Consider the following 72,089-nt stretch of genomic DNA (forward strand, 5'->3'; position numbering starts at 1 on the left):
CTCTGGACCAGACAGTTTCACGGGAGAATTTTACAAAACATTTAAGGAAGAGCTAACCCTTTGCCTTCACAGACTATTCCAAAATATCTGAGAAGAGGGAAGACTCCCAAACTATTTTTATGAAGCCAGCATCATCCTAATCCCAAAATCAGATAAAGATATTATATCTTTATCTGATGAACAAGGAAAGAAAACTATAGGCCAATATCACCAATGAACATAGACACTAAAATCCTCAAAAAAATATTGGCAAACCACATCCACCAATACATTAAAAAATCATACACTGTGATCAAGTGGGATTCATCCCAGAGATGCAAGGATGGTACAGCATTTAGAAAGCAATAGACATACTATATCACATAAATAAGAGGAAACACAAATTTCCCATGATCATATCAATAGATGCAGAAAAAGCATTTGATAAGGTACAGCACCCATTTATGATAAAAACATTCAGTAAGTGGGAATAGAGGGAGCATATCTCACAATAATAAAGACCAGATACAGAAACCTACAGCCAGCATCATACTCAATAGGCAAAAACTAAAAGCTTTTCCACTAAGATCGGGAACAAGAGAAGGATGTCCACTTTCACTCCTATTCAACATAGTATTGGAAGTCCTAGCCACAGCAATCATACAAGCATAATAAATAAAAGGCATCTGAATTACAAAGGAGGAAGCAAAACTGCCATTGTTTGCAGATGACATGATAGTGTACATTGAAAATCCTACAGAGCCCACCAAAAAACTACTTGACCTAACAAATAAATTTGGCAAAATATCAGGATATAAAGTCAATATTCAGAAATCAAAGGCATTTTTGTACACCAAAAATGAAATATCAGAAATAGAAATTAGGGGGGGAATCTCATTTGCTATAGCAACAAGAAAAATAAAGTACCTAGGAATAAACTTAACCAATTAGGTAAAAGACCTGTACTCGGAAAACCACACAACACTAAAGAAAGAAATTAAGGAAGACACAAACAAATGGAAGCATGTACCTTGTTCATGGCATGGAAGAATTAATATCACCAAAATGTCCATACTACCCAAAGCGATTTATAGACTCAATGCAATCCTTATTAAAGTACCAATGACATATTTCACAGATATAGAACAAACATTTCCAAAATTTATGTGGAACCATAAACAGCCCTAAATACTGGCAGCAATTTTGAGAAAGAAGAACAGTATAGGAGGGGTCACAATACCTGATATCAAGCTGTATCACAAGGCCACTGTAATCAAAACAGCCTGGTACTGGCATAAAAACAGACATATAGACCAGTGGAACAGAATAGAAAGCCCAGAAATAAACCCAAGTCTCTACGGTCAATTAATATTTGACCAAGGGAGCAGAAGCATAAAATGAAGTAAAAATAGCCTCTTCAACAAACAGTTTTGGGAGATCTGGACAGGTACATGCGAAAAAATGAAAATCAACCACCAACTTACACCATACACAAAAATAAACTCAAGATGGATAAAAGACTTGAATATAAGTCACGGCACTATAAAAGTCCTAGTGGAGAACATAGGCAAGAAAATCTCAGATATTCCAAGCAGCAATATTTTCACTATGTCCCATGTTCCCTAGAGCATGGGACATAAAGGAAAGAATTAACTAATGGTACTTTGTCAAAATAAAAATCTGCTGCATGGCTAAAGAAAATACCAGCAAAATGAAAAGCAACCAACCTTTTTTTTAAAGAATTTGTATTGTTTTATAGAAAGCAACCAATCTTTTGATGCAACTAGTTGACATTTTTTTAAAGATTTTATTTATTTATTTTTAGAGAGGGAAGGGAGGGAGATAGAGAGAAAGAGAGAGAGAAACATCAATGTGCGGTTGCTGGGGGTCATGGCCTGTAACCCAGGCATGTACCCTGACTGGGAATCGAACCTGCGACACTTTGGTTTGCAGTCTGTACTCAATCCACTGAGCTATGGCAGCCAGGGCTGGGAACCAACCTTATAGGAAAATATATTTGCAAATGATACCTTGGACAAGGGTTTGATCCCCAAAATACATAAAGAACTCATATGACTCCACTCCAGGAGCACAAACAACACAATTAAAAAATGGGCAAAGGACCTGAACAGACACTTTTCCAAGGAGGACATAGAGAGGGCCCAGAGTCATATGAAAGGGTACCCAGAATCACTAGCCATCAGAGAGATGCCAATGAAAACCACAATGAGATATCACTTCACATGGGTGAGAATGGCCATCATAAACAAATCAACAAACAACAAGTGGTAGTGAGGTTGGGAGAAAAGGGAACCCTAGTGCACTACTGGTGCGAATGCAGACTGGTGCAGCCACTGTGGAAAACGGTATGGAATTTTCCTAGAAAACTAAAAATGGAACTGCCTTTTGACCCAGCAATTCCATTGCTGAGACTATACCCTAAGAATCCTGAAACACCAATTTAAAAGAACTTATGCACCCCAATGTTCATAGCAGCACAATTTACAATAGCCAAGGCTAGAAGCAACCTAAGTGCCCATCAGTAAATGAGTGGATCAAAAAACTGTGGTATATTTACACAATGGAATTCTATGCAGCAGGTAAAAAAGAAGGAGCTCCTACCCTTTGTGACAGCATGGATGGAACTGGAAGTGAAATGCTAAGTGAAAGAAGCCAGGAAGTGAAAGACAAATGCCATATGATTTCACTTATAAGTGGAATCTCATCAATAAACAAACAAGCAAGCAAAATAGAACCAGAGACTTAGAAATAAAGAACAAACCTACAGTAACCAGAGGAGAGTTGGGAGGGGATATTGGGGGGATTAGGGGGCAGGGTTGTTGAGAAACATGTATAAGGACCCATGAACAAAACAAAAGGTGAGTTGGATAGAGGGTGGGAGGTAAGGATGGCTGGGGTTAGGGGGAGAGGTGGAGGGGAAAATGGAGACAATTGTACTTGAAAAACATTTGAAAAAAGGAAAGAAAGAAAAAAGGATTTTAAATAAAATTAGATCACTTTTCTTAGGAGTTTTCATATTAAAAAACATTGTAAAAATTAGGATTTTAAAAAACACCCATTACTTTTATTTTAATGAGGTAGACAGTTTATTAGTGAAAGCAGGGGAAGATCTTGTCTATCTCTTACTTTCAAATGTCATTCATTTATTCTCCTGGAAAATAATTTTATGTTGGAAGCACTCCTTATTAATTTACTTAATTATTCAGTGACTTAAGACTTATGTTTAAAATGTCTGCATAAGATGAATAGTTATTATAATGCATGATTAATAAATCTATTCAGTCATGACCAATGTGACTTGGTTGTTTAAGCGTCATTCTGCAAAGTGAAAGGTCAACAGTTCAATTCCAAGTTGGGGCACATACCTAGGTTACAAGTTCGGTCCTGGTTTGGGCATGTACAAGAGGCAACCAATTGATGTTTCTCTCTCACATCAATGTTTCTCTTCCTCTCTTCTTCTTTTTTCCTCTCTCTAAAATGTATATAAATAAGATCTTTAAAAATAAATCTATTGTGTGCCCTGGCTGGCGTAGCTCAGTGGATTGAGTGTGGGCTGCAAACCAAAGCATTGCAGGTTTGATTCCCAGCCAGGGCACATGCCTGGGTTGCAGGCCACGGCCCCCAGCAACCGCACATTGATGTTTCTCTCTCTCTCTATCTCCCTCCCTTCCATCTCTAAAAATAAATAAATAAAATCTTTAAAAAAATACATGGAAATGCTAGACAAAATACGACACAACTTGCAGACAAGTCTGTGCACACACACGCACACACACAAATAAATAGCTGATTTTTTTAGTGGAAAGAGAAATCTTAAGTCATCAGAAAGGAAGAGAAAATTTACAGCCAAGGTAAATCATTATCCATCAGCTTTATAATTTGATCCTTCAGAAAATCTTAGTTGACAGTTGGGATTGTCCATGCCCATATTAGGACGACAAGTTAGATGCCTGGTTGTGAACTGAGATATTGGAACTGAGATGCCTTCACCTATACAGAGAACACTGGAAAGGCTGCTAGATGAATGACAAGAAAGCCTATCTTGGCCTAAAGCTGAGCGAGAAGAAAAGCCTTTTTGGAAAAACAAAAAGCTCATTTCATACACAGATATGGAATTCAAATGTGTATCACTAGCTTTGCATAGGATTCCTTGGGTCAAAAAATAACAGTGATGTGATTCTGGACCAATGAACACCTAGAAGTAACCGGTAGAAATAAATGTAAATTGCTTTGTACCAGTAGCTCAAGAACACAGAATGGTTAGGAGTGCCAGAGCAGAAAAGAATCCTCAATTGAAAATGAGCTCACACTAGGAAAAGTAACGAGCTGTGGGAGTAATATTTGCTATGAAGTAAAGTCAGTACACACATTCATTAGAAGAATTAACATTCTATAGGAGTGTGAGATAATAGAAAACCCTAAAAAAAGACTGCAAAAAAAGTGTTTCAGGTATTCAAGAGATTCAAAAAAAGGACTGAAAATCAAGAACAAAGAGTGGGATACTTAAAAAATACAAGACAAATGTGAAAAATAACAAAATAAAACTTATAGAAGTGATCCAACTAAGAAGAGATATAGTGAGTTAGAAGACAATTCTAAGCAAATGGCTTAGAATAAAGAATAGAGGCATACAGAGATACCACATATCAGAGTGGTTAAGAGAAATGAGGTACAGAATGAGAACAACAAAACTCTAAAAGGAATTCTAAAAAAACAGAAAAGAAACTGTGGGAAAGATATAATAGTTAAGTTAAAAATAGACAAAGATGTTCAATGTTAATAAAGATATGAGTTTATAGACTAAAAACACACAGGTCCTAAGTAAAAAAAAAAAAAAGAAAAAAAAACCAGAATCCATGTATAGTTACATTAAAGTGAAACTAAAAAATTCCAAAGACAAAGAAAATTTAAAAACAAGGGGAAAAGAGCACAGATTACCTACAGAGGAAAAATTATTAGACTAATAGCCATGTTGCTATCAGCAATATTAAAGGCAAAAAGACAATGGAGTAATATCCACAAAATGATGAGCAAATGTAAATCTAAAATTCTATACCCATGGGAATTTCTTTAAGAGAGACTAAATAGACATTATCTAAAGAAGGGTAAGGGAGTTAGCACTCACATACCCATACGTAAAGAATTACTCAAAGATATATTTATTTCATAGAGAAAGGATTTGAATTTATAGAATGGGAGTGGGAGGGGTGAGCAAACACATGAGTAAACATATAATTAGATTTAAATAAATATTTACTTCAAAGTAGCAAATAGTTATGTATATGTGTCATATTTGATTAATTGGAGGATATTTTAAAATAATGTGTGATATTTCTACTCAACATTGTATTGTATATCCAAGTCACCATGGTAAGAAAAATAAATAAAAAGTTAAGGATTGGAAAGAAAGAAACAAAACTATTATTATATCAAGACTACATTATTGATTATAAATTCCACAAATCTACAAATATAATTAATAAGTGTCCTGAATGCTTCTTACATATAATATTAAAATATAAAGATTAATTACATTCATAATTATCTACAATGCAGCAAATGTGATTTTAAAAGATACCATTTAAAGTGAGAGCACAATTGTTGCATACCTAGGAATACCTCTAGAAATATATAGAAATGTATGAAATGTTATGGAAAGACAATAAAGAAGACCTAATTAAATGGAAAAATTATAGCATGTTTATAAACTAAAAAAATAAATATCATTATGATGTCAACTCCTCCCAAATTAATTTCAAATTTATTACAATTGCAATAAAATTTAAAAGCCATTTCCTAGAGAGTGAAAGACAGTGTCTTGCTGTTCTCTGTGTTTCCAGGGCTCTGAGTGTCGAAAATCCTACCAGAACAGCCTTGTCAGATGCTGCACATGTTGACTGTACCCTCGCCCTTGAAATCTCTGCTCCTTTTCTAGGAGGTCCCCTTGAGGTAATGCCCTAGGTCAGGCTGATGCAGGCCACGCTATCTGTGTGAGCTCTTCCTGGGCGTTCCTACAGAATCCCCTCTGTGTGCCTGCAAGAGGGACTAGAGGAGAGGGCACACTCTGAGAGAGAATGGTTGTGTTGTGAGTAACCTCTGTCCTGTCCGGATCATGGACAGGACAGAGGTTCTGTACAACAGAACAGAGTGCTTGCAGAGTGGAAGTGGAGACTCATGTGCCTCCTCTGTATTCACGCACTTGAGCGGCCTGGAAACTGTCCCATCTTTGCCCTCCTGAATGGAGGCCTCAGCCAATGCTTGTGTCAGTCTGTCTGTGTATCTTTACTGGCAGAGAGCAGGGCCTGCTTCTTTCCTGCAGTTGTGGGTGACTCAGTAATCACGACAGTGCCAGAACCACCGGTACCATGACAGTAGGCAGGCCAGAGGTGGCACCCAGTGAGCTCTTCAAGGGGATCAGTTGAGTACCTTGGGGCCTAAAGAGAATAACCACCTACCAGGACAGGCAGGGGGCCAGAGTAAGCAAGAGAAGGCAAAGCGGATCGGTGATTCTGGGAGATCCCTGGGACCAGGTCCGTCCTGGCTTGAGGTGTGTTGGGAAGGACAACATTTGTCCAGGGCCTGGCAGACCACACAGAAGCCTGGTCTTCATGATCTCACATCCGAACAGCTCCGGAGTGGCTCGATTTCAAATACAGTCTCCAACCTGTGGTCCTGCATCCCAAACTGACTCACTGTGCAGTGTGTGCCTCGTCTTCGCTCTCAGGTGCCGGTCTAGGGGCCTGAAACTTTCCAGAACCAAAGTGTGGACTCTGCTCTCAGACAAGAGAGCGGTGGCGGCGATGGCACACGGAGCAGAGACCTGCTGTAGGAGGACCTTGGGTCATGGAAACCATAACCTCATCTCTCTTTCACTACAACTGCAACCATTTTATACTATTCTGATCCTGCTGCTCTTTCAGGATGGAAATAACTTGACTCACATTCCCAGGGCAAAGCAGACTCTGCATTTCGAGGGTGGCAGACGGTATGGCCCCAATCCCGGCTGTGCTGACGGCGATCCCCACTTTGACAGACTTCCGCTGAGACCCCCTGCCCAACACGTTCGCAATGTCCCTCAGGGATGCAGTGACATTTCCACAGTGCTATGACTGGGCCACTTGCTACTCAAAGATTCGTATCACAAAAAAGGGACCACATCATGGACAGCTACCTCTAATACCTTACACAGAGGGCCAACTTCATTTTGCCCAGAGGCTTACACAGGACTGCAAGGATGGAAAGGACAGAAGTGGACACAGACAGAGTTTGGACATATCATTTTACATGTCTGTTTTGTCACAAAGAATATTTTCTTTTAGTGGCTCAACCTATATTTGGTACTGATAGTGGATTTCCATCAGCTTCTAAATGAAATCCATGAAGAAAAGCAAGTAAATATTTTTTTAAAACCTCCTGAGGTCAGAAGAAAGGTGAAGACGGCCAGTTAGTATTGAAACCTTGGAGTCAGAGCAGTGTCCTTGTCCCAGTAGACACATACTGCCCCCTGGTGGCGTTGTGAGAAATGGCATGAATGCTCAGGGGTCTCCGTTCTGCCAGCAAAAGAAGCTAACCCCAAACTGAAACATCTTTTCAGGCTTGCCTTTATTTATTCATTTTTTATTAAATTTATTGGGGTGGCATTGGTTAATAAAATTATATATGCCCAAGTGTACAATTCTATGTTACATCATCTGTATATTCCGCTGTGTTCCCACTGCCCAAAGTCAAATCTTCCTCTGTCACCACGTATTTGACCCCTGTAGGCGTTGGACCTCCCCAGCCCTCTTCCCTCTGGTATCCACCACACTATTGTTCTCATCTATGAGTTTTTCTTTCGTTGTATTTCTTATTTGTTCACTTGTTGCTTTCAGTTTTATATCCCACATATGAGGAAAATCATATGATTCTTGACTTTTTCTGTCTGACTTATTTTGTTTAGCATGATATTCTCAAAGTCCATCCATGTTATCACAAATGGTGGTATTTCATATTTTCTAATGAGTAAATGTAATATTTTATTGTATATATGCACCACATCTTCTTTATCCAATCATCTAGTGACGGAGACATTGGTTGTTTCCATGTCTTGGCCACTGTGAATAATGCTGCAGTGAACACAGGGGCGCATATGTCTTTGCAATCAAATGTTTTCAAATTCTGAGTAGATACCTAGAAGGGAGGTCACTGGGTCATATACTAATTCTATTCTTAATTTTTTGAAAAATCCATTGAATTCCTATATACTAAAAAAAATAAAATTAAAAAAATGGAAAAAAACAATTCCTTTTGCAATTGCAACAAAAAGAATAAAATACCTAAGAATAAAGATGTGAAGGACCTATACATTTAAGACTACAAAGCATCATTAAAAGAGAATGCAAAAGACACAAAGAAGTTGAAAGATAATCTGTGTTCATGGACTAGAAGAAAAAACATAGTTAAAATGGTCATATTACCTAAGGAAATATACAAATTTATCCAATCCTCATCAAAATCCCAATGGTATTTTTTAAATAAACAGAACAAAAAAAATCATCATATTTGTGTGGAGCCACAAAACATAACGAGCAGCCAAAGCAATTCTGAGGAAAAAGAACAAAGTCTGAGGTCATATACTCCCTGGCGTCAAATTACAGAACGAAACAGCAATAATCACAACAGCATGATATCGGTAGAACAGCAGATACACAGACCACTGGAAACAGAACTGAGGGCCCAGAAATAAACCCATGTGTATATGGATAAACAATTCTCAAAAAAAGGGGCAATAGAAGTACAATGGAAAAAAGAAACCTTCCTCAATAAATGCTGCTGGGAAATTGAAACCCCATATGCAAAAGAATGAAGCCCGACTACAGGCTATCCCTTTGTACAAAAATTAATTCAAAACGGATCAAAGACTGAAATATAAGACCTGAAGCAATCAATTACATAGAGGAAAACATAGTTACTAAACTTATGGACCTTGGTCTTAGGGTCAAATTTTATTAATATGACCCCAAAAGCAAGAAAGGTCAATAAAAAATAAATGAATGGGACTATATCAAACTAAAGCCTTCTGCACAGAAAAAAAAAAACCAAAAAACCAAAACAAAACAAAACAAAACCAACCAAACAAACAAACAAAAAAACCCACCAACAAAAAAAAGCAACCTACCAAATGGGAGAAAAGATTTGTAAACAACAGCCCCAAGAATTGATTAACTCTAAAACTCTAAAAATAAAATATATAAAATTAGTACAACTCAATAACAAACAAACAACAATCCAACTTAAAAATGGGCAGAAGACCTAAAGAGACTCTTCTTCCAAGAAGGCACACAAATGGCCAACAAATATATGAAAATATGCTCAACTTCACTAAAAAATGCAAATCAAAACTACAAAAAATGCCACCAAAATGCAAATCAAAACTACAGTGAGCTTCCACCTCACACCTGTTAGAACGGAGATCTTCAACAAGAGAAGTAATAACAAATGCTGGAGAGGTTGTGGGAAAAACAAGGAACATTCACTTCCTGCTGGTAAGAATGTAAACTGTTACAGCCACTATGGAAAACAGTACTGGGGTTCCTCAGAGAAATTCAGGCTTGCCTTTAGATTGAATTACATTCTGTAATATTCGATGGTTATGGGCTGCATTCCAGTGCACATCATTGTCTTGGCATTTCTCACTATAAAAAACAGAGGCCAGCTCCTAGTATTTTGGGGTGTCCATTGGGCACTTCAGTCACACCCAGGGTCCCACGACAGCAAATAAAAAAAAAGTGTGGGAAATAACTTGTACATTTCACCATATTGTGTGTGTGCATTAAAAACTGTATTAGAATAGCAACCAAATCATATTTATGAAATCCTCCTCATCATATCAGCAGGAAAGTTATTTTTTAAAATTGGAAGTTATAGCTCAACATAATCTTTATAATGCCATTGAATCCATAAAGAGTTTTCAAAAAATGAGATTACCTTTATCTGCAGTCAGATTTTCACTTTATACAAGCAGTTATCTCATTCCTATTGATTTCTCCAAATATATTTTTCATTGCTGCATAGTGTTCATTCTAAAGTCTTGTGCATGAGCGAGTGTCCTGCTTCTGTGGTTCCTGCTGACATGTTCCTTCAGCCACCAAATCCCCTTTTTCTTTGAACATGGACTTAACCTACAGTCATTCCAGGCCGCTTTCAAATCTAGAATTACTCACTGAACTTCCAGAGCCCTTCTACTTAATCATTTTCTCCCAGGATGCCAGACACTTCCCACCACTGTCTTCATTCAATGGGGAGCTTTTCCAAGGCCAACTGCTGCTCAGTCTAATTGCACTTTAGCCCTTTGTACAGTGCTTGGCATACAGTAAATACTCATTACTGATTTTGTTAAAAAAAAAAACACTATGAATCTGAATGAGTTAACTTATAAACTGTGGCAGAGGATTTTAGCTCTCCATTAAAATGATTTTTCTTCCTTGAGGCCCAATGATGGACTGCCTCTCCCAGCTACCCTTGTGACCACAGGACAATGTAGTCTGTTGCCAAACAAGAGGAAAGAAATTCACCTGTGCCACTGCAGACCTAGCTCATGGAATCCTCCCTCATACATTTCTCCATGTTTTCCTCACTCTGCTAGTAGACACAGAAGGCATGGGTGCCTTAAGGATGGAGGGGCCACAGGGTGGAAGAACTCTGGTTTCCTGAGCAGCCACATGAAAGAGTGCAGGCTTCCCAAACTCAACACCTGTCGGGAACCACTCTGCCTGGTATCAGAAACTGTAACCCCCACCAAGGATAAGGCTGAGGGAATGACCTTGGACCATAAGCCAGCAAGGAGACAAAAGCTCATCTCCCTGGCAAGAGCACCGCTTCTGCTCCTTTTATTTCACCCTGCCTGGCCCTCAATGCTTGGTCGGTTAGCCAATGATGGGTAAGATTCCCCAAGGGGGGAATGATCTAAGACAGGCACGATCACATGGGAGGCCCCCAAAGAAGGACTTTGGGGGCTACAGCAAAAAAGGGTGATGGACCCTCACCCCTGGGCTTTGACATAGTCTGAGTCCTCATTGTCTGCGAGAAAATCTCCTTATCTCTTGGCTGTCTTACTTCCCATGCTCCACCTAAGCCTGAAACAATGACAGGGTGGTGCAGCTCTGTGCTAGAAAGGGCGGGTTCCCCTGATGATCAGGCCTAAGAAAGAATATGTAAAACCCTGTGAAACCTGCTTTGCTTAGAATGCTCTCAGTTGAATGATAAGGGTCCAAGGAAGAAGTAAGTTTGTTCCTTAAAGTTTTTACAGCTCTTTGACCCTGACTCAAAATAGGCCCTCAGACTTCCTTGTTATCTATTGTTTGATCCTTACTTCCTAGGAATGAGTAATGAGCTTTATATGAATTCTTATGCAAACAAACCCAATAAAAAGCCTGCTCAGATGGGAGAATGGGGTGTTCTCCCTTAGGGGTGCTCTCCCCTAGGGAGGGTGGCCATGGCACTCTCCACTAGAGAGAGTGGCAGTTCCGTCCCTATTTCCCCACAGGACCTGGTTGTCTCTGTGTATGTTTTTCTCATGTTTCGAGGAGCCATCCACAGCATTCCGTGGTCACTGCCGTTCCTCGGCCACTGCCAGTGGCCGCAACAAACACCCACCCAGCAACAATATTTGCAATCATGTAGTGGTTGATGGGAAATTATGGGAGTCACATGGTCACGTAACATAATCTGAAATGTAGGGCCAGTTCAGAGTGCTCCTCTGGCAGCCATCAGGCACCAAGACACAGCCTTGTGGTGGGACACCTGCTAATGAGTGCTGGGCAGAAAGACAGATGATGGCCCCCAGGTCAGGGAGGGCAGTCAGTGCCCCGCAGGGACTGCCACGTCTGTAGTTCTCTCCCATGACAGTGGCAGGATTCACCCTCTTGCCTGTGCCTGTCTCATCCCAGATTTTCTGCTTTGTGTCAGAAAATCCAATGTTAAGGGAAGTGTTAGCTTTGCCTTGAATCACTATATGAACCTGACAAGTCACTTTCCAGCCCTGCGACACAACTTTATACGCACCATGGGGGAGGCAAGGGTGATATTGGCCAGGGATTTGAAGCCCCGGAGCTTTGACTCACTTCACATCCATGTAGTCAATAAGCCACAGTTTCTCTTTGGGGAACTGCATTTCCATTCTTGACTTACAAGTGAGGCAAAGAATCCTTCATGGGCTGCAAGGATTAAAGACCCACAGAGCCATTGGAGCACCTGAACATTTTGAAGAAGAACAGAAGGTGCTCCTGGCACCTGCATGACACCAATCCCAGGGAGCTAGGACCCTGGATGGCCTCCAGGCTTGATGCAAATTTCAGCAGTTCCTTGTATAACCCACCACTTACAATTAATGAGTCGAGGCTTTGGGAAATGCAGGGAGAGGTCAAGCCCCACAGAATCAGAATCCTTAGATGAATGAAGGGCCTAGGCCACCCAGGACAGGGCTGAACACTGCCAACGTGAATAGCCTTGGAAATGAGGTCCCCAGTGCACTCCACCCCTGTGGGTTATCTTCCACTGAAGATTCGTACTGGTACACACAGCCACACACAACCACTCACATAAGAGGAAGGCTCATAAGGCATGGGGTCAGAGGAGGAGTGAAGCCTGGGCAGGTGACAAATCCAAAGAGGAAGATGAAGACTGTTTTGCTTAAGGACACCAGCATCCGTCCTCCTAGGGCACGAGCAGGGTCCACAGCACGGGGAGTGGGGAGATGCAAGGATGATGGGGTTCAGGACCTCCAACACCCCAGGGTTTTGCCTGGTGGGAATTGCACCCAGGGCACCCAGGGCAGGCAGAAGATGAGACAGCCTATGGTCTGGAATCTATAGATCTGGGTAGAAACAAACAGGATGATCCCTGTCTGCACCCCTGTTATCACTCCCAGGGTGGAGGTGGTTAAAGCAGAGAAATTCTCCGTTTCATCCCCCCGAATGTGAGGACATGCATGGAAAAGTAAAGATTCCCACGGGCTCAGGGATGTTACTGTCGGTTCTCTGTCCATGACCCACTATGCTCCCAAGGCCGTGGAGTGCCCTTCTATGCTCTCAATTTTTATCGGAGCATGGAGAGGCTTGGAACCTTGGAAGTTGAGGACTGGGCCTATAGTAGCCAATGGCAAAGCACTGGGCCCCTCATCTTTGAGTTTGGGTAAAGATTACTTGGCCTAAGTCTCACCACCTCCTTTAGAAAAAAGGCTATATCACTGCCCCATTCCTGTAGAGAGGATCCCAGGAGTGAACTAGACATACCAAAGTAATGCACACAGGAGAAAGACAGGGCAAGCTTCTGAGACACCTCTTACAGCCCTCTGGATTCTACAGGTCCAGCTGTTTAGTCCCACTGGGGACAGGAGAGGCGGGGCCTGGAGACTCTCAAAGACAAATGTGTCAGGCTCCACCAATTCCCTGCTCTGGGTGCAGTGCTAGTGCTGACCACCAGGGGCATCCTGAGTCCAGTGGGTTCAGCCGGAGCAAGGAGAGCAAGAGGGTCACAAGCCCCTTGCTTCCCTTTACCTGTTCCAGCATGAGGTGCACCTCTTAATACTAACACCCCTCCCTGATACCTGAACTGGTTAGTGGTGAGATGGGTCAACTTATCTTTTGTTTCAGTCACCATGACCTGGCACATGAAACTTGACTGAGGTCACACTGCTAATAAACTACAGAGCTGAAATTCAAATGCAGATGCTAGTCTCTTTAGCCAATTATGCTCATTCAGCAAATATTTATTAAGCATGTACTATCAGAAGGACATTGTGCGAGAAAATAAAGAAGCAAATGAAATAAGTTTAAAAGGGTAGAGAAGTATCTCAACAGCAGACTCAGATACTACAGAGTGACACACTGTGTATGAAAGAAGAGTCGTTTTTCCACTTGGAATTTTTTTATGAAAAAAAAGTGCCATTTATTCATGAGAAAATCAGTACCTGAAGCCTCCAGAAATTTAGGACTATAAAATATCTAGTTCCTTATTTCTCTCCTAATTCAAAGATTTTCTTTAAGCACAGAAATGGCCATGTCTCTGATGGCATCACAGGTGGGCACAGGTAACCAGGTTCTTAGTGATCGGGACAAAGAATTGAACCAAACACCCAGAGTTCATAGAAGAGAACATGGGAGCAGGCCAACTCCAAGCAGAGATTGACCTCATGGGCTGGAGGGACTCTATTCTTATAGAGTGGATCCTTCCTGGCTAGTTTTGGTGGGCTTTTACTGCACATGTACAAGTAGTTGTATTACTTTAAAGCTACAGCACATGTGGTCTCTCATGATTTTCCCTGATTGACCACCAGGGAAGAGGGTCCCACAAGCTACCGAATTGACCCCCGTTTCTCCTGGGGTCCCCCTGTGCTACGTTCAACCTTTCCCTTTGCCAGAGAATTATAGCTCTCCATGTTAGAGATTGGTGAAAAGGCAAGGAGTTATTTATTCAAGTTATACAGACTTAAGAGTAATGGCTTAATGTCTTCATCAAAATCCCAAAGTTCCTTAAAACGCCCATAAACACACACAGTCCTTCCTTCCCCCCTTTGCTCAGTCTGGGGTATCATATCTCAGGAAAAGAAATAGAAGTCCATGGCTCAGACAGCTCCCGGTTCTTCCCAGTAATCCGTGCTCAGCTGGTAGGCCTTCCTTGGTTTTCAGGTTTTCAGCACCATTGGCTGTATTGCCGGGATCTCCACCTAAAGCCACATGGTGATTCTCTGGTAAAGCTGCATGGTGATTCTTCTCATGGCTGCAGTGGGGGGGGGGTGTCCCCCTACTTTGGCCAAAGCCACATGGTTCTCCTCACTGCCACAGCCACATGTTCCCTTCCTTACATGGCTGCAGCTGCGTGGCTCCCTCCTCAATGGCTGCCGAGTCTGGGCTTAAATATCCTTCCAGCTTTACTGGGCTGCCATCATGAGTCTGCACAGGGGTGGCCCCATATCATGGAGCCAGTCATCTCCAAGTTCTCATGCAGGCTCTGTAACTAGGGGGAGTTACCTCCCAGTTACATCTTGGGGGGAAGTTCCTTCCATCCCCCTGGCTCAGAGCATGGCCACAGCTATTTAATATATCTGTGCAACCAGTTAAAGGTTATAGATGTGCCAAAGGAACATGCCGGAGGTTAGGTGCAAAGCTGTTGCTATGCAAAACAGCATTCATTGGCCCTGCTCCATGTGTCCCTTCCCCCACCTCACACCTGTGGTAGAGGGTGAGGACATCCTATATATCTTTCTAATATTTCCTGGACACCTTGAGTTCTGGACTCCATTACAAGTCTTTCTTTCAGGGGCCCCCTGGATGTCCCTCCTACAGCATTATGGAACAGGACTCCTGCTAGCACAGCACCTATTCTGCCACTGCTAGCACACCCTCGCCCCATCTCCCAAAGTCCACAAGGTAGAAGGACAAATCCTTCCTTATCAGAACCCTTACAGTGTTAGCAAAGCTGCAGACACAAAGCCCCGAAGTGGAGGTTCCTGCCTGCATCATGAATTGTGCGGGTGTATATGCACACCAAGAAACTGATAATTAGTTGCATATAATTAAAACTGTATTACAAGCTCAGGGGGAAAATTTTCAGGGTTTTTTTCTCCCATTAGTTTACTGCTGATGCATCAGGATGGGACCCTTAGAAAGATTATGCTAATTCATAATGCTATCACATTCCTCCCTCTCGATTGCTTGGTTAGCTGATACAATCCTTTTGTTGTGGTTGCTATTTGTCTTCTCCAATCAGGATGCAAGCACCATGAGATTAGGTGTAGTAGAGCATTCTGCATGGTGTGGGCCCAGCTCCCACTCGGAGATGCACAGGACCCACGCCTATGGATAGGTTCTCCTGTGGGGAATCAGGCCTGCAATGTACCTAGGCTGCTATGAGTCTTGCTTTTTGCTAAAACTCCCTCACCCTGAATTGAGGACATTTACTGCAAAGTAACTTCCTAAAATCCATGCTAAACCTTCCAAGTATAAGTGTAACTGATTCAACTACTTTTGCCTTTTCATTTGCAAATATCCCTCTTCTGTGATGTGATTAGCAGCATTGGCTCCTTGGTTTTTTGTAAAGTGTAACCACCTAAAGCAAGCCTGGGCATAGTTAATGAGGATCTTCTTGTAATGTGCCCAGTAAGACAATAAAAGCTCATTGGAGCAAGGGCTGAGGTTTTTGCTCCCCTTTAGAGAAAAGACATGCTGTCCCTTTTCCTCCACCGGACTCGGTAGTCAAGTGAATGTCTCATTTCATCCATAATGATGTGGATACTGTGGGCTGGTATCTGCATCACATAGGAACCTTATCTGTCTCGCTTTGTGTGATATACTCCATGCCTAGAACTATGCGCAATGTACAATAGACAATAAATGAACTCAATACATATTTATTAAGCATGAATAAGTGAGTGAAGGAATAAATGCACTATTTTGGCAGGACTTGTATGAAGCTAAAAAATTGCATCCTCTAAAAAAGGAGTTACCCTCTCTGTTTACCACACTATTTTCTTATTTTATTTTTCTGAAGGAATCTTCTATTTCATTCAGCAAAGAAAGGACATCAAGAGATCTTTTAAATGACTATATTTTAAATGTTGATAGGTGTTTTGAATATCTATTGCTGTGCAACAAACATCTTGCGAACATAATGGTTAACACCACCAAATATGTATCAATTCTCCTGTTTCTGCAATCTGATTGGACAGATCTTTCTCTCCATGTGGTATCTACTGGAGCTGAAATACATGAGTGCTTCTCCACTGACTCATGTCCAGAATGTCAGCAGTGATGACTGGAACATCTGAGAGTTGCCAGGTATGTCTCTGTCTCTCTCCACATGGCCAATTCACACTCCCTCACAGTGAGGTAGTGTTAGGATAGCTGAACTTCTTATGCGTTTCTCTTCCAAGAGAGAGGAAGCAGAGGCTGCCAGTCCTCCTGAAGGCTTCACTAGGAATTAGTAGAGTCATATTCACTTGGTCTAAGTAAGTCACAGGGCCAGTCCTGATACAAGGTGGAGGAGAAATAGGCTCAGTCTCTTAGTGTGAGGAGTGACATGCATATACAATAAGGAAAATCATGGTGGTGACCATCTTTGGAGACTACATATTACATAATGTGGTTCTTTCAATGTTGCCTTCCTGACCACCTTGGAATTGCTGTAACTATATACCAGCCTGTGGCAGGCAGGGATGATGAACAAAGCAGTGCATGAGGCAGCATTGATCGCACCCTCCTAGCTCCTAACTCCATGCTGCTGACATGTTGGCTTTACTTCATTTCTTTAGTGTGGCACCAGTTCCAGCCAAGTCACTACTGCCAGACACCTGCCCATCTCTCCTAGATTACTACTAAGTACCGTCATAATGATTCTTCAACTTCATAAAACATCTGTCTTCCACAATATCCAGTAGATTCATAAAGACTTCCTCATTGACCATCACAACATCCCTGTTGAGAGTTTGAAGGAGGTAGGTATATTCTCATTTTAGAAATGAAAAAAGGTGAAACAAAATGAAGCTCTAGGCAGGTTAACCAAGATCACACAGCTGGTCAGCTCAAATGAAGAGGAGAGGCAAAGTGTGTGTGTGTGTGTGTGTGTGTGTGTGTGTGTGAGAGAGAGAGAGAGAGACAGACAGACAGACAGACAGACAGTCAGAGACAGAGAGAGGGAGAGAAAGAGAGGAAAAGCCTCTCAGTGAAATGAGAGTTACCAAAATTATTTTTTCATTTCTCTTCCAACGTTATATGGCAATCACTTAAGTGTCTTAATATACTGAAAGATTTCTAGGGGCACCAAACTTCTGATAAAATCAAAGATGGAATTGTCCTCCCCAATATCATTGTAATGACATTTAACCTATATCAGATTCATATCCATTTTGACTCTGTCTAGCTATATGTCCTTGGGCAAGATACTGGTCCTCAGGCATTGATGGGTATGTCTCAAAAGTTTGTTTTGCAAATTGAATGAAGAGACACATGGCATATACTGTATGGTAAGTGCCTCATAAAAGGGGCCCAATGAATAAGATAAAGAGTGAGTATAAGATGAAAAATAAGAACACTAATATGCTAATTAAAATACAAATTTTAAAAAGGCTTTTCTCTTTATTCCATACCTAATATTTTTTTTAAAAAAACAAGAGATTTGATTACTGGATGTGCATGTTATTAAATGCAGCTGAGCACGTACATTTAGTCTTCAGTCTGTGTGACCTCACACCAGGCAGTTAAAGTCTCTGGGCGTTAGAATCCTCCTCTATAACCTAACAGAGCTGGAGCACATGATCTCTAAGGACTTTCTGAATATCTGACTTCTGCAGTCCCATGGAAATAGAAAGTCTTTCGCTTCTTTACTCAAGCTATTGTTTGTGACCATTTTGCCCTCTGGTGGTGAGAATCAAGTGAAAAAATTATTTCTGAGAAGTTTCATTTCCAGTGCCCATATTAAAATCTGATAAATGTTTTGATGAATGCTTAGACTTGCTTTGATATTGTTTTTTAGACTTGCTGTATAAAAATGATCAGTTTGCAACAACAAACATTTCTATAGTTTCTGAGGATGGGAATTCATGGGCAGCTTAGCTGGATGCTTCTGGCTCAGGGCCTCTCAGGAGGCTGGAACTGAGGAGTCCTACTCGATGTTAGTTCCGCCAGAAAAGCGGTCATCTGAAAGCCTGGGTGGAGGACACACTTCCATGCTCTCCCACAGGCTGATGGGAAGAGGCTTTGGTTCTTTCTCATGTGGACCTCTCCATAGGGTTGCTCAAGACCAGGCAGCTGGCTTCCTCCAGGGTGACATCTGAAAGAGAAAGATGTTTACCTAGATGCAAGAGACAGGAGGGGGAAGGGACAGAGAGGGAGGGAGAAGGGGCAAGAGGGAGATGGGGAGAGGGAGAGACAGAGAGAGAAACTGCAGTATCTTTACAAACATTTCAAAAGTTGTATATTATGGATGAATAAAGTAGAATTATGAAGACTCAACGTGAATATATTTCAAAACAACTATTCCACAAAAAAAGCAATTGTACAAGTACAGAGAGCATATACATGTATATAAGTTTGTTTGACTATGTATCACATAATGTGGTTCTTTCATATACTTTATACATATACAACTAATATAAAATACTTATGTAATTACATGCAAGCTTGTTAATGTATAATGTGTAAATATATCATACAGAAAACATTTAAAGCCTACTTATCTTGTTTAAAGATTATGCATGTGTGTGTGGTCGCCACACAAACAAAGTGTTCACAGGAGTGATAAACACCCAGCCTGCACAGCGATCGCATCTGACGGGTGGGGGGGGGGGTGGTGAAGGTGGGGGCGCACATGGGGCCTTTACCTGGCAACATTTTATGTCTCAAGTTTAATCATGACCACAAAGCATTTGTTGTATTAGTCTATCTGCCTTTCTGCAAGTCTGAAAGGGTTCATTTAAAAATCAAGTCATGTAGTTATTTCCTCTAGAAAAGAAAATAGAGAAATAGGACTATAGACAACGTGACTTCATTTTGCATACACATGATTATATTATATACATATTTGAGTAAAAATAAGAAAATATTAACATTTAGTAACTTTAGGGAGAGGAGTCTTGGATAATGATTGCATGGTTCCTTGCTTTTTACTTTTTTCTCAAAATTAGGAGAAAAAAATATAGCCATTTCCTGTAAGGAAACACACTTCCTGAGAGAATAATCATCACCAAAGGGAGACATACCAGGCCACTGTAGTCACAGCCGATCACATTCTCAGCATCTCCACATGTGCCTGAGGAAACAGAAGCAAACATACTGGAATAATCAATGGATGTTTCAAAACCTCACAGCAAATATGGAGGATTATTACCCTCACCTCCCCAAATAAAATTCCTCCATTACCTTGTGACTGGGTCTAAGTAATTCTGTAAGTCTGTGGCTTAATTTTAACAAAATGGTGGCATGGGAATGAAGGATGTTTTTTTATTTGAAACATGAAAATGCACTAATCCCTTGGCTAACTCACTGCACTTACTGCACTGCACACTCTGGGCTGTGGCCTCTCCGGCCTGTGTCTGGTCCCCTCCTCTGGTAGCAGCTCTCACTTTTCCCTCAGGAACCATTCCTCCCCACTCCCGGCCCACGTGGTGTGGATGGGGGTGACCCACCTCCAGGACAGGTCTCTGGGAGTCTTCCTGGGACTTTTGGTGAAACTCTCAGGAAGAAAAAAACTCCTTCTACTGGGGATTTAATTCCGGAGCTGCTGGTAGACATTTTGGCTTTGGAAGACAACACAGAAAAGCAGAGCCAAACCATGGATGGGGTGGCAGGAGGAGTGGGCGGAGACAGAGAAACTGACAAAGAGCTTAAATGTCTCTATGACGTTGTCGAGGTCCTAGATCCAACTCCCAGCTATGCAGAGCCTAAATTTGGTTATTCTTTTTGGTTACTTTGAGTATCAATAACTTGAAGTCAAAGGCACCTTCAGAGGTATACCTATATGCAAGTACTAAGTCATACCAAAATTCTCATTGTGAAAAGCAGGTGCTTATTTGTCAAGGTAAAGGAGCCCCTCCAACCCCTCTGCTTTCCGGGGGAACTGTAAGAACAGAGGATTCAAGTGCTCGAAAGATCAGATCCAGGCAGATGGGACACTCCCCTGTGCTGCTTAAGAGAGTCCTTAGCCTGACCCCTTAGGGTTTTGTGAAAGAGCCTGACAGATGTGTGAACAGCTCATCAAATTATAGGTAAAATGTTATGTGTACCCAAATATCTGTGCTTTTCTGGGGAAAGGGCCCGTGGGGTTCATCACATTAGTAAAGCGACTGATAAACCAAAAGGGGTGAAAATCACTTCTGAGTGACCCAGGCAAAGTGCGGTGTTGGGCCTGAGTTTCCACGTCTCTATGTGTCGGGTGCCAGATGTTTTAACCAGAGGATTGGAAACAGAATAAGCAATGTCTCCATTTTGAACTGGTGACATCATGAAATAACTCGTTGAAATATAAACCCATTATGTGTTTAAAATACTTCATTTAAAAAGTTAATTTCATCACAGGCCACCTGCAGTTTCTACTACCTGAAGGATGGGCCAAGCATGTAGATTTAACAAATGACTAGAAGTCTGCTTCCCAGAAAAGCTCAACTATTCCCCCAATATGGTGTAAACAAATAAAAGACTGTAGTTTGCTTGTTCTATTTGCATAAAATAATAATTCTCAGCAGTATCAATACATTTCACATGCCACTGGTTAAATCTGGAACATTCATGCATGCACTAAAAAGCCTCCTGTTGCTATGGGGAACCTAACACCATACATGTGTTCCAGCTTCTCTTTACGGAGAAGAATATCATAATAAAAATTAAACTGAAGCTGTTGCTTATCAATAAGAACAATCAGGAAGAGAAAGAGGAAAGATTGCCCTGGAAAGAGCAGAAGAGGCTAGATTTGACTCCCAATGAAATATTATATTAATGTCTCATAGGCCTGGGGCCTGGAGAGACTAATATTCAAGCAGTAATGAGTGTCTCCAGACCCCAAGCACCGACTGCACGTACCAGTTGCATTGTTTGTTTGGGTCATGAGACAACAGCACTCCAGAATGACAGAGGCAGAGTTGAGGGACACTGAGCAGGGTTGTCCATGGCAGAACCCAGCACAATAACTAACACCATCGGGAAATTGGCTATTGATCCCAGGCAAGTTCTGCCCTAAGTAGCTAACAAGAATGGAAAATAACTTCACCTTTATGGTATGCCTGCTTAGAAGAGAAGCACTTACTAACCCTTTGAAGTAGAATCACAGAAACAAGTGCTGACATTTCTGTGTTGGATAGTTTTTTGTCGGGACTGCAAATCCTGGAGCCCTACTCCAGACCTACTGACTATAAAGTGAGAACAGAGCCACCCCTTCTGTGCTTCTGAAGTTGGCTAAAGTTTAAGGAATAGTAATCAAACTCAACTCCCTCATCTTACAATTCCAGACCAGAGAGGCTGGTTAAGTACTGCCTACCCAAGGTCAAACAGCTGGTCAGCAGCCAAAGCCGTGTACCCTATCTCCCCCTCCAGAGAGTTTGCTCTGGGTGTCCTTGCAGGAAGACATGGCTACGTCTTCGCAGCCACCCACCATGGTAATGACACATGGAATGTCCTGCTGCACAGCAGGAAATAGCCCAAGACTGGCTGAATGTGTTTCTCAAACTTGGTAGCCCAGATTCCCAGATTTCCTAGGCTTTCATGCAGAACACTTCACTTTTATTGACATTATTTTCCTAAAAATGTGTTAATAACATAATTAGTTTACAATAAGGATGCTTTATTGTGTTGTTCCTTCTTGACTGCTATCACTAGATCTGTATTTTATTTTGCAATCATTTGGAGTTATAAGGGCCTTATTTTTACAACCATAGCGATAATTATTGTTCATAGATATATGTTGACTTAAGATTTTAAACCTTTCTCTGAGGTTGACTGGAATAGAAAGAAGCTTGTGTAAGAAATTAAAAAATGTTCAATCCTATACATTTGAAAAAGCTTCTTTTGATTACTTATTAAAAATAGATTACTGGGAAAAATCACTTTTATCCCAGTAAATGATTATAGAAATATTAAATGAAAAATAATCCATGCTTATTTGCCTAGTGTTTCCACTCTTTTTAATAAACATTAAATGCATGCTCCACCCCCATCCCCCATCAGTGTTAAGCCACATCCTGGCTTCTCTGTCCATACCCTCTGGGTTAATTTTGTTGGAATTAAAGCCTCTAAGTCCAAAGGAGACTTGTGAGGCCAACTTGCTTTGCATGGGAAACTGAGTGAGCAGGGTAAGGGCTGGTGAAACACATCTGAGAGAGGATGGCTGCATGGGGGCCTAGACTGCTTGAGAGGCCAAGGACAGGGAACGTCACAGTCAAAATGGGTCTGCCTGCTGTCACTGTGACCCAGAGAAGACTTTCGGGTCAAATTTATGCCAGGAAACTCTTTAAAGAAGGCCATTTTTATTTCCCCTTTTAGTGTTAATTGTGCAATTTCTGGGAATAACCTTGCAGATCTGGTACATTATTCATATTCAGATTTTGAAGAATATTAAAATAAAATGTGAATTGTGATTGATCTGACTGTACTGTTATTTAAATTGCCATCCTTTGAAATGTCTCTCTACTGAGAGGTACCAGTCAACACTGTGTTGACTATCATTTTAGAGATCTCCCTATGCAGCACACACACAGTTTTACTACATAAACAGGGTCATAAGCCTGATATTTTATCGTGGACACCTATAGTGTTCAGTCTTTTTCATTGTTTTCTCTTTCTTTTCTAATCACATTCACCCCTAAGATAGCCAGCCTTGAAAGCTTAATGTATATCTTTCCAAATTGTTTTTCATTGTGCAATCATATACACATATATTCATATATAACACATTAGTAATGTATAAAGTAAAATAATAATTAATTAGTATTGTGTCCAGCACATAGAACATGATCAAGTATTTAGAACAGTGCCTGAAACATTATAGATGCTCAATACATGTTGAATGAATTGATTTGCTTTATAAAAATGGGATTTGCTTTATGTATGTTTAGATAATTATATTATCTATATATAACTATAATTATGTATATAATTATCCCATCTTTCTGTATCTAGCTTTTATCACTCAGTGCCTCTGGATAATCTCTCCATACATTTAATTAATTGTTATGAATGGTTGCATAATGTATCACAATCATGAAGGTAACATCAATTTACTTAACTATATCTCTAGTTAATAGTCAAGATGTTATCTTTTTGCCACTATAAATAAAATCTAACATCTATTGAGTGTGTTCCATATGCACAGCCCTTACTCTTTTTTTTAGTACTTTATATGTGTAGTCGCTGAGTTGAGACTATTCTCTCCATTTTGGGAAACTGAACCAGGGTGGGTAAGAAATTTGCCCAAGCCTATACAGTCAGTAAATACTAAACTACTTAGTGTGGCTCCAAGGTGCCACTGAACTGCTTCTATACAAGACAGTAACCGCCACATTCGTACATGTGCCCTAATACAAGAGTGTTTTATTTCTAGTTGACAGTTTCCCAGGAACAAAAATATTGTGGAAAAATATGTATATACTTTATACTGATTTATTGCTTTGCAAGAAGGGAGTAACAATTTACATTCACACCAGCCCGTATAAGAGAACTCTTTCCTCCAGCAGATTATCATAAAAAATATTTTTATTATTTTTTTTCAATATGATAGGTGAAACGTGATATTCTTACAGCTACATGCTTTTCTGACAGTAATGCGGCTGAGCATGTTTATCAGCCATATGAATTTTCTCTACTATAAATTGCTACATTATTCAGTGTTCTTCAGAGAAACAACAAATAGTGTATTCACCTGATTATGGAGGCTTGGAAAGTTCAAAATCTTCAGGGTGGGCCCTGGCCAGAGAAGGGTTGCTGGTACCGCTCAAGTGCAAAAGCTATGAAGCTGAAAACACACACCTTTTTGCAGCAGAGCTACTAGGTCAGACTGCCTGGACAAAACCTGTCCCCTACCTGCCCACTATGCTAAATTACAATTCCCAGCATGCAGTCAAACTTCCTGGTTGCAGTGCATCTTGGAAAAGAAATCTCTGACTCTCCACTGGCGACGTAATGAAAGTGCTGTAGTTTGGGCAAATCCTCGGAGTCTAGAGTAGGAACGTACTGACGCTGCGCAGGTCTCTTCCGCCTTCTGCAGAAGTCTTTGTGAGCACGGAAGCTTTAGACGGAAGGATTTAAGTACCGTTCCATTTCCGGCAACACCGGAAGCGGTTTGAAGATGGCGTTCTCCAAAATGAGTCGGCCGGCTACGGCGGCTGGGGAAAGTGAATTTTGTAAGCAGAAGCCGAAGCCAGAGAAACGGGGTAACCTAGTGTGAGAACCGAAGTCTAAGTTTACGGTGTTTAAAGTTGAGTAGCTATAATAGCTAGTTTTTAGTGTTATTGGCCCGGACTGTGAAACCGTCTGGCGGGTGTGGTGTTGGTCACGTGTTCCTAGCTAATCGCTTTTAGTAAAGGCCCCCAAAGTAAAGGTGTTGCGGAATTCATCTTTTGAAAATGATGAGGATTAAGGTATTGCAGTAGGCACTGGTGGCGTGAGACTCGCGGCAGTGGCTGGAAGTCCTTAGATATCCTGAACTAATGAGAGATGCAGTAGGAGTAGAAGGTGTCTCTATGTATTTGAATGAACGCTGATAATGAAGGAGACAGACATAGTGATAAGAAGGAGTTGGTCTGGCACGTCCTGAATGCTAGTTTCTGCATTCGTGAAAAAAATTTAGAACATTTGACATTTTTCCACTTTGTCACATAGCTAAAATATTAGACGACACGATTCCTGCTGTTCAGACTGCCCTGCTTTACATTGCTGTCTTGTTTTGTTTTATGCTGTTTTATTCATTTTCTTCAATGTGAATCACGGAAAGAAAGGCTAGAGAAAGAGCCGCAGGCCTCAGCAACCATTCTTATTGTAAATGTTAAAACAGACTTTCATCCTTATAGGCATTAGAAAGTTATTGAAGGTGTTTTGTTGTTTTTTATTGTGAACGTGCATAGCAAAATATATGTACAGCTTAAAGAAATAAAAAATACGTGAGAAGGGAGCGCTCAGACCATTGAGCACAATAAGGAATATTACCGAACCCTCAAAGTCTCCTACAAGCACCTCTCTGATCATACTTTTTCATTCTGAGACGTGAAGTAACCGTTCAAAATCGTGTTGGTCATGCTGTTCTTTTTCTTTATAATCTGTACTATCTACGCACAACGCGGTTTAATTTTGCTTGTTTTTGAACTTTATATAAACAAGAGAGAACTGTAGGAATGGTTATGTGTCTTGCTTCTTAGATTTAACTTTGTTTTTGCTATTTAATCAGGGCAATACTTGAAGCTGTAGTTTATTTTCACTACTATATGATGTTTCCTTGTGTGAATATGTGATAATTTATATTACACTCTACCGTTGGTGGACATTTGGATTGTTTCCATCATTTGCTATTATAAACAATACTGCTATAAACGTCTTTGTGTGCACATGCACACACATGTAAGTATAGGTATGTATATACACGCACTGTCAGGCTTCAGTAAAATTTGAAAGGCCACTTATATTTAAAATAGTCTTGTAAACAAAATGGTATTTGCATCTTTAACTCAACATAGTGTAGTGCAGTGAAAGTTACTTTACTTGAGTACTCACAATGAGACATGCTCTAATTAGTGTGGATCCAAGGAGGGTCCATGCCCTTATTGAACTTTGTTTTATGAAACAACTGAAATGTGTACAAGTAATTTTAATACAGTGTGTTGATAATAATGGTAGAGGCCTATTGTATGTTGACTAATCTCAAAAGCATAGGAAGAAGAAATGCAAGGAGAGTATTGGAAGCTTGTAAATACATGTATATAAGTGTCCAAAAGTAGGTTAACATCTGATGTGTACATTTTTTCCCGTAGATGAATCAGAACTCTTTGCTGTCCCTGATGGTGGGAAGAAACCAGCTTTTTCCAAAGAGAACAATCCCAGAGGACTTGTGGAGGAGAGCAGTTTCACAACTTTGTTCCCAAAATACAAATAGGCTTATTTGAAAGAGTGCTGGCCATTGGTGCAGAAAGCACTGAATGAACACGTATGCATATTTTATATATTTCTTTGAGATTTTGCTCCTACATATACCTTTTAAGTGTGCTGGTGGATATTTTTAATGCACCGGCTGGCATAATTAGTTATTTTGGTTCCTTTGGTATTTTAAACAGCCTAGATAAACTTTATTCTTCTAATCCATTTGTTTATAATTTTGTGAGTAATAGAGTACTTTGAAAATTCACATACCTTTAAAATTGTAGGGATTTCATGGACTGTCTGACACTCATCTGTGAACCCCAAGTTTCATAATGCCTGCTCTGTGCAATGGTAGTGTCCATGCCCCTATACAGTTTGAGTTGCTTAGTTTTCATTTTAAATGAAAGCTGTGGATATGCCAACTTCTCTGTTTGTTGCTGCTGCCATGCCCCGAGAGCAGTGTATTTGTTTTTGTTTTTTTACATGATATTTATTTTTAGAGAGAGGGGAAGGGAAGCAGGAAGAGAGGGAGAGAAACATGGATGTGTGGTTGCCTCTTGTGGGCACTGTGACCAGTGACCAAACCCAAAAGCCAGGCACGTGCCCTGACCAGACTTGAACTGGAGACCTTTTGCTTTATGGGATGACTGCCAGTCAACTGAGCCACACAAGTCAGGGCAGAATATTTGCTTTTGTTTTCAAACTGTGTGTTGAAATCCTTTAGTGAGTTCAGAAGACAATTTAGTAGATATAATGAATCTTTTAAAAATGAATGTATCATGTGGTAAGGATCGTCTTATGAAGCTTTGGTTCATTTTTATATGTATGTATATGGGGACTAGGCTGTGATAGAAAATATATTTCTTGCCCTGGCTGGTGTAGCTCGGTGGATTGAGCATCAGCCTGCAAACCAAAGGGTTGCCAGTTTGATTCCTAGTCAGGGTACATTCCTGGGTTGCAGGCCAAGTCCCTAGTTGGGGGTGTGAAAGAGGCAACCACACACTGATGTTTCTCTCCTTTTTCTCCTCTTCCCCTCTCTCTAAAAATGAATACATAAGATCTTAAAAAAAATACATATATTTCTCAAACTGAGGTACTACTCTGGAGTCGTTTGTGCCCTTTGGGTATGAGAGTGGCTGGCAAATTGTAAGCAGTGTTTTACGGCTATCTATACCTGAGGTTGGATTCTCTCTCCCTCCCTCCCTCCCTCTCTCTCTATCTTTCTCTCTGTCTCTCTCTCTCTCCCCCCCCCCCCCCCCCCGTCTCTCTTTAAATCCTCACCTGAAAACATTTGTTCAGTGCTTCTAGAGAGAGGAAAGAAGAGAGAAACATCAATTGGTTGCCTCCAATATGTGCCTGGACTAGGGGTTATATGTACCCAGACCAGGGATTGAAATTGCTACCTAGGTATGTGCCCTGACTGGGAATCAAACCTGCAACCATTTGGTTATGGGAAGATGCCCCAACCAACTCAGTCACACCAGGGCAGGGTGTGCATGATCTCACTCTCTTCTCTTCTAATTCTCTTCTCTTTTTTTTTAAACTCAACAGAGACCCCAGCCTTATGTTGAATAGCTCATCGAAGTATTCTTCAGAATATGCTCACATGTCAGAAGATAGCATTTTATTTGCTTTATTGAAATCTTTGTTTTCCTTCTGAGGGTTGATGCATAATTTACCAATTATTGCTTCTTTAGGAACCTATGATAATTTGTTTTTACTTTGTATTTAGCTAATTCAAACTGGCTTGAGAAAAGTTGGAAAGGGAAGTTCATTGTCACCCTAAGGAGCAGTTGATGGATTAGAGGTAGGTCTGGGATAGGGAGGCCATACAGCTTTATGGTTTTAACTTAGGTCTTAAGTAAGGCTTTATTTGGATAGATATATATTTCTTAAACTAGAAATGATCTTTATTTTAATAAGTACAAAGTATTCTAAAACCAAGTAAGTATAAATGGTTTTAATTGCCCAACTTTCTATGTTCGTGAAGGATGAAAGTAATCAAGCATTCTTTATATTAACTACCCAGCTTCTTCAGCGGGGTTGTTGATATAATTTTAGAGAGAACTTAACTCACAGTAATTAATAGATTAGGAAAGGCTCTATAATTATCTAAAGTTGAATGCATTTTTAGACAGCTGCTTGTTTGCACTTTCCTTTCTGTAGCACGTTAACACAGCCCTGGACCTAATCGAGGGCAGCATGAAGGTCTGTACAACAAAGAAGACCTTTGATCTGTGTATCATCTTTAGGGCCAGAGACCTGATAAGACTGTTAGCAAGGAGTGTTTCATTTGAACAGGTAAGTTTGCAATTACAGAGATTTTGCTTTATTTGTGACAATATACAACACTATATCCATCCATCTCTGCTTCCTTTAATCCTCCCTGCTTCCCTTCATAGTTTTCATTATTCTGTTTAGATATCACTGTGGTTTTTGAAAGGAAATGTATTGGTATTTTTGGAGTATTTTCTGTACTTTTTCAAAAGGCATTGTGAATTCTTCAGGATGATGTTGCATGTGACTTTTAAAATAGGTTCTTTAGAAAGAAAGATTTGTAAAAAGAAGACAATGACTTATCCAAAGGATCTACATTGGAGATACTTTTTATCAGTAGAAAACTTGAGTATCTTCCTCTGTCATTTGTTATTCAGTATATTTCAACTGAATTTCAACTTACTGTTCTTTTTATGTAGGAGCTGGAACCCTTAACAAACTGTTACATTACAGTTCAGGGAAACACGGTTTCAGCTATTGGGTCCTTTAGAGGCTTAAAAGAGGTTAGAACTACTTATTACCTGTAGTTAATTTTCAGCAGAGAGAAAAATTAAATAATTGTTATAATATATTGTTTTATGATTATTGTATTTTTTCGGGTGTGCCTTGTTTGATTACCCATTTGTAAGTACTCTGTGCTTCCTGAAATTTGAGGGAGTCATTGCTTCCGGACCCTAGGCTGACCTTTGACAATTATAGACACATCTGATTCTCCATCAGAAGGGCTGCACACGATCACTCCTCTCCCTGCAAATTTTAAATGGGTATTTAGGCACCTCTTAGTCTGTAACACATAGAAAAACATGAGGTAGTCTGATGTGCTCAAATGCTAGGGAATTGAACAGATCTTGTTATTTGCAGGAATGAATATGGATAGTAGAGACCAAACTCTCAAAATTTCTTTCCCTTAAAGATATGTTTTCTTGTGCTTGAATTTATTGTAATGCTTATTTAATGTTTTCATGAACTTTTTTTTAATTTGTTATATGAAAATGTGTGGAGCAGATACTGTTTCAGTTAACTCCTTTTGATGCTGCTCTCTGGATCTGGCTTCTTCCCTTTGGAACTCTGTTGCCTTTAATGGAACTGTGTTGGACCTCATTTTGTAAATTACATGCTCTTTTCATATGGGGCAATAACTGAAACTTTATACTTCTATAAAGTCTAAATATATTATTCAATTCTTACAACAGGTGCTTGAGGTATTTTCATTTCTGCATTAAATGAGAATGGTGGAACAGGAAAATTAAATGACTTTCCATAAAAAGTGGCAGTCTCATTATTTGAGCCTACATTTTCTGACTAAATCCAGCCCTCTTCTCTCCTAAGTCACAGTTCCAGAGTGTTGTACTAGTTCTGTCACATTTTAGCAGGACAACTGAATAATGTCATTGTACTCCAGGGAGGTTGACTCTTATATAAAAGATCTAAGAGCCACTAAAAGCAGTTGAAGGAACTGTTATTTTAGTCTGCAGTCATTGGCTGGATATTTTGCAGTCTAGTAAACCCCTCCTACCTTCTACTTTGTTCATTAAAATCTTTATAAGTGACCAATTCACTTTCCTTTGCAAATTTAAGGTTTGAAAGTGGTCCTAGATACTATGAAGAAGATTCATGCAATTTATAATATTATAGTGAGAGTTAACTATATATTGCTGTAACAGTGGTTGTCACACTTCTTTTAGCTTCAAAAACCTTTCTTGAAATTAAACTTTTTATGAAAGTCTAATGGACAAAACTTAGCTGTTTTGGGTAAATTAGAGGTAGAGTTCAGCCCACTCAGCTGCACCCAAGTCCTGTAGTTACTTCCTTGGAAGCTGGGTCTCTGTGGAGCCCAGGACTGACAGGGGCGCTGTGATGTATTATGCAGTTTTAGTGCAAAGAGGGCTCCACAGAATTTATTGTAGATGATACCGATTCTGTTTTCTTAGATTGTGACCCCATGTATTAGATTTAAAGATGTGATCTTTCAGAATTCTGCTTTTTCTCTATTAAATAAAGCCTGGAATATTTCAGATTGCTTTAAAACTTCCTCTTTTTTTAAGAATTTAACACTCAAATTATTTAGTGTTAACCTTTTGAGAGAGATCTGTTGTATCCCTGTGTGCACAAGTTCATGACTGTCCTTGGAAATGTAACTACAGTATACTGAGCTGTTATATGATGGATATTTGTTGAGCAGTCCACTTAAATTTGATGAAGTTAAAAAGTCTCTATTAGATTGGTGGGAAAGAACAATTTTGAGGTACATTGGGATATTAAATATAAAGAGAGCTAGTCTTGTGCCTGATGCCTGATTTGCATCCTCTGATGTTCTAATCTCTATAAAATTCAAATGGAGTAGAGAAAATGTGAGACTGTTGGTTTTGTCTGATCATGAGAAAGTTTGCCTTTTTCGCCCCTGTGATATTTCAGGTGCTACTGAAAGCTTCCTGCTTGCAGGGAGCTTTATGAAGAGCTCTCCTTGTTAGTTGAATTTCAAGGCTTAAAGAAATAATGGTTGAAAAGCTGAATTATTCTTTTTCATCTCAATTTATGTTAACAATTCTGAGTTTCTTAATCTAACTTTCTAATGGTTTTCTGATGCCTGGTTAATTATGCAGGTCTGAGATTACAGGTTTTTTTGTTGTTGTTGTTGTTATGGAATAGCTTCCTGGAGTGACCAATCTTTTGGTGTCTCTGGGCCACACTGAAAAAAGAAGAGTTGTCTTGGGCCACACATTAAATACACAGACACTAATGAAAACTAACAAAAATCTCATAATGTTTTAAGTAAATTTACGATTCTGTGTTGGGCCACATTCATAGCCATCCTGGGCCAGATGCAACCTGAAGGCCATGGGTTGGACACTCCTGTTCAAACAGGCTTAGAACTGTTTATAAGGGCAATATTTATAATGTCTTGGTTTGACAAATGTATGACTTTTGAAATTAAAATTTTTACATTGTTCTTATATAGCATGACTGAAGACCTTAATGATTAAAAGAGAATTGGTACAAGATTCCAAATTCAGATCACAAAATTGGGAAAGATTTTTGCCACAGTTCAAGCACAAAAATGGAAACAAATGCAAGGAACCAAAGTAAAAAAACGGTTAAGAAGGTGTATACACCATTCCCATCACCACAGCCAGAAAGTCAGGTCAGTATTAAATGTTGAATTTCATTACATGAGGAGGAACTGTTAAAGTCAATTTTGTCAAAAACTTCATTGAGAGTATTTTAGGTGGAATTGCTGTGTGTCTGGGTATGCAGAGACAGAAGAAAACTGAACGTAAGTGTAAATAGACTTATTTTGGGCGATGTGGTTGGGGGTGGGGGCTTCACATTGTAAGTGTAAACTATATCAAGGTGGTTGGTGTCACTTATGTCCCTGTAGCCACTAAAAAATCAATGATTTAGCCCAAAATGCTCTCTGTTCTGCTTTAGTTTCATTCCTGTGACCATGAGCTATATGACTGTTCCAGTTTTGAAATCTTAAATTCTAATACCCTTTAACCCTAATAACCCTTTATCCAAGTTATGAATGCCTCTCATTTTATCCAGTGTCTTCTGGGTTCATTTTCATTCCAAAATTTCCTTTTCCGTCTTGCCCATCATCATTTTCCTTCATGCTCCCCTTTCCTTCTGTCCCTCTTAAACTTGGATCAGCCCTATAACGACATCTTTTCCATAATGTGGCTGCCAAATGTGGGTGGGGAAAGTCATGCCTTTGGTTTCTACCCACTACAAATATATGTTTCCAACCTCTGATAGGTCCTCAGTATTTTTGGCATCTCCCACTCCTAGCAGATGACGTTGAATTTTGTTTGACTGAAATATTTGAGGCCATCAGGCAAGAATTCTTCCAATTTCCTCTTCTCTCACCTACATGTTTCCCATCTGTATCCTTTATTTACCTGCTCTTTTAGTTCTGTCTTCACCTGTCTCCCGAGGTGTCTCGCTGCATTATTCCCTCTCTTGGAAACTTTCCTTTCTGCTAGTTCTTTGTGTTGAGCATGTGAACCATCCATTTCTGGGTGCTGTCTTCTCCACAGCCCTGTGTTTGAAGATTTTTGGGGAAGGTTTGATGAAAGGTCAAAGGGAAAAGAATGATGATGAAAAAACAGCGGAGGTGCTGGGTCCTGAGGTCTCCTCTGGAAAGGAAAGGACCTGAAGACAGGAAGAAAGTGGTGGTTGGGGGGAAGGGGAGGGATCCAGTCCAATTACTAAACCGCGCTTCCACAGTGCCTGCTCTACCTCTTACGGCCTGTCGTCCTGTCCTGGGGTCAGTGATCATCTTGTCTTTCTCCCCAACAACTGTACACTCCTTAAACAGTGATATCTCAATTGATGTATTCCGTTCCCTATTTGCTAGTAATTTAATCCGTGCATGCCTCAGTTTCCCCATACATAAAATGGGGATAATGATATCTATCTCAAAGAATTACTAATGAGGATTAAGTGAATTAGTAATTATAAAGAGCTTACACCTGTAAAGAGTTTAGAACATTGTCTTAGGTGTAACAATGCTGTGTATGTACAAGATAGATTAATTATCAGTCGACTGGATAGTGAATGAATGAGCTGTAGCTTTCTCTAGTTAGTGTTCATTAGTCACCAAATCCTGATAATTCTTGTTTTTCATTTTGCATGTTACTAATTTTATGTAAGGCTTTCATCTCTTCATTCTTCTGTACCTTATGAAATGCTACTTTGATCTCTTTACTCTTCTCAGAAACTTCACTCATTTCTTACTCATGTCCCACTTCCTTCACCCAACATTCAGTCTTCCTCAAAACTATTTCTCCAGTTTCCTGTTACACTTTTCCGAGTCATCGACCTTCCATCCCACAAAAAGCCTGTGTGTTACTCAGCAAATACATCGCCTACTCTCCTGCCCCCGTGCTTTTGTGCAGGTTTTCCCTTCAGCTTAGAGAATGTCCCCTTCTTTCTTTCTCACTCCCTTAGTAAATTAATCGTAGGGTTTTGACCCCACTGTTTTTACCTCATGCACATTCCTTTCTTAGGAAATGACCGTCATCTACACTATTTCTGATGTAATTGTAAATACTGATTTCAACAGATCAATAAAGAACTGGCTACTGGTGAATACTTTCTGAAGGCAAGTCAAAAGAAGCGGCAGAAAATGGAAGCAATAAAGGTAAGGCTGTCTAGCTTACAACATTAAAATCTTAAGTTCACAGAAACTTGAATTCTTATTTAACTATAAGTTGTGTTTTACTCATGTATCCTTTATTAATAATGTAGGCTAAACAAGCAGAAGCTCCCACTAAGAGGCAAGAGGAGAGAAACAAAGCTTTTATTCCACCTAAAGAAAAACCAGTTGTGAAGCCTAAGGAAGGTAAGGCTTGTTTTCCAGTTCTTGGTGTGATGGTAAAGTCTGTTACATTAAAAGTAAACCCTCGGTGAATTTATCTGAATCTCTTTGAGTGTTAAGAAATAACCTTATCTTCAATTAATTCACATAGCATTTCATTAATCACTAATCCTACTGACAAGAGATAACTGAGGTAACTTACAGGTTGGCAGCAGCCAATGCCTAGGTTAAGAGTATCCCAGACTGCTCATCCTCTCCTGACCTCTGGATGTGCGTGGGAAGGACCTTTCATTTTGAAAGATAGAAACCAGTGCAGTGACTCCTCTGTAAAAATCAAAGCCCTGAGATCCCTGAGCTCTGCTACTGTGCCTCTCAGAAACAGTTTATCAGAATTTGTGCTTTTCTGCTCTTCCTGTGCTCAGTGGCTTAAAATTTGATCCTGTATTGTTAACATGGATTTCTGTCACCTTGGGCTAAGGGACACCAACTAAATAATGGGAGGGTTTTATTCAGGGCCTGTTAAACAGATGCTCAGAGGAAACACTCTCGTGCCTTCTCTTCTCTGTTCCTACTCTCATTTTCACTCATCCTCTCCTCTTTGCATGTTCATTCCCACGAGTAACATTGTGCTTTTTATTCCTAAAGCAACTCTGCAAAGTGGCCAGTTGTTCTCTGAGTGGAGGGTGTCACTGGCAGCGTTGCCCATGACCTGTTGGTCACAACCAGATACGGCATTACTATTTGACATAGTGTCTTACATTACGTCAGTGTTAACCTCAGTAAAAATACAGGGTGGGTCAAAAGTAAGTTTACAGCTGTTCATATGGAAAATAATACAGTAACTAATAAATAATACAAGAATAAACTGTTTTGTGTACTCACAACTATAAACCTACTTTTGCCTTACCCTGGAACATATTTTATTAGGAAGATCATTGGGTAAGTAAAAGCTTAAAATGTCATTGCATTATATTTCTAGTTTGTATAGTTTGTCAGTCATGTACTTTGAAGGTAGTTTAATTTCAGTTTATTAGTATTAAAAATGCAGCTATTCCACTATAGTGGAGGCATTAACTCCCTGCTTCTCAGGTTGCTGAGTAGTTTGTATGATATTTTATCTTGTGATTCTTTTATGCTCTGAATACTATTCTTTAAATGATAGGAAAAAGTTGTGTTGTTTTTGCTGCTTTCTTTATTTTGTTCAAGCTTTTGGCATTGATTAGATGGTTGAGTTCTGTTACAAGGACCTATAAATACTTGCAGATTATTATAGTCAGCGAACAAATATTTGGAAAACTTTAAGATTTTATGTGATATTAAATGTAGTATATTTTGACTGATAACTTTAAGATAGTTAATTAAAAATAATGAAGCTGAAGGGACAACATGTGATAGTCCTCATGAAATGTAATTTTAAATTATTTTAATGTGCAAAATGGAAAATTGGTGTGTTGATGAGCATTCTAAAGTTCTAAAATAGGGAAATGAATACAAGTAAAAATAATCTCATTTCCAGTATGATGTAAGGGGGAAAATGTAGTTTTAATATAGTTGAACCCAGTAATTTGTTCAAATGACTAAACTATAATGTCATTTTCATGTATACTTTCACTAATGTATTTTTATGACTTTTTTTTCTCTTAAAGAAATTTCTAACTTACCTTTAGGCAGATGACAGGTGTTTTATATTTTATAATATAACCCCTCCATTATAGTAGTATTCTGAAATTATTGTCTTAAATACATATTGTTTGTTTTATTTGGTAAAATCTAAAGAATTAAATGTATCTTTAATTTGCCTAGCTTCTACTGAAACTAAAATTGATGTGGCTGCTATCAAGGGAAAGATTCAGAAAGCAAAGAAGAGGAAACTGGGAGCTCTTACAGAGCTTTACAGAGGAGTTCTGGCCAAGGTAGAGACCTGGTAGAAACCCTTCATTTTCTCACACAACCAAAAGGAGGATGACAACCAATCTAAAATCAATAAACAAGCAGAAGCGCCAGGAAATCAAACTGCGTGCAACTTTGACAACCAAGGAATTAAAGAAAAAAGTCAACCAGAGCAAAAAGACCAGTAAGGCAGTAGACCTTGCAGGCCAACTCAGAAAAGCTGCAGCTACCCTGTGGACCTTGGGGGCGGGGCTGGCTGCGGTGAGGTTGCGGGCTACGCAGTCTCTTGCTGACTGAAGGGGACTCAGAGGTGGCTGTGGGCTTCGGTGGTTGCGGCAGTAGGAGAAGCTCCCAGTCTCACAAGAGAGTCCATTGAAAAGTGCGCTAGAGATGAGCAAGCGAGCTCTACTGTTCCCTGTCTGGCCCTCCCCCACAGGCATATGTTCTCCTCCTTCTGTACCCCTGTAATTAGGACATTGGAATGTTTCAGGTTGTCCCAGACATGTGAAAATGAAAACATATTTGAACAAATAATGAAGGAAAACTTCCTTAGACTGGCAAAGGAAACAGACTACCAGGAAGCCCAGAGAGTCCCAAAGAAGTTGGATCCAAAGAGAAACACACCAAGGCACATCATCATCAAGTTACCCAAGATTAAATATAAAGAGAGAATCCTTAAAAAAGCAAGAGAAAAGGAGACAGTTACCTACAAAGGAGTTCTCATAAGACTATCATCAGCTGATTTCTCAAACCTTGCAGGCAAGAAGGTCCTGGAAAGAAGTATTTGAAGTCATGAAAGGCAAGGACCTACACCCAAGATTCCTCTATCCAGCAAAGCCATCGTTTAGAATGGAAGGGCAGATAAAGTGCTTCCCAGATAAGGTCAAGTTAAAGGAGTTCATCACCTTCAAGGCATTATTATATGAAATGTTAAAGGGACTTACCTAAGAAAAGGAAGATCAAAAATATGAACAGTAAAATGACAACAAACTCACAACTATCAACAAATGAATGTAAAAGAGAAGAAAAACAATAAAAACTAAAATTAAGCAAATAACCAGAACAGGGACAGAATCAGAGAAATGAACATCACATGGAGAGAATTCAGTGGGGAGGGGGAAGGAAGGAATGGGGGGAGAAGGTACAGGGAAGAAGGAGCATAATTAGTAGGCATAAAATAGATGGGGAGAGATGAAAAATGGTATGGTAAACAGGACTCAAAGAACTTATATGTACAACCCATGGACATGAACTAAGGGGGGAGGAATGCTGGAGGGTTGGGAGGTGCAGGGAGGAGGGGCGATAAAGGGGAAAAAATTGGGAAAACTAATAGTCAATAAAACATACTTAAAGTTTTAGCTTTACATAAGCACAGCATTGATATTAAAGCTTAATTTGAAAAAAGCCATTATAATAATTTTAGCCAGTATAATTCTAAGAGGCAATATTCTTTCTCTGCATTCTGAAATAACCAAGATGAAATCATTTTGATTTTTGCCAGTGGAAACATATCTCCATACCTTGTCCCATCTTTTATTGAAAACACACATCAATTCCTTCCACATTATTTAGAATTTTTAACACTAACAGAGATAAACATATTTTTGTAAATCCAGGTAAAATAAAAAATATTAAATGTTGCTAACTTTAAAGACATGTCTTTTAATTAAACCAACAAAGTTAAATTAACTTTAATATTAAATAATTTCTCAGACTATGTGAACCTGAAAAGCATTTGGGAAGTTTATGTAAACAATTTCTTTAAACCAGTTAAACAGGGCTCTTTATATAAACTCTATTAAATTTCTGGAGGTAGATATACATGCACAAATACAGACACAACCAGATAGTTTCACACACAAAAAAACTGGGAGGTCTTACAGCTGAAGAAGTTAAAATGGAAACACGAAAGTAATATACACAAAAACTGAACTAGAACTTGCTAAGTTAACCTTTTGTAAAGGACTTTGAGATACTAGGGCATTAGGTGCCTTATGTATAAGAAGTAATACTCTAATTTTTTCTGAGTTTTGTTATTTATGAATGTTTACATAAACAGCTATTCTTTATAAACAAATTATCTTCTCCATGTGTTTTTTGAAAAATTTTGTACTACAGAGTGGTGGATCTATGTCTGTATACATTGCATGTGCTGTGTTCTAGGCAGGCCTGGTTTAGCATGATTTTAGGAGTTATTTCTTTAGGTTGTGTATATAAAGATTTTGAAATGTGGCTGTTGTAATTATCCATCAAATCAAATGATGCCATTTGGTTAGTCTTTAAATACAGATATGTCCCAGCATTTTGCTTTGAGGAAAATAAATACAGATTTCTTAGTGCTCTGTCTATTGATAACAAGTATTTAGGCTTATGCCTTTTTGTAATCTCATTTTATGTTTTGTTCTAGGCAAAACAAGCAAGGCCTAGTAAGTCAAATCCCTTAATTACCATTGAGTTCTAAGCTTGGGGAAGTGATAAACCAGAAAGACATCAAATTGCAAGTGGGTAAAACCAGATATTTAGAGTTGAGTCAGCATGCAACAAGTTATGTAGAAATGTTTTACTACTGAAGGCCAGTGGACTTACTTAGAATCACCTGAATCTAGTTCACTCATTTTACGTTACTTATGAAAGTCACAGCTGTGGCAGCCTGAAAACAGTGCTTACTCAGAAGAGTGGAAAGCAAACATGAGTTTATCCTGCAGAGTTAGGATGTTGAGCACCTGCTGCTTTTGGTTATGGCTTTACTGCAGCAATGTCGTTCCCCCCCCCCCCCCCCCCCGGAATGTATTGAAATTAGAGATACACCTAAATGTCGTTTTTAAAAAGTCATATGTAATGAATTTGTAAACACTTCGTAGTTGTATTAGCCCAAAAGAACTAAATGAGGATATTTGTGCTTGACCAAAATGGTAATAATAGCACTCAGTATTAGTATTGGTGGACTGACAATGAGAAAGAGAGATAAGGATCTATTACGTGAATATATCGGCCAGTCTGGATACACAGTAGAGTAGTAACCTGTGGAGCAAACATACAACATCTTAAACGTTGTTTCTCATGATGCAGTAATGTAATTCACAAAGACTTTAATGAAATGAGATTTATATACATACGTGAGACTTTGTCTCGCTGTGGGTTAACTATAAAGTCAAAGAAAAAAAGTTAGTAGGTACTGATGAGTCTTATTTTAAAAAGCCAAGTTTCTAATTATAACCATTAACTGTTACTTTGACTTTATTGCAATTTTCAAAGGTTAATTTTTAAAGATTTTATTATATTAACTGCACTAACTTGATATTTTAAAGCAACTTTTTATATAAACTTTAGATATTTTGTATACCACTACTATAAATGGTAAGTCATTTTATATGCCATTTCTAGAAGATAATGAATATAATTAAAATAAAAAACATTGGAATTTAAAAATAAGATAAACATTTAAATATTAGTTATTCAGTGTGAACAATGTATTAAAATATTTTTTTTCTGAAAATAAGTTCCTCCCTTAGAAGGATCAGCGAGTAATGGAGGGAGTGGCATCTCATCCATTCCAGTATGTCATTAAATTATCAATAGGGCATTTGGGAGTCATAAAGGCATAATCACTCTACTCCTTCCACTGAGCTTTATTCGGAATGTGACCTTCAGAACACTGGGAAGAAAACTCTGCATCTGTCTTAGCCTTCTAGAGACTATTAGACACGTTTTCACACCAGTTCCGCTCCAGCTGCTGTTGGATTCCTGTGGTGGAACCACGAAGGAGCTGACCCTCTGGGCCCTGTGAGCATCCCTCATCATACTTGTCTTCGGGCTTTTTCTGTAGTCCGTTACTGTGAAGCTGCTGCTCCTTTAACTTTTCTGGGCATGAAATCAAGAATCTGATGTGCTACTTACATTTTTTTCCTTACATATGTAGTGTAAATGTTAAATATTCAACTTGACTATTGAGACAAATACATCATGCACTAGCTAAAACCTTCTTGTGTACCATCCAATATGCCCGGCACGTCTCACAAAACTGCCCTGATTGGCCTCCGTGGGGATCTGTTGAACCTACCAGCAGCACCTAGGAGACCACAGAGGTTTTCCCCCAGTGTTTGCCCTGATTTGTCAGAGGTGGACTCTGTGAATAAAATCTTTTTAATTCTTAGCCCCATGCAAGTTAGCATCTTTCATCTTCATCTTTCTTCAGAGCGCAGGGCCTTTTTATTGTTGGACTAGAGTCTTAGTTTTCTGAATTTTATTCCACAAGATTAGAGTCCACCTCAAGCTCAATGTCCTACATCAAAAGCTAAAACAAAACTCCAGCAATCTTCCTGTTTTTGTTAGTAATCATATTGACTTTTTTTTTAAGTTTTTTTGTTTGTTTTGCTAGGAAACATGCACTCTATTAGTGCTTATTTGGTAGCCAGAATAGGCACCTTGGCCACGACAGTGAAGTAAGCAGGCCCAAGTCCTACCTGTTTGGAACTATGAGTTGAGTGAGAAGGACAGACAACTAACCAAGGGCAACAATTAAATTACCCTTTAAATAACTTAAAACAATTGTCTCAGTTCAAATCACTGATTTTAAAGAGAATTGTTCATGAGCATAAGAAAATTGCCTAAAAGTTTGAACAACAACAAAAAAACTATCAAAACACCAAGAGTAAATTTAACATTTGGGATTATAAGGAGGACAAATTTGGGGATAATAGAAAATACTACATTGAGTGCATGCCAGGTCCGTGTTTTGTGTGTATGTGTATTTTGTTTGTTTTGTTTGAATTGTTTCACCCAGCCTGTGAAGAGGTATATCATTTATATTTTATTATCAAGGAAATAGGTCCAGACAACTTTTTTTTAGGACATGTTTCTTTGTCTCTGCATCTTGGCTATCTTCCTGTGTGTTTCTATGTATTAGGTAGAGCTGCTGCTTCTCCCAGTCATGGTAGAGTGGCCCTCTGTAGGAGGGGTCCTGTGGGGCCCAGTGGTGCAGTCTCCCTGGTCACCTGAGCCCAGTTCTCCATCTATGTCCCTTGTGTGGGTTGTGTGTGCCCTCCTGTTGCAGTTGAGCTTTGATTGCTGTTGGCACATCAGTGGGAGGGACTGACCCTCATGCTGATTTTTTAAGAGGACTGGCCATGCTGCAGTGTAAGAGCTCTTGTGATCCCACAGAGCAGGATTCACTTCAGCAGGGCTCTGGTGCCTGGAGAGTGTGCCCTTTAAGCGTGTCATTTGTGAAGTGTTGGGAACTGCCCTGGCTGGTCTCAGAAGCTGTAACCCCCCTCCATGGCTAAGGCTGAGTGAGCGACCTTGGGACCATAAGCCACTAAGCAGACAAAGCTTATCTCCCTGGCAGGGGTACTACCTCTGCTCCTTTTACTTTACCCTACGTGGTCCCCAATGCTTGATCAGTTAGCCAATGATGGGTGAGATTCCTCAAGGGAGGGATGATCCAAGACAGGCATGATCACAGGGAGTCCCCAGGGAAGGACTTGGGGGGCTATAGAAAACAAGGGTGATAGACCCTTGCCCCTCAGCTTTGACATAGCCTGAGTTCTCATTCTGTCTGCAAGAAGTCTCCTAATCTCTTGGCTGCCTTACTTTCCCTGCCTGACTTAAGCCTGAAACAATGCCAGTGGTGGGTGCCACCCTGTGCTGGAAAGGGCGGGATCCCTAGGGTGATCAGGCCTAAGAAAGAATGCATAAAATCCTGTGAAACCTGCTTTGCTAATACCCTCAATTTAAATGATAAGGGTCCAAGCATCAAATGAATTTGCTTCCCCAAAGTTTTATGGCCCTTTAGCTATTTGACCCTGACTTAAAATAGGCCCTAAGAGTTCTTTGAATGTTATCTGTTTGATCATTATTGCTTGATAATGATTGATGAGCTTTACTATACATCCTGTATTCCTGTGCAAATTGAACCCAATAAGAGCTTGTCAAGGCAAGGGTCAAGGCGCTCTCCCCTTCAGAGAGTGGCCATGCTGTCCCTTTTCCTCCACAGGACTTGGTAGCCCATGTGAATTTGTTTCATATCTCATCCACAATGTCGTGGACCCCACAAGCCAGGGTCTGCATCACTGAAGATACTGAATAGTTGGCTGGTGCTCTGGTGTGGTCAGAAGCTGGCCACCAGATGTGTTGGTTCTGGAGCCTCTTGGGAGGTGCAGGCCAAGATCAGCCACTGCCTGTGCCCTGCCAAGGGTCACCTGGTATGAGGTACAGATTGATGTGCAGTTGTTTGCCACTTGTGCTGGCCTTGAAGGTGCCTGGGAGAGGGTAAGCTGTGAAGCACATCTAGCTGCTGCTAGTGCCGGGCCTGAGAACATTTAGCAAGAGGTATGGGCATGCTGAACCCAGATGTTTGTTTGGGTTTGTGAATTTTTGAGAGACTTCAGGAAAGTCCAAAGCATGAGCCGAGAGAGGCAATTTGTATAGGAAAACTACTGAAAGTGGCTTGGGTGGGCCCAAAAGTTGGTGGGTCGGGGTCTCAGGGAAACATCAGGGCAGGGAGAAGAGTGTTAGCCAGGTTGACAGAAACTCAGATATAGTGCCTGCCTGTGCCTGCAGGGGAAGGGCTTGGCAAAAGAGTGATAGCTTCTGCCAGCCCTTCTGTCTGGGAGGAAGCTGCCCCGCCCCCAGACCTGCTCTGAAGCCACACAATCAGTTCCTCCCTGTGTGACCCAGGCACCGTTTGAGCTGCTGGCTCAGGGCTGGATGTCAGAGTGAATGAGACCAAATAAGTCTATACAGGCCCTTTCAGAGGAGCACCTGGGACTCCAGAAGCCCACCATCTCACTCAGCCACAGACTCCACTGGTTTTCATGGCCAGAAGTCAGGGTGTTGGGCTGGGACCCCTGGTCCTCTGCAGCTGAGATATCCCCCCCGATTTTAACCATACATGGATGTGGCACCAGCCAGTTCTGTGTCTCCATCCCTCTTACCAGTTTTGATGGTGCCACCTTCTGTACTCCCTTAGTTATACAGAAGAAAGTTACGTATAGAAGTCTTCAGTTCTCAATGATGGTTGTTCTTGTAGTTTAGTTATAATTTTGATGTGGTTGTGGGAGGAGGCAAGTGCAGCATTTCCCTACACTGCTACCTTGACTGGAAGCCACAGCATGTTGTTTCCAAAATCTATGGCCTTAACTCCTAAGTTATACTGCCTAACTCAAAAAATAATAACAATAATATGCTTTCTAATGCTGCATCAACATGGAAGGAAAAATTCAGTTAATAAGTTGGTGCTCTGAAAAAAGATTTGTTGCACGTGAACGACACTTTACCAAGTTCTCTTAACAAAACTGATGTGAGTGAAGTGAAGAGTGGTTGAACTGGGGAGAAATGACTGGCTCAGAGAGCTGGTCGATAAACTGTTACTGTTCTTAGAGATGAGAGGTAAGCGTTTCCATTAGCAGAAAGGGATCCTTTTAGACCTTGAAGAGACCTTACAATTGTAAACAGTGGGACACTTTTGCCAAACAGTTAAACTCAATCCACTCTCTTCTGCCTCTACTCTAAGAACCCCACCCCATCTCCAGAGGTTTTGCTGGTTACAGATGTGGACACAAAAGTACTACAGGATTTGCACAACTCTGATAGCTTAACTGAGGTTTCCTTTCTTCACACCATGGGGAAAATTTAAAAACATACTGGGATGAAAAAGTGTTTCTGGAAGAGGAACCATATATCAACTCTTGGCCAATTATGAATTATTATTTCAAAATTACAAAGCAGAATTTTGCTAGGACATTTAGTGAAACATCTTTGAAGTTACCTTCATTATCTTTCTACATTGTTTTTCATTAAATGCTGTTTTGCTTATTTAAAAAGTGCCACATTACAGCTTTATTTACTTCTATAGGTGAAAATGCAAGCCTTGAGTGCCTTGGACAAGTAGTATCACAAAATTCAGAATCCCATTCTTTTGGATATCTTTATTATACAAATTTTTGATCTTGCTGCAATTAGCAAATCTTGGGTCTGTAGTTTCCAGCACCATAGTAATTTTTTGTTGTACTAACTACAGCTACATAGGATATTACTTGCTTCCTTAAATTTATCTTAAACATATATTCATTCCTAGGACAATAAGCCACTGGTTTGATTGTGACCTGGTACAACCTTCCCTGAAAATGGCTATTAGGATAAAACAAATGTTTGCATTCTTAACTGTAGAAAGTAACACTTTCAAACACATTGAATTATTCCTAGATTGTTTCTTTTACTTACTGCACATATTGTCCACACACTTGTCATTCTGGGGGCAGGCGCTACAAGTGGATCCTTTTTTATAAGGCCAAGTGGGGTAATTTCCTCTATAAAGTAAAAGAAAAATTCATTAGGAGAGGTGATTATTTTGTTGGTTTGTTTTTTGCAATTGCAATTTACTATGGATCCTTCACTGAGTCCATAGTATGGATGTCCACAGATTCAGAGGGTTGGTAAAAAGTGGAGAGAGGGAAACAGAAATGGAAGCCTGCTAATATTTTGAGTTTATTCCACATCCCTATGTCTGTGAAGCTATGTCTTAATCTACATCATCTCATTTAATTCTTAAGGCAACTCTGAGAGGAAGATTTTTGAATTTCTGTTTTATAGATAAGTAAACCAAAGTTCTAAAGATTAAGTAATCTGCCAAAAATCACAATATGTATCACGCTACATGTCAGAGTCAGAAGGAAACTAGATTTGTCTGGCTCCAGGGCAGGGCTTCCCTCCCCTCAGCACCTGGCCCACACGATTGCTGCCATCCAAACCACTGTCCACCTTAGAAAAGGTATGTGACCCACATTTACTCTCGGTCAACAAGCCCCCGTGGTTTTTATTGGGTGGGAGCCTTTTGGCTGGAAAAGTACCTAACAAAGGAGAATTGGAGATATGAGGGGATTTCTAAAGTGCAAATTGTTTTTACATAAAAGATACAACATGAATAATAATTACTGAGTATTCCTTATGTACTAGCATTCTGTTTTAAGTGTTAATGAATTAATCCTCTATCTCTATGAGGAACATACAATTATTTATCCCCATTATATAGCTGGGGGCTAAGGCACCGAGTGTGAGTAGTTCACCAGTGTTACAGACTAGAACGTGAATAATTTGCAAACGTTTTGTATCCCCGTGAATGCTGTCAGAGTAGTAGGGAAGAGCTGTGCATCTACACTAATCATTTTAGGAACTCTGCTTTTGGAAAAGTGTTCTTAACTTTTTATGCCTTGGTATCCATAGGTGGGACCTATGGATGCTTTCTGAAAAGAGTTTGTTTTTAATGCATAAAATAAAGTTCATATGATAATAAAGGAAACCAATTAAAATGAAAGTCAAAATATTTCTGATATAGTAATATATGCTTCTCTATTAAATATTAGATAAGATCAAGCAGGGAGTCTAATAATCACATTAATTTCATAGTGATTATAACTTTTAAGATAATCTATAGTAACTAGAATATATGAAAATATCTGTGATATTTACAAAGATATATTGCCAATATGAAGTCACAGGTGTTGCTGATAAGATTGGAGTGTTACCTTCATTCATAATGAAATGTTATTTTCAGTAGAGGTTAGTGAAAAAAAAGATGTTACTTTTTTCTAATCCAAGTATATAGACTTCCCTCCCCTAATACTGTATGTTTACCTCCAAAGTTAACCCCCTTTTTAGAAATTATATATAAACATTTCATTTCCAACCCAAAAAATGTATGTTCTAATCTTCTTTGGCTCCAAATTAATTTAGGTTGTTTTGGAAATTGAATTTACCCTTATGCTAACTTTGCACCATGGAAAATAGTCAAAGGAATGTAGTAGAAATTTTGATAACAATTATAAAGGTGTCCAAAATGGTCATTCATCATAAGAAAATCTTTCATTGTTAAAAAGCACAATACTCATCGAGTGGTTAAGTTCTAGAATATTTTTAATAAAACTGTTTATACTTCATTCTTTGTCTAATAATGCATTCCAAACTATAAAGAGGGAAAAATTGCTACTTCAAACTAAAAATGAGGCAGTTTTAAATTCTAGGGAAATGGCAGGATTCATCTCGTGAGAAACATGCTCCTGGGAAGGCCTGGATTTTTCTAGGTGGGAATGATTGACAGAGGGACCTAAAGTATTCTGCCCAATAAAGAAGCAGGACGTTTTAGTGTTTCCCCTGGTGGCCTGAGAGATAAAGGGTTGGGGCCCTGGGATTCTGGAAAAGAATATATATCTTTAAAGAAAAAGATGAGTATGAGTAAGGATCCCCAAGGCAGTGGCAGCCACAGTATACTAGGTACTATACTATTTGATAGTGTCATTTTCTCTTCTGTGCTATAATCCTCTCTTCCACTAGTCCACTGAGTGAAGGTCTGGTACACAGCAGAGCCTTGCTCTGTAGGGCCCAGGAGACACTTGGGTCTGTGTTTGGGATGATACAGATCAGACAGACTGGAAGCTGCCAGGAGAAAAAGGGTCAAAACTGTCCTGGGCGATTGAGGGTGTGACTCTGGAACTGCTGGAGTACAGCTGACTGGAGAATTAAGTGCACCATACCCCACTGTGAGGAAATCTCAAGTATTGGGGAAGATATTAGACTTCTTAGAATAATGTGGAATGGGGGTCTATGACGTTTTGTTTATAGAAGAATAAAGCCATCTCAGAAGGTAGAAGGGAGAGAACTTCCTAACTTCCTCACTCCCCCTATGCGCTCCAGTCTATCCCCCATGCAGAAAAATCTCCACATTTGAAGCAGGTATTGTCTCTCCCTCACTTAAAATAGTTTGCATGACTTCTCTTGTGATGCACATAAAGTTAAATTTGCTGTGGCCTACCAGGACCTGCAAGAGCTGCATCGCGTCTTTCCAGTTGCATCTCATTCAGCGGCCTAAGCACCCTAGTCTCTGTTCTTTAATCCTCCCCACAATTGTTTCCCCACCAGACCATCTGTTCCTGAAGTTATTACATGACTGGTCCCTGCATGTTCTTCCTGCCTCAGCCTACATATGTCTCAAAGCTCTTCCCTGATCATCTTAGCGTAAGCTGGGGCCCCAACTATTGACAACATCAATTACAGTATTATTTATATTTCCTTCATTATTCCTATCATAACACAGTTATTTGTATTTTTATTGCCTATCTGCCCCATAAATATAAATTGCACAGGGGCAGAGAGTTTGTTTGGCTTGGTCTTGGAAGCTCAGTAAACAAATATATTTGTTGAGTAATTGAATGTACGAATGGATTTATATGATTAAATGAATGTTTATCTTGATAGAAGCATTATAACTGGTTATAAGCCTTTACAATTTAACATTGTTTATAACTGTGAAGGCAAGTGAAGTGATTCTAAACCAAGAGAATTTACATTTGTACCTCATAAGAACAATAATTATGAATATTTCTTAATCCCTGTCACCAGGCATTGCATATACTTGTTTCTCATGCAATTTTTATAGTTAATTGATACTGATTTTTTAGAAAGAAAACAAATTCAGAGAGGTTATGTAATTTGTCCAAGCTTACATACACAGTAAGTGAACTAAAGTCTCAAGAGCCTGCATCTTAACCATTAAGACATACACGCACACCCGCATAGGGTCCAGCACAAACAACGCCCCTCTTTTTGTCACAAAATCTTATTAAAAAATCATAAGCATGTAATTCTGTAACATAACAATATCACAGTCAAGCATACTACATGACATTTTAGGTGAAATGTTCAAAATAAAACTATAAATTATTCCACCCATATTACTACCCTACCAACTGCACTCAAGCAGGCCTTGCTTCTGCCGGACCCTGTATGTGCACAGATAAATAGACAGACAGAGTGTCCAGCAAAAGTCTGGCCACTGTTAATATAAAACAAGAATGGTTCGCATGGCATTGATGTATCCTAACAGCCAAGGAGTATGGACTGGAATGCGCATATGTGAACAATGACGACTTCACTGTACTAGTCAGTGAGGGTGGTAGATGCTGTTGAGTGAGCTTGTATACAGTGTGGCTGTCACATTCAAAATGACTGAGCGAGTAGAGCAATGAATCTCCATCCAACTTTGCATTATACTTGAATATTCCTCCGTGGAAACTATTGACATGATTCAGAAGGCCGCAGCTATTGGGCAACTGGTGATTAGCAGCTTCATCATGACAACATACCTGCTCACGCATCACCTCTCATGCAGTTTTTTGGTAAAACATTAAATCACCCAAATGACTCAGCCCCCTACAGCCCAGATTTAGTGCCCTGTGACTTCCAGCTTTCCCCAAAACTAAAATCACTTTAGAAAGAGAAGAGATTTCAGATTGTTGATGAGATTCAGGAAAATATGACAGGACAGCTGATGGCAATTGGGAGAACTGTGTAGGTCCTAGGGTACCTATTTTGAAGGGGACTGAGGCATCATCGTCCTATGTACAGTGTTTCTTGTATCCTGTATCTTCAGTGAATGTCTCTATTTTTCATAGTACATATAGTACCTGGCTGGATATTTTCCAGACAAATCTCAAACACACACAATTATCTTCCACTATTACGTCAATTTATATTATTAAAAATGAAAGATAATTTGGCACTATGTATTTTTTAAAAAGTTCAATGTGATTATGTCTTTTGCTTAATATACTATTTCTAAGAATTGTAGGAAAATAGATGTGACCAAACACTTAGTTCAAGATTGTTCATCATATATTAAAAACAAAATACAGGGAAATACCTAAATCCCTCAATAGGATGAGCTGCCCTGTGACTGTGAAGAACACAGATGCTGGAACTGGACCGCAGAGTCCAGTTACCACACTGACCCGCTGAGGGAGTGTGGGCAGGTTACTCAACCCAGCAGTTTCCTTCGCTGCCTAACAGGGCAATAACAGGAGCTATCTCACGGGCTCCTGTGAAAATTAAATAAGTTAATATATGTGAGGCCATCAGAGCAGTGCTTAGCACATGATAAGCATTGTACAAGAATTATCTCTCATTTTTTTGTAATTGGTGTAATGACCTGGAAAATGCTCATGGTATAATTTTCAGTAAAAAATAGAGAACATGTATTTCCCATATGATCTCAGTTTTCTAAATATGTGTATGATGTATAAGCACACAAAGAAGTTTATAGGAAGGTAGGGGAGAGGTCACGTAACCTCCCCATTTTCCAAAGGGAGACAAATTGTACCTATTTAAAAGCAAACCTGTAAAAAATAAATAAGTTACATAAATTGAAAAATTCAATTCAGTTATTTTGACAGTTGTACAAAAATTGCAGTTTTTAATAAACCAATAAATATAAAGTAACATCAATGCTTCCATTTTGTGGTTTTATTACCATATCCAATTGATCCATGTCCCTGAAAACATTTAGTTTTGCTACTGTTAAAAGTGTGTGCATGTATTTATGTAGTATTTATAAAGGGTGTGCATACACATACAAACACACAGAAAAGTGTACCAGAATGTTAACAAAGTACATTTGTAGGCAGGGGAGTTAAGACTAATATTAATTTTCTTTTTTCTCTTTATTTAGATTTTCTGCAATGAAGATAAATACTTATAAAATAGAATTTAATTTTTTTTTTAGAAAGAGGTTGATTTGGACACTTACGCTGGTCCATAGTTGCATATAAAATGTGCTCCGTTGGAAAGACTTTCAAAGCCAGAAACTTTAGGACAATATTGTACTGCACAGCCAACTTTGTAACTATCTGCCCAAACAACCTGAAAGAAAAAAAGGATATTTAACAAGACAGAGATAAAATGAACATTTGATTATGATTAGACCTTCATAAACATGGTGAGGCACGTTCACTGTAGTCAGGTAGTACACATACCCCCAGGGAAGTTTTAGGTGCTCACAATTCAGGTGGAAACAAGACTTGTAAATTATTATTATTAGTTGCGTTGTGTCCTTGTGTGAAATAAACATATAAAGAATAACTAAGATAATTTTTGACAGTGCCATGAAGAAACAGGGTAACAAGATAGGGGGCCGCTGATGCAGCGGAGGAGGCTGCTTGAACTTCAGTGTTCAGGCAAACAGTCTCTGGGGAGGTGGCATTTAAGCCAGACCTGAGCGAGGATGAGGAGGCAGCACTGCACTGCAGAAGAACTACGTGATGGAGGAAGAGCACTCCATGCAGAAGGAGCACACAGGGCGTAGGCCCTGAGACGTGGGTGGCAGTGAGGAGAACAGCTGGGATCCAACTGGCCAGGGAGATCTGGGTCAATGAGGTCAGAGGCAGAGCAGCAAGTCACATGAAATTTTGTATGTGTGTGAGTCATAGGCTCTTTTTTCCTGTCTTGGAAAAGATCCCTTTGGTTGTCATGAAGTAAATGGACTGAGAAGAGCAGGAGAAGGAAAGGAGTGGGGGAGGGAATTTGGGAGGCTGTCTCTGTGGTACAAGAAAGAAAGGATCAGACTTGGGTGATAGTGGAGTTCCTGAGAAGGGATCAGGTTCGTGGTTCAGCTTAGACGCAAAGCTGAAAGGATTTTCTTTTCTTTTGCTTTGAGTGTAAGGTTAAGAGGAAAGGGAAAAACCCACTTCATGTTTCAGGCCCAAACGACCTTTACTGACGTGGGGAAATCACAGGAGGAGGAAGATGGGTGGGAACATGGAGGGGCCCTGTTTAAGTTACTTTTGAAATGCCTATTAGATGTCCGTGTGCACAGTGACTTGGCTGCTGCACAGGACCACCTGCAGCTCAAAGATATGAGTCTGGAAGACATGCCTAGACTAGATCACAGGCCAAGATAATAGAAAACAAAAAGTGGGATCACAGGATAAAGAACAACAGCCAGCAGAGGAGATTGAAAGGAGTGGTCAGTGACATAGGAGGGACACCAAGGACAGAGCAGCTCCAGGGAGAGGGACTCTGTGATCAGAAGGGCTGCATGCTTGCTTTATTTCAATGCTGTCACATTTTAGCGGCACTTTGGTGACTCTTTCTTCCTTATTTTTGAACAGGGACTCAACATTTTCATTTTGCACAAATTATATAGCTCATGTTGACATGAGTGTATAACTCATCTTAAAAGAAAAAGTGTTTAAAGAGCTAGTCTCTGGAGCTAAGCCAGCCATTAAAAGCACTCCTTTTTACAGTGATACCAAATTGCATTTTAAATTAGTTTTACTCAAGAATTTTTTTCACAACTTTATGACAACAACGGTGCTGAGTATGGGGGATGCAAAGGCGAATGGGTTGGAACGGAGAGAGAAGCCGTCAGGAAACCATTACCTAGGGCTTTGACGCTGTAGGAGAAGCAGAGGCTGAAAGGGAGTGCATAGCACCGGGCCTTCCCCAGTTAGAGTAGAGCTGAAGCTGGAGGGAGCTGGTCTGGGAGCCAGAAGTGTTCCAGCCCAGGGCAACATCCCTGTGAGCCCAAGTGAGACTCAGAACTGAGACGGGGCCATGTGGCTGCAGAAAGAGATCAAGTTTACTTGAAAATAGTCAATCATAAAAAACACCCCCTGGGGAGAGAGTACAAAGTGAGGGAAGACAAGGCTGAGGATGGAATCTGAGCTTAAAGGGGGGGGGGGGGGTTTCAGGGAGGCCCAGCGCCAGCAGGTGGTTGGCAAATGCTTAGGGAGGCAGGGCTCCGCATTCTATTAGTCTGGAGCCTCAGTTTGACAAAGGGAAAACGGGGCTAGAGAGGCAGCTATGGTCTCCCACGGAGGAGCAGTGCCCCCCTTTGGTAAAGACAGCCCGCCCTGTTCCCCTATCTGAGTGAGTTGTTTTCCCTTCATGTCTCACGCCCAGGGACCCCCTACAGGGAACTCCAGGTAACCAAGTAGTTTAGCTTCTATTTCTTTGAGAGAACCTAGCTTTATGGCCATGAATTCTCAGGTTTGGTCTTTGTGCTTTTACTTTCACTTTCCAATCATTTTTGTATTTATTTAATTAAAGAAAAAATTTTACTCACTGCATCTCAAAGTGATTTCACCTGGGTTGTATTTAAAATGCAGATTTCTTGTTGCAGGTTCAATTCCCAGTCAGGGCACATGCCTGGGTTGCAGGCCACGACCCCCAGCAACCGCACATTGATGTTTCTCTCTCTGTCTCTGTCTCTGTCTCTCTCTCTCCCCCTCCCTTCCCTCTCTAAAATAAATAAATAAAATCTTTTAAAAAATGCAGATTTCTAGACACATCTCAGACCAACTAACTGATTGATTGAATGAATGAATAAATGAATGAATGAGAATCATTAGAATTGCCCTTGAACTCTGTATTTCACCTCCGTTGATTTTTATTTATGCTAACTGGGTTCACTGTTGTCTATAATCCTTTTCCTATCAATTTAGCTCATTTTGTATTTTTTTGTCCTTTGGTCTTCGAGAACTTTCTTCAATGTTGTATCTCAAGTATTCTTAATCTTTGCCCTCCCCCACCTTTAATTCTTTATGCTATTCTTCTTTATTTTATATTTCTGCTCTCTTTTTTCCAAGAGTGTGCAAATGTTAATATTCATTTTATGTGTTAGTTGATCTCTTGTTTTAGAAGTCAGCTTGTAACTGACATACAGTAAAATCCATCTGGTTAGGTTTACAGTTCAATGAATTTTGTCAAAAGCATATAGTTGTATAGCCTTATTCATATTCAAGAACTAGGACATTTCCATCACCCCCAAAAGTTCCCTTATGCCTCTTTGTAGTCAGCACTACCCCAACCCCAGCCCCTGGCAATCGCTAACTTGTTTTTTGTCTTTGTAATGTTGCCTTTTCCAGAATGTTATACGAATATGATTAGTTTAATTGTAGCCTTTGCATCTAGTTTCTTTCATTTAGCATAAGCCTCTGGAGATTCATTCACGTTGTTGAATACATCAGTAGTCTCTCCTTGTCATTGCTGAGTAGTAGTTATCTCATGGATGTACCACAGTTAATGTGTCCATTCAAGCTGGTCTCTGTAAAGCTTCATGGGCATTCAGATTCTGGGTTAAATTTGTGAGCAACAAAGTCTGAGTTCGCATTCTGGCTCAACCACTCACTGTGTGACCTTGGTCTTAGCCTTCTGGTCTGTTCAATGAGGGTAACATCAACTCCATAGGCTTATTTTGACATTTTAAATGGGCTAATAAGAAAATGCTTAGAACAGCTTCTGGAACATCGTAAGCACTCATCAAATGCCTATGTTTAATTCTCTTATAATTTTTTTCTGTTTTAAAATTTTTGGAACTTTTTTTATCAGGCAGATTACTGTTATATATTTCTTTATTTCATTTAATATGGTAAACAAAAAACACAATTGTAAAAAATAAGAGCTGCTTATTGAGAATTTAGCCAGTGCCAGGGCAATGTTAAGCACTTTACATGTGACATCATGTTTAACTGCATAACAAGTCAAGAAATAGGTACTGCCCTGAATTTTATAGGTGAGCATTGGAACCTAATTCTACTTGGTGAGGAAATAATGTGAGGACAGTTCATGCCCCCCAGGATGCCTTCAGTGTACTTTCTGTTCCAGCAGAACCAGGAACGACTCTATACCTTACTAATAAAAAACACTGCATTTGAGGAACTCAGTGGGGGCTGGCACATCTCTTTCCCTTCTAGCTAAGAACCCATTCCCACCTTCTTCCCCTTTCAATCTCAGTATGTGTCCATCTGGCTCATTATCAAAAGTACAGTTAGCTTGAAGCCTGTAAGAAATCAGCTAGAAAAACTGTGAAACATGTCACACTTCCTTTGGTTCTGTGAGAGTGTAAAAAAAATTTTTTTTCCAAGAGGATTTGGATGGGGTGGGGTGGGGTAGATATAAAAACAACATGAGACCAATAGCGCTTTCTAGTGGGCATCTTCAACACTCCTAAACCTAAAATGCAGCCACGCACAGATATTGAAGTAAAATTATTCCCAAACTTTACAAAGCTGAACTAATGGCAACAAAATATAATTTAAATACTCTTCCTATATTAATATGCCAAAATTCTTCCACAATACAAATCTTTAGTGAAGACAGAACAAAAGTGTTAATGTTTTAAGAAGTACCACACCTTTGTGAGGTAATGATGGATCTGAATCTACTGTCTTTATACAACAGCCCCTCACAGGCCAAAATCTGAAAATCACTTGCTTTTTGTTAATAGAAAATGACAGCAAGTGGGAGATTCTAATACCCATTTGAGGTAGTTTGCAGCATGAATTTAAAATGGCAAATCTTGAATCTCCCAGTTTTGTGCAAGCAGACCCTTCTTCCAATACAATTGTTGGGAAATCAGCTCATGGAAGAAATGTAGTCTTTGTTCAGTGCAAACTAAATACTTGCACCTTACTAGATAATTTACATAAATTGTATTATTTAATCTTTACCACACACCTGGTATCTGAATCCAGCTCTTCTTACTGACTAAATGGCATTGGGAAAACAATTTCTTAACCACTCTGAGGCTGTTTGTTTATAGATGGAGAACAGTGCCCCTCTCACCAGTCTGTGATGAGAATTAAATGTGGTCTTAAACATGAAGAGCTAAGCACCATGCTTATTTAAAAAGTAATTGCTGATGGTGCATCTTCCCAGACCCAGGGGGTACTGGGCATGTTCCCCATAATGAGGGTCCCTCCATTGAAGTGGGGGTAGATTGTCTCTTAAAGAGGATGGGTTAGGATCACTCAGCTTGGGCTCTCATACCTTCATGGAAGGAAGTAGATTTTAGGAAATGAGTTTTCTCATGCCGTAAACATTATCTCTCCTTTTCTCCACGGGATGTAAGGGGAAATTTTACAAGTAAGCTCTGTTCATTTTGGGAGGGACATCTCTAAAATCTCAGGCCTATATGACATAGAATCAAGTGTGGCTTCCTGGAATTATAGATATGGAGTGTCTTAACTTGCATGGTTTAAGTCTTTTGTCAATTTGACAGCCTTTTGAGCTCTACTGAGTTGGTATGCTAACTAGCCATCTTTCTGAAGTACCATGCTAATTTTACACATTGTACATCTTCTGCACCTTGTAAATATTGCCTGGCATTGCCTTCCCTTTCCTTTTCATTTGGCAAACTCTCACTTTGTTTCAAGAACCGACTCCTTTGTTTCCTGCTGTGTGAACAACTCCTATGGCTCCATATCTCCCTTTGGCCGGATAAGTAGTGCCATCCCCTTTGCTCATATGGTACTTTGTCAGTTTCTCCAAACTGAGCTAGCCATGCATTATAATGTGTCCATTTACCTGTATGTCTCTCCTAAAAGAAGGTCAACTGCTAATGGTCAGAGCCATCCCCAGCTCTGTCCCTCAGTCCCTGGCTCACCCCTCCATTCTCCTCACTCCTACTTCTCTGCGATTGTACTCTCCAATACAGTGTCAACACAGAAGAGATCTCTGCTGCTGTGTTTTAGGAATCTGCACTAATACATATGACCAGTGCCTTAGTGCCTGGTGTAGGGTAGAAGCTTAAACACTGCCCGAATCAGAGTTGGCATGCTCAAACTGACCGTTTCTTGGGATTTAAACACCAGAATATATAACATTACCAGGTACTACTGTAGGCAATCTGGATTTAGCTTTCTTGTCCTCTTGGACTTGTGGGAGCTCAACAAAATTTATTTTCTGGTTAATTTTATTGGTAGACATAAACCAGAATTGATGATTTATGGGGTAAGCTTAGGGGAACCTTACTTATATATTTCCGAGATACTACCAGACTAATGCTACTGAGGGCTTCATAACCCCTCCTTGCTTACAATCATCTTGAGATGAAAATTTCAGTGAAATGAGTCCCGTCCTTCTCATCAAAATAATCTCTTGTAACTTTGCCAAATTCATCTTACCTGTAATATTAGCAGAGAGGTCTAAGACTTTATAAGGCTGAACTGTATTGAGAGTTTTCTAACAACAGTTGCTCTTTAAAAGCACCTAATGTTCCAAATTAATGGCCTTGTTAACAATGTTTTTGCCATCATAACTCATTTTGACACATTCTTGTGCATTCAAATCAGTGAAACATAGATTGAGTACTTTTAGTTATTGGCTTAACAAGGAATGCCAGGAAATAAAAGTAAAAAACAAAACAAAACAAAACAAAAAAACCACAAAATGCATTCAGGATAGGAAGATAGCCTATCAAGAAGACTTCAGAAAATGCTTCCTAGGGATTTCTTTCCATAAAGTTGTCAACCGGGTTAGGGTTCAAAAGCCAAAACAAGCTTGAGTAAAAAATGTCTCAGAGGGAGGCTCTGGATTGGCTTTGGGACTAGTATCATCAATTTGGGGGGAAGAAAAGCCACAACATGGTCTATTCAGGTTCAGATGCTGGCCTCTCTCTCCCTAGGGGGTATGACTGTGGGTTTCTTTTCTCTTTTTTGGGTTGGATAGGTTCTCAATCCATTTTTGAAAGAATAAGAGGATATGAAAGCATCGATTCTTATTGATATTTCTATCTGAGAGGCTTATTTCTCTCAATTTTATAGTTTCAAAACAACTGCCTCAGGTTTTATAGAGCACTCATACTTGAAAATCCACTCATAATGTCCTTTGATTGCTCACAAATGGAATAAAGACCCACAGGAAGAGAGCTGGTATCAAAACTATTCAAAACCTTGGTGGGCCTCACATTTTACCCCTGTCCACTTAACTAAACTCTTCAACTACTGTCTTATTTGGTATTAGAGTCTGTTCCATTTATTTATTTTTAAGAGTAAGCCTGTAATCCTGACTCTTGCATTTTTACAGATGTACTAGGTTCCTGTATATTTTCTTAACACTAGGCTCTGATTTCCTCCTCACCCATGAAAAGATGGTTTCAAGAGAATGTAGGGAAGATCCTTACCTGGGTGTAATGGCCACAGACCTTCCTGCAATTCCGAGTCTTGAAGTCATAGTATTCAATTTCATTGTACCAACTTGTGACGGCTGAAGAAACAGAAAATATGTGGAGAGACCCAGTCCAGATGTTTTCTCCCAGTGAAGTGAAATTTGAGTGCAGCTTGTGGGGTTGCTTCAGCCGTTCATTATGGGCAAACTTACAATTTTTTGCCCATGCTTTTGCAATCCGGGCTAGTTCTGGGTCCCAAGTCTGCAAAAATAAATGTTAAACAGGAAGAAGGTCAAGAGTGGAACCTGTCTGTTATCCAACAATGTAACTGGAGTGAGCCAAGTGGGAACTTGGGGAATGTGGTGTGATGACAAGAACAGAGAAGGAACCACTGCACCCGGGTCCTCTACATAAGAAATAACCAGGGCTAGGAGGAAACATGATCGTCTAGTTCCATGAATTTTAAAATCTAGGTGATTCACACAGACCAACATTTCACTGAAGATCTATTATAGGTTTTCCTCACTATCTGAAAGTAGAGCAGACTATGAAATCTTTGGTAAGCCAAAAGGGTGGACAGAGAAAAACAGTGAACTCAGGACATGTCTTGTTAATTGATGCAGAAAATAAATTGAACTGAAAAACAGATGTTCACAGACACAGATCAAAGCTAAGGCAGCTGGACGCTGAGAGGCTGAGTGTGGTTCCAGGAAGGAGCTCGGAGGGGCCGCTCTCGCTGCTCAGGGTGTGGCTGCCTCTAAAACCGGCTGTGAAGCAAACACTGAGCATTACTTTTGCATTTCACTATTTTCTCCATGAAAGCGAAAATCCTCTTCAAGTTCCTTTCAGTTGACGAAAACAGGTATGAATGCAGGTCTTTCATAAAAGCAAAGTGGCATAAAGAGAACTTTTGAAAAGTGAAGCCTACCTGTGTGTGCAAAATACTGTGTGCCCTTTCACACATTTTATCAGATTTAACAGTCACAATACCTTATATGTCAAGAAGCTCAGAAACGTTAAAAACCAGCTCACAGCCACAGAACTGGGATTCAAACCCAAACCTAAGTGAATCAAAACCTTCTCTTTCCGGCAGACTCTGCTGTCTTCCTGAGAAAATCAGTACTCTGCTAGCAAACAAAAAGTAGACTTCGATACAATACAAACAAAAATCCCTCACAAAAATTAAAGGGAAGAAAATGACAAAAAGAGAAGGGCAAGCCTGTCTATGGCCAGAGGAAAGGAAGTGTGCAAAGTGAGAAATGACATGTACTTCCTGAGCTGTTGACAGAGCTACACAGGTCTGTTACTATCATAGATGGTAAATTTACTGAGCACATAAATCACAATGAAAAAAATCATTCGGGGTTACTAAGGCTTTGCCTCCCAAATCAGTATGCATTCGTTGTTTCTGACTGACTTATGCCACAGACGTGGATAGTTTGCTTACCATGTATAGCATATCACTGGCTCTCGGCTTCACCTCTGATCGAAACTTGTTATGAATGTGAACACAGTCTTTGATAAATGCTTCATTGTCGATATCTGGCAGACTCTTTGTTGAATAGGAATAACTGGAGACCACAGAAACCACCCAGACAGTCAGAGCCAGTGTGACCTGCATGGCCAGTTGGTTGCTCTGGCGTGGAGTGCAGGGGGCTGGAATCCGGAGCTGCTGCAGGTTCTCAGAGTATGCTTCCTTGTCTCTGTTTTACAAAGCACAGCTGACTGCAGCTTTAAGAAAGTGGAACGTGGATGACAAGATTACAGAAGTGGGTTTTCCCATATATGGTTTGCTGCTTTTAATCTGTTTTCAATGGTTCTCAGTGACACAGCACCTATTACAACACAGATTTTTTTGCGGCTGAGTTTTGGGGAGATCTCCAGAAATAACAGTTTCAGTTTTTACAGAGGTTCTGCTGGTTAAATAAAAACATATCTCTTATGTCTAGAAATGCCTTGCAAAAATGCTTTTTAAAACTTTGTTTTTTGGACTCATCAGCACACAGTGGTTGAAATATCTAGTTAACATCATAACTTGACCTAGATATGTCCTTTTAAATACATGGTGAGCTTTCTTATTTCTCTGGGGAGAAATGATGTATAATTCCTTATGCCCCTATATATTTCTCTCTGATTAGAATCTATAAATATTTAGGCTCCAAAAGGCTCTAGTCGCCTCTCCTTGAGGATGCGGATGGGTGGGTGGGAGGGAATGGACAAAGAGAAAGATTCCAAAAAGGGAGAAATATCATATTTATCAACCGAATAACAAACACATCACTTAATATTGTCTGTGTGATGATGATACTTCACACTAATAACTCTAGATAAGCCAGTGTTAGGTATGCCAGTGTATGCGAGTTAACTCTTATTCATACCCTATGAACAATGAGCTCTGAAGCACTCCAATCAGAAATCTGCTCTCCAAAGGGGGCTTTAGGACTTCAGGGTCGGTTGTGGAGACTGGGATCAGAGTTAGTTAATTAGGTTAGGAAACAATCCAGGAATGATTTCCTCTTGCAAAATGAGTTGTATTTTAGACGGATGGTTTGAAGGAAAATTGAACATGCCCTCCTGCCAGTGCAAAAATCAGGTGTAGAGAAGCAGCCAAGCACAGCTCTCGAGAGCCCTGTCACAGAGGGAGGCCCCTGTCCCCAGCCTTGAGCCAGCCCTGACTTCAGAATGTGTGTCACGGGAGCCTCTCTTACAGTGGTGTGGTTGGAGTGTCGGAGCACAGAGCAGGGCAGTTTTCATAACTGTTTGCTAGTGAATGTTTAGACCATTAGCAGCACTTGTCTAAGACTTTCTTTCATAGTAGCATACCCTCAAATATTGGGGCTGTGGGGAAGAGCAAAGTATCCCTTGAGTAACCAGCTCCCACTGCATCAGGCAGCCCATTTTATGAAAAGAACCTGGCGGTGGAGGCCATGCTAGTCTGGGTCGGGGATGACAAGCACCAGCCTGGGTTTTGGTTGTATTCATTATCTCACTATGCTCCCGAGACGTACTTATTTTCTCTACAGATGACAGTACTGAGACAAAAGGAGGTTACATAATCAGACCAAGAGCGTGGCACTAGGAAGGTGTTAACATAGGGTCTGACTGATTGCAAATCCTCTTTCTGGTTGTTACGTGCACAAGTTCTTTAAATGGTCTGGGGTTGAATCAAGATTGAGGTGCTGGCTGCAGAGTTGGGACTTTTCACTGTTCTGAGCCTTTCCTTCCTTATCTGTAAAATTGGGATAGTAATAATGTGGTATGTCTTCATTGGATGGATGAGCAACCAATAAATTATTTGTAAGAGAAATCTTAGGAAGTGCCCTGACACACAGTAAGTACCATACATATTAACTATTATTATTATTACTTCCCTTTAAATATCCTAGTTATAAGTATGCATATTCCACAAGTACGTTTAACATCAAACATTTTTATATATTATAGCAGTACATTTAGGTAAGCTAAGTGTTCGGAGAAAATATATCAGGACACCATAAAAAGTATTGCTGTAGCTTTACAACGGGTTTTGATGCAGATTATGTGGCACATGCAGGGATGCGTTTATTAAATGAGGACATGATTTCATGCTATTTGCTATGCTGCCTTTTCTCTCTACTTACCAGCATTCCATAAGTATGTTTTTGGTTCCTGTGACACTTTGTAAACATTTTGAGGGTTGCACAATGCTTCCTCAGATGAATGCGTCATAGTTTACATAACAAATTATTGTGGCATATTTAGATTTTTTCCATTTTTTCTTCATTATAAATAATGCTGCTGTGGATATCTTTATACATAAAGCATAGTCCATATTTAGTAGAATTGGTTCCTAGAAAGAGTATTACTGGGTAATAAGGTGTAAGTGTTTTGGAGATTTCAAATCTAGAGTGTCCAATTACTCTCTTAGAAAGTGTTAACACTTCTATCGTCATCATGTGGGCATTGAGTCCATGTGTTATTTTACACATCAGAACCACGTGTATACATGTATCAGGTTGTGCATATTATCCAAGAAACAGAGCCAGACATTGGTTAAGGCAGTAAAGATGGATTTTATTCAGAAACTATTGCAGTAGGGGAAAAGAGACCTTAGTGTAAATTGTGCTCAATTCTGAATACAATAGAGATAGCTAGGGATTTATAACCAAGGAGTAGAGTCAGAGTGAGGGAAAAATGGGTGGATGGAAAATTACTCAGAGCAGGCCTGAGTGATCAGATCTCAAGGGTGGGGGTTTAGGAGTTCAGTCAGATATTGAGAGTGATCGGATATCAAGGCTGGGAGAGAATCTCTCTAAACTGACTTGGCAGGATTTTGCCGACAGAGGTTCATGCAGATCTGGCGTGGATGGAGAGGCGGCGAGGCCGAGGCCTCGTCCAGAGCAGGGCTTAGAGAAATCTGACTAAACTTTGGTTGAAGGGAGTGTTTTGTCCATGTCCATATTTAAGCCCTTCTTCTCTTCCTTTGCATTCTAGATTTTCATTTATCACTTCTTAACTTTGGCTGACCTCAATAGGTTTTCCAAAGAAGCCACGGTGGAACTTCTAAATTTTGCCTTTGATTTGTTGGACGGTATAATAGAGAGATGGCACCCCAAACCAAATTTTCGAACCCTGGGATTGATTCTGGTCATACTTCAACAGAGTAGTCACTTTTTAAAGGAAGTTAAAGATAATGTTACAATGAGAACTGAGTAACATACATTTCTAAACTCTTAAACATTGCTATGCTCCTCCTTCTACAAATAATTCTTAAAACTTTCTTTAGCATAGATATGTTTCAAAGAAAAATATTTATTGAAGGTTCACGTGCTCTTGTTGCATTTCTTAATTTGATAAGGGCCCAAATACAAGTTAGCTCAATTTCAGCATACAAATCTACTGGTGTTCCCTTTCTGTTTCTCTTTAGAGTCATGCTGTTCTGGTCCCAGTAAGGTAAATGAGAAGTTCTCGCTACGCTCTCAGTTGCTTCAGGGCCTCTCTGCTGTGTTGACATGAGAGAATTATTCATGGACTTCGGCAGTTACTCTAGCAGGGCGACTCTGTAGCTGAGTAAAGATCTCTGTGCAAACTGCAAAGCCTGTGCAGGAAAGTCAGCTTTTATGTGGAGAGGGAGCATGTGCCCAGTTTCCAGTAGCAACATACTTTCACCTTTTACCCTTTAGCTTCCACCCTGCCCAAGAATGGGGAAGTTTAATAGTTGTATGTTGGACTATTCCACTTACTCAAAGAGGGCAGCTTTCTTCTGCCATTCATGCAACAGATGGTCTTATCCTTTTCATTTCATGGTGTCACATGGTCCAGCATGTTCCAAGTTAATGTTTACTTCATTATGATCCTAGAGAGTATGTATTTATTACATAGATGAATTTTTTAAAAGATATTATTTATTTATTTTTTAGAAAGGGAAGGGAGGGAGAAAGAGAGAAAGAGAGAAACATCAATGTGCAGTTGCTGGGGGTCATGGCCTGCAACCCAGGCATGTACCCTGACTCGGAATCGAACCTGAGATACTTTGGTTCACAGCCCGTGTCAGTCCACTGAGCTATGCAGCCTAGGCTCATAGATGCATTTTTTATGAGAAAATTGAGGGCCAGCATTAAGTGATTTGTTCACACAGTTCATCAAGTTCACACAGTTAATGAAGGGAAGCAGCAAGTTAAACTCAGGGTTATCTCTCTTCTTTGTACCAATGGACTCACACATCTGTTGTGCAGTCGAAATCCACCCTATAGCAATGCAACTGTGCTTTTAGGCAGCCCTTTTGGGTATGGCCAAAATTTGAGATCACTGTTTTACACTGTGATGCTCCTCTTTGACTGGATAACATCTGATCTGTGCCTAAGTTCTTAGACTGAAGGTACTCATTCACTCTTTCACTGCCTCTGAGGACTTCGGGACCAAACTCCTCTCAGTTTTATACTGGTGCTTCCAGACCTTTCTCATTATACTTCTTTGAGGTGTATGATATTCATTTATACAAATTTTGCTCTTGCCATCATCATCCTCAGACCTCCCTAAAACCCTTGAGGACTAGTCTTTGTCTTCATTTGAATTACCTAACCACTCAACCCACAAACTTCTTTAACCAACTCTACTTCATTGATTTTAACAAATCATCCACATAGACATACCCTGGCTTTACCAGCTGGAGTTTGTCTACTTCCAAACTCCACCTGAAATTGCTCTGTCTCCAAATTCTTACTCCTTGGCCTCAATTTGCTTCCTCCCACCTCTCAAGCACTGGCACCGCCCCTGCTACTGAGTCCGCTCCCCATAGTTCTGACGACTCACAAGCTGCTCATCTGCTTACTCTCAGCCCATCATCCCCACACTCCAGCCTATTTTCATTCCTTTTCATTATCTTGCCTAGGCATCAATAATCAAAAAATCATAAGCTCGTTCACACCAGTATCTTCAATACTCTCACTCTTGAGATTTCCCTGTGCGCTAGTTCAGCCCAACCTACATCAAAAAAATTTTGTTTTTCTAGTTTATATTAAGTAGAACTGCAGAAAACAGAAAATTATGCTGATGGGCATCACAGTGTGTTGTTGCGCAACAACACTTTAACCAGATCCTCTTTTTATTTTGAGCAGTGGCTTATCCAAACCTTTTGCAATTTTCAACCCACCTACTTACCCTGAGATCTGGTTTCCTACAAGGTTCAAATGCCAGGTTTTTCTGCAACTTAGTATTTTTGTTCTTTTTGATCCAATTTATCACTTTTTTCTCTGTCAAACTTCTATTTATCATGTAAGGTCCAACTCAAATATTGCCTTTTCTGTGCTGCATTTTCTTTTCTTTTTTAAAAATTTTTAATTTAATGCTTTCTATTACATACTTTTGAATTTTATTGTTGTTCAAGTACAACTTTCTGCCTTTTCCCCCCACCCCTCACCACCGCCCTAGCTGTCCCTCCCTCCCCTGTTTCCACCCTTCCTTGGTTTTGTCCATGTGTCCTTTATAGTAGTTCCTGAAAACCCTTCCCCTCTCCCCCCATTATCCCCTCCCCTCTCTCCTCTGGTTACTGTCAGTTTGTTCTTAATTTCAATGTTTTTGGTTATATTTTGCTTGCTTGTTTGTTTTGTTGATTAGGTTCTAGTTAAAAGTGAGATCCTATGGTATTTGCCTTTCATCACCTGGCTTATTTCACTTAGCATAATACTTTCCAGATCCATCCATGCTGTCACAAAGGGTAGGAGCATTTTCTGACTCCCCTAAGCATCCCCTTTCCTCTGTGCTCCCGTGTTCCCTTACATACACCTTTCTTTTCCATTAAACTGTGAGGCAGAACAGTGTGTTTTCATTATATTACCTCTTATTGCCTTTCCTCTGTTTAGTCAGCTCAGGCTGCTCTGACAACATATCATAGACTGGTTAGTTTAATCAAGAGAACTTCATTGCCCAGCTTCTAGAGCAGGGGTGTCAAACTCATTTTCACCGGGGACCACATCAGCCTTGCGGTTGTCTTCAAAGGGCCAAATGTAATTTCAACTCCTTAACAGTTAAGGAGTAGTTACATATATATAGTGCTTAAATTATTTTGGCCCTTTGAAGGCAACCTGAAGGCTGATGTGGCCCCAGGTGAAAGTGAGTTTGACACCCCTGCTCTAGAGACAAAGACATCCCCTCTTCTGGGAGCTGGTTGATTCATTTTCTGATGAGGTCCTCTTCCTGACGGGCAGAGGGCCACCTTCTTGTGCTTCATCATTGTATGGTAAAGAGAGACTTTCTGGTCTCTTCCTCGTAAAGAGACTAACCCCATCATGGGGGCTCCCCTTTGAGGACCTCATCTAAATCTAATTATTCCCAAAGGCCCTACCTCCTAACACCGTCACAGCTGCAATACATGAATTTGAAAAAGACACAAATACACAGTTAATATACCATCAGAATCAGAATCCCCATCTCAAATCATGTTACATAAACATGAGGCTATTTGGGTAAGATGTGTTATAGAACTGAGGCACTTTCAAGAAAGAGCTCAGTTTTTAATCCTGTACTGTCTGGTGTCATAGCTGCTAGTCACACAGGCTACTGGGCACTGGAAAGGTGACTGGTCAAAATTGGAATATGCGCTAAGTGTAAAATACACATTGGATTTTAGACTTGGTATGAAACAAAGGATGCATAACATTTCCTCAATACTTTTAATGTTGATTCCATGTTGAAGTGGTAATATTTTGGATATATTGGATTAAATATGATTTATTATAAAAATAAATTTCACATGCTTCTTTTTACTTTTTAATGTAACTATGACAAAATTTAAAATAACATGTGATTTACATTATATTTCTATAAGACAGTGATGTTTTAAATAAATAATGATGTTTAGTATGAGCATAATAACTAATAGAAGTATGGACTGATATAGTTTAGGGATATTTTCAATTAGGAACTTTATGTATAAATATGTACTTAAAAGAATATTTTGTTTTTTATAATTCTCCAAACTTTATAATTGTAAATTTTTTATTAGTATGAGATTAGGATTAGAAAGAAGTTGTTAGCAATGTCATTATTAGATGATTTTATAGATTCTCTCCTAACATATTCTTGTATAACAGTGAAAGTATAAGGCATCTGCATTATTCAAGTATTCCTATCCAAGTCACCACATTACAAGGGGGTATATGGCAGCTAAAGCAGTCATAACACAAAAACAAAACATTTGTTAATGATTTTGCATGGAATTACTTGCTATCCAAACATTTCTATCCCCTATCACTAACACTCAGTCCTTGTGGGGAGAGACACCATCTTTGCAGCTCTCTTGCTAATTTCACAATACTGTCCACATCTTAAAATACAAGGCAAACACAATAAAATAAATCAGTTGCAGTGTGAGATTGAAATTTTTGCAAAAAGATTAAGGATTTTAGAAATTTATTAAAAAGCTGTTGACACAATGTTGACTATAATTAAACTGGTTAATATTTGAAGAACGAATATACCAAATAATGACTCCATTAGCTTTTAAAAGGAGGATGATTTAAATGTCAAAGTATTACAAGAAATCTTGGGAAAATTGATAAAGAACTCTGATTATATGTAAATAACCCTCTTTACTTTGAAAGTCAAAAGTGAAGTGAAATGTGCAGTTTTGTGTTACCACATAACTTTTAAAAACATTATGCCAGTCCCCTCAATGAACCTATCAACACTAATTTTATTCTTTTCTGTTTCTAAGAATTAGTCAATAGTTGCACATTTCAGTTAAACATTTGTTAAATATGAAAAAGAAAATTTCCAAATTTTTACTTCTGTTTTTTAAAAACCCATTAAATTTTTTTTCATATTTTATTTTGAAAATTTTCTTCTTCTTTAAATTATATTTACTTTAAACCATTCTTTTCTGATACCAGTTATCCTAAGATCATTGTGATGGCTAAATTTAAGAAATTATTATAAATTCAAACAAGATAAATGTACTTTCTAAATCAATAAAAATGCAGAAATGAGTAAGTATTAACAGGTTCCTGCTTATGTTTATGAGGTGTTTACTCATATTGAACAACTCGAGTTGGTCATCCATGAGTGTAACGTGTCAGGCACCTGAGCATAACTCAGGTGTTTACAGGTAGAAATATAGGGTATAAGTGGGCAAAGAGATAACATAGCCAATATAATCTTCCAGCATTGAGACTTAATCAATATTTACACTACTTAATTAGTTACACATTTTGAACCTAGTTAATGTTCCACTTCTAAGAAGGAAATGCTCTTCAACTGGATCAACCTAAAGGAAGTGGTGGTTTCAGCAACAGTTTTGCTGTTTCCTTTGAGCATTTTAGTTCTCAGCTTCCTGCCCCACCCCCTCACCCAGCATGTTCTGTCCCGTCTGGTTTGGGGCAGTCGTGTTTTATAAGATTATTTGTATTTTAAATTATGCATATGTATACCTTTAATACAAGTAAAGTTTAAGGAACAGAAAATGTTTTTAAAAGCTCATGACCACTGCTTGGGAGTGGAATGCCGCCCTTTGTCTCTGACCCAGAAGTCTCGTTCTCTCTCAGCATCTCTGAAACTATGGCTGCCTGCGCTGTTAACTTGTGAGCAGGACAGTCTCAGACCTTTCACAGCTTTTGACGTGAGAATCTTCAGATTCCTTCTTTATTCTCACATTGGTTTTGGAAGTGGACTCATTTAAGAATGTGCTCATTCCACCTAACTTGTTGAACCTATTGACAAAAATGTATTCCTTATATTCACTTATTATTCTTTTAGTTTCTCTAAGATCTCTAGTAGTATCCTTTATTTTATTTTTAACATTGAAATTTTTTATTTTCTTTTTGCTTGGTCAGTGCCAGGGGTGTCCGACCTGTAGTCCATGAGTTGCATGCAGCCTAGGATGGCCGTGAATGGGGCCCGACACAAAATCGTAAATTTACTTAAAACAGTATGAAATTTGTTTGTGTGCCTGATTAGGTATCACAATGTATTTAATGTGTGGCCCAAGGCACCTCCTTTTCTTCCAGTGCAGAGCAGGGACACCAAGAGGTCGGACACCCCTGGTAGGCACAGTCAAGATTCAATAGGGCTTCCAGTTTCGAGAAAGGTTAAAATCTTAGGTCAAAGTCAATGTTAGGACAGCTGAACCAGGAAGAGACGAAGGATTGGGAACAAGCCAGACAGATCAGAAATCGAACAGGAAATTTGCCAGTGGGCTCTGTTGAAGGTAATTGAAAGCTAAGCTTAAAGTCAGCAGAGATGAAGCCAAACAGTTAGACATGTGAACTAGTGAGTTGGGACTGATAGTCCTTTTGTGAGGCAGACATCTGTCACCAATGAAACTGCAGCTTACAACTTCACTAATAAATGTGGAAATGTAGAAGGCCATACTTTTATTTAAAACAAAATGAACAAGAAAAATAGAATTAAAAATATATACTACAGGGGTGGGCAAAAGTAGGTTTACAATTATGAGTATGTGAAAAAGGGTCTATTCTTGTATTGATATTATTTATTAATTATATTATTTTTATTATTAACCTATGTTTTCCCACTGCTGTATTTGTTATTTTTAGAAAAATGATTCTATCTTCTTGTTTTGAGCTACACAGGTATACTAATACTAAATCACTAATAAATATAGTTGACTTTCAGAAGTTTGTGTGAGAGACCCAGAACCAGTCCATTAAAATAGCTGTTTCATTTTGAGTTTCACTTTCTTGAGCTTGTTTTTGAAGGGAGAGAAGGTGCATTGGTTGCCAAAAAAAAATCACATCTACAGTGAGTTAACTATAATGGGTGTAATTTTCTGAAATAGTAAGTAGTCCAAAGGTACAACAGCAATGTGGTGTCAATATTTCCAGCCCTGCCAAGTTTCCTGCTCCATCATCCTCAGCATGTGGTTTTTTCATTCATACTTCTATGTCACAAGACAGCTGCTGCATCTATGGCTTCACATCTATACTCCAAGCACAAAGAAGGAGGAGGGGAGAAAGGATGGTGTCTATATCAGATTAGAGATACAATGGTTAGCTTCTGCTTTGTGTAGGGACCAGAAAAGTACAAGTTACCTGAGGAGAAGTTATTCAGAGAAATCTCAGCATCCCCAGCCAAGGTGCCTGTGATGGATTGGGTTGAGTTGCTCCAAAAGGTATGTGGATATACTAAACCCTTGTACCTTAGACTGATACTTGGAAGTGGGGACTCAACAGATGGAATTGTTAGAATGAGTAGTTAGGATGGACTCTAATCCAGTATGACTAGTGCCCTTGTAAGAAGTGAAGAAGAGATACAGAAAGGAGAATGCCGAGTGAAGACACAGACACAGAGAGAGAAAGAAGACTGTGTCAAGGGGTAGGCAGAGTTACACTGCCACAAGCCAAGGAACGCCTGGTCTATTGGAGCTGAAGAGGCAAGGAAGCATCATCTCTTAGAGGCTTCAGTGGAATGTGACCCAGCCAGCACCTTGATTTTGGACTTCTAGCCTCCAGAAATGTGAGATAATACATTCTGCTTGTTTCAAGCCACCAGTTTGTTATACTATGTTGCAATAGCCCTAGGAAACAAATGTAATATTTAACTCAGATTTGGGAGATGTTAATTCCTGAGTGCCAGAACTGGAGAGAACAATAGTAAAATAGAACTGCTTAGAGGAAGGTTTTCTTGGGAAATCATCCTGGGAGGGTAACAAAATAAACATAAAGGAATCAGAAGTGAAAATAGTAAAGAAATAATAAACCCAAATATTGAGGGTTTTAGAACAAAATAAGCTTTTGAATCATTATATTTATAAAATACACTGTTTTTATTTGCTTTTAAATTTTATAAACAATTTAGTAGACTACATCCTACTAAACTTGCAATTTTAATGTTTTTAATGAACAGTAATTATTTAATAAATGTCTAGCAAAATTGATATTATAATTTCATTTATTATAATATAAATAATAAATTTAGCATTAAATAATAAATGCTTATTATTTAGCAATAAATAATAAAATAGGTACAGAGTAAATAAGTACAGAATAAAATAGGTACAGAGTAATTTATACAAAAGTTCCTTTGGTATTATAGGTATTAATTGATGCCATTAGAACTTATTTAAGACCTAATAATTGTGTATAAATTATAAAACTGTTGAGTTGGAGTAAAGTATGTGTGTACACTTACATTACCTGGTGGTGATACAAGAATGTGCTATGACAAGGGAGCAGAAGGAAGAGCAAGGAATGTGGGGAAGAACTCAAAGAAGAAACAGAAAAAATAGTGGAAGAAAATAAGAAGCTAAAACCAGTGCCCCACAGAGGAAAACAACTGAGGAATAAATGACTACAAAAATCAATTGAATAAATATGAAGCTAATTTTCTGAATTGGAAAATTGAACTGAAAAATGTCAATTTTTACTGATTTAAAATTAGTGTCCCTAAGTTCACATCAAAGATTGAAGGAAATGTCCAACCTAGGTGCTGGATCTAAGCCCTCCCTAGGCCCTTTACCTTCATAGAGTTCTTTGCCATAAAAATATTAACATTATATTTTATAACTGTGTTGATATAAATATGAATATAATCCAGTCTGGATTCATTATTATATATTAGTATTATGTTCATTTTTCTTCTGATTTTAAAAGAAATTAAAATTAATTAAACCAGGTTCATGGGTCCCTAAAAGTACGATAGGCGCTTGGGTAACTGGACCCTAAATAAAAGCCCTGGTCCTGAGGAAGGAGCAGCTGGAGAGACAGCTCAAAACCAAAAGGTGATGGAAGACAGTCCTGGGGGACCCACCAGTGAGCCCAGTGGAAGGGACTCAGAACCAGCTGTCTCTGCACTTTTCTCCTATCAACAAGTCCCCCCAAACTTATAAAACTTACAAAGTCCTGGACTTTGTTATCCCCCATTTATGGGATGTATGTGGGAATGGGGCAGAAAGGGAGAACTGTCTCCCTTGTGCCCATGGAGTTAGAACTGAGCTCCAGTAGCGGGGAACCTCCTTCTGAGCACGGAGATCAGTAGCCACTGTCGTTCATGTAATGTGTTAGAGGGACACAGATATCCAATAAAAGGAGGCAGGTTATGTAGATGCATTCACACAGTAGAGATTCTGGTAGCCATCAAAGAAGATTTAGATTATATTGTATTCATATGAGACAAGAACACATGATACAATGAGACTTGGTTCCCAACACACTGGCATCGTTGGTCAGTAAGCCTAGTCCCACCGGTGGAGAAACAGATGGGCCTCAGGACCATTTCCGGGGTGTCTCAGTACACAAGGTCTGCTGATGGCCTGCCATGTCACTGCTGTCCCAGAGTGAGACAGGGTTTGATCTTCCTTAAACTGTACACCCATAATCCCCCAGCACCATCTAAGTATGGACATTTGATGCAATAATTCCTAGTATTATCGATAGTTCTTCTGTGTACCTATGGGGGTTAGTGGTGTATAGGCCCACTGTCTCAAAGCTAAGTTTAGATTTCCATGTTCGCAAAGCTGCTGCACTTCTCACTGTTTGCCAGGATCCAGAAACAGAAAGTCTTCATGGCTCCCATTTCACTGCTATTATTATTATTATTTTATTATTACATGCCTGATTCATAAAAATCAGTTTTCTTTTTTATTCTGGCTGATAGCTCCTAAACTAATTATCATTGTACCATGTTATATCAAGATTATATTTTTTGCATAGGATTTAGAAACCATCTACAAAAGCAATGTCATTTTCCTTATGCACAAAATACAGCCATTTATGTAAAATAAGCCATTTTCAGATTCTTTCCTAGATACTTTTTAGGAACTGGGTATAAATGTCAATACCTTGACAGATTCCAGAGTATGCATTCTGCTTCACATTTCTGTTAATAGTCTGGCTGGCTGTTTTGTCAGGTAAATTTTTCCCTGGGTTCTTAGTGGAAAATCTCAACATTTATTAAATAACTGGTTATTCCCACTTCTATTTCCAAATTACAACTATCCTACTAGGCATTGGCCACACCCACAATGTTCATTCATTATTGCCATACAGGATAGCATTTTGTCCACGTCCACAGCAATGGGTTCAGAATGATTGGCTCAGTGCTGGAATGTTTTCTCAAGATCTTTCCTTAAAGGCTGCAGACCTAAATGGTAAGAATGCAAGAGCTCATTCTCTTTTCTGTACTCTCCCTTAAAGTGCCCACATAGGGTTGGCTAATTTTCCCACGACTTACCTTTGTCTCCCTCTGCATCTTTCCTTTTCACTACCAGAGAAGACAGCCTTGAGAAGCATTCTAAGAGTGAGCAGCACATATGGCATGATCACACTCTCCCCTCTATTCATTTCAACTTACTCTTATTTTTTGGACCATAAGATGCACCTAGGTTTTAGAGGAGGAAAATAGGGAAAAAATTTTGAAGCAATAAATGGGGTAAAATATTTAATAACATAAATAACACAATATTTCACCAATGTAAATGTAGACAGAACTCAACAGCAGCATTAAAAACCATTATTCCTCCCAAATTTGGGGGGTAAAGGGGCATCTTATAGTCCAGAAAGTATGGTACATCCAACCTACATTCTTTGCAGTTTCTCTCCTCCTGGCTATGAGACTCTACAAGCATCAGATGTGCTTATTCATGAGAAGCAGGGTGGATCCAGCCCATAAATCTTATTGATGAAATTCTGTCAGTCACATTTGTATAACAAATCACAGGTTACTGGAATTTTAATGTTGCTATCTTGGAGACATATAACTGAATCTTTTTAAAAATAATGACTAGAATAAAAATTGTCTAAAAATTACTTGGATGATTTGACATGAGTTACATCTTTTATTGCTACCTCTTTATTGCCAACTCTGTCTCTTA

The 72,089-nt window shown here is 39.5% G+C and overlaps 2 protein-coding genes across 2 annotated transcripts; one reads left to right on the plus strand and one right to left on the minus strand.

The window, feature by feature from the left end:
• Nucleotides 1-24,777: 24,777 nt before the first annotated feature.
• KRR1 (KRR1 small subunit processome component homolog) lies at nt 24,778-36,630 on the plus strand. The gene is given in 6 exon segments (XM_036018663.1): nt 24,778-24,889; nt 26,480-26,652; nt 28,752-28,886; nt 33,928-34,005; nt 34,113-34,206; nt 35,986-36,630. Coding segments are annotated over 6 exon segments (690 nt in total). The 5' UTR covers nt 24,778-24,804; the 3' UTR covers nt 36,111-36,630.
• A 983-nt stretch (nt 36,631-37,613) lies between these two features.
• GLIPR1 (GLI pathogenesis related 1) lies at nt 37,614-58,554 on the minus strand. The gene is made up of 6 exons (XM_028533031.2): nt 58,233-58,554; nt 56,801-57,046; nt 49,646-49,758; nt 44,293-44,378; nt 39,189-39,215; nt 37,614-39,093 (listed from the first exon to the last, which is right to left on the minus strand). Exons 1-6 carry the CDS (start codon nt 58,404-58,406, stop codon nt 38,939-38,941), a joined length of 801 nt encoding a protein of 266 aa, XP_028388832.1. The 5' UTR covers nt 58,407-58,554; the 3' UTR covers nt 37,614-38,938.
• Between the last annotated feature and the right edge of the window lie 13,535 nt (nt 58,555-72,089).

This window comes from Phyllostomus discolor, chromosome 2 (assembly GCF_004126475.2).
Source record: "Phyllostomus discolor isolate MPI-MPIP mPhyDis1 chromosome 2, mPhyDis1.pri.v3, whole genome shotgun sequence".
NCBI lineage: Eukaryota > Metazoa > Chordata > Mammalia > Chiroptera > Phyllostomidae > Phyllostomus > Phyllostomus discolor.

Bases quoted from the DNA above. Each gene is read 5' to 3' on its own strand.
- GLIPR1 (XM_028533031.2), bottom strand. From the start codon at position 58,406: ATGCAGGTCACACTGGCTCTGACTGTCTGGGTGGTTTCTGTGGTCTCC. The intron at 57,047-58,232 runs GTAAGCAAACTA...TTATTTTTGCAG, and splicing joins CCAGTGATATGCTATACATG to ACTTGGGACCCAGAACTAGC. The intron at 44,379-49,645 runs GTAAGTGTCCAA...TTTACTTTATAG, and splicing joins ATATGCAACTATGGACCAGC to AGGAAATTACCCCACTTGGC.